Source organism: Sciurus vulgaris, assembly GCF_902686455.1.
Source record: "Sciurus vulgaris genome assembly, chromosome: 6".
NCBI classification, from domain to species: domain Eukaryota; kingdom Metazoa; phylum Chordata; class Mammalia; order Rodentia; family Sciuridae; genus Sciurus; species Sciurus vulgaris.
In genome coordinates, this window is record NC_136466.1 from 78,169,847 (window position 1) to 78,241,935 (window position 72,089).

At 37.3% G+C, this 72,089-nt stretch overlaps 1 long non-coding RNA gene across 1 annotated transcript; it reads right to left on the minus strand.

Moving 5' to 3' along the window:
• Positions 1 to 9,787: 9,787 nt before the first annotated feature.
• On the minus strand, positions 9,788 to 56,331 carry LOC306663164. The gene is made up of 4 exons (XR_013764384.1): positions 56,187 to 56,331; positions 52,663 to 52,926; positions 48,182 to 48,373; positions 9,788 to 10,985 (listed from the first exon to the last, which is right to left on the minus strand). It is a non-coding gene; the product is annotated as an uncharacterized lncRNA (long non-coding RNA).
• Between the last annotated feature and the right edge of the window lie 15,758 nt (positions 56,332 to 72,089).

The window sequence follows — 72,089 nt, forward strand, 5'->3', positions numbered from 1 at the left end:
TATTGTATCTGCAAAACAGAGAAACGCCTTTTCACTTATAATGTTTGAAACTGGGGCAATCCCAAGCCTCTGGGCTGCCTTGTTATTTTTTATTTTATCTTATTTTTCATTTTCCAAAACCTTTCAAGCCTCATTGTGTTTCTTCATTTTATATAAACAACTTATTACATTTATAAAATGAAATATTCAGTGAGATTAGACAGAGACAGAGAACTCCACCTCTGATTGTCTCAGATTAGTGAAGCCTGGGTTATTTTCTAAATGGAATGCTATTAATCAAGTCCCCAAGCTGAATCACAGAAAAAGGACAAATAAAAAAAAATGAACTTCAAGTACAGCCTGCAAAATAACCAAAATAAATAAATAAATAAAAAGACAAAATAGCTAATTTGAATTAAGTATTCTAAATTAAAGAAAAGTCTAATTATACAAAATAAAAATCCATTTACAATGCTTTCATCTGGGAGTTCTCTGGACTATGGAATAATATTCTATCCAGGTGTCTGAAATTTTCTGAAATAAATGAAAAATTTTCCATGTAGTTTTAAAAATTATTTGTTCAGTAAATCTCTTTTTCCATGGTTATGCTCAGTATGGAGTCCAAATTTGGAGCATACAGTTGAAATTTTTTAAAAAAGGATATCTTTTTAAAAACATGAATTCAACATCAGAAAATCTAATTTATCATATTGACAGATTTAAAATGGGAAAAGTGTGTCAGCACTAATTATTTATTTTGCTCATGATCCCGAACCGTTTGGACTGGACTTAGTAGAGATAATTCATCTCTACTACATACAGCTTTCATTGAGGTGTTTTGACTAGAGCCGGTAGATCAACTTCTAAGATTACTCACTTACTTGACCAGCAAGTTGGTACTAGTTATCATCTAGAAGTCCAGCTGGAATTTTTAGGGGAGCTTAGTTCCTATTCACAGGCCTGCTAGGCATCATTCCAGCATGGCAACTGAGATCTAAAAGCAAGTACTTCAAGAGACTTGAGTGGAAACTAAAAGACTTGTTATGATTTAGCCTTGGATATCCCAGAAGACATGTCTGCTGCATTTTATTATTAAACAAGTCTCTACAACCAGCTTAGATTCAAAGGGAAGCATCTGAGCTAGTTTGATTTGAAGGCGCCAACGTTTGTAGGAGTTATATAAGAACACTTTTTACTGCATCCAGAGATCTTGGGATATGTGGGAAGGTATAGCATCACCTGTCAGGGGACAGAAGTCATTGATCCCCTGGGAGCTGAACCTGGATGCAGTCTCCCACTTGATGGAAGAAGTAAGATGGGGTCTCTGTTCACCTGTTGACCAGACAACCCCCAGTGAGCACCACAGTGAGTATGTTAGCCAGTTCTCTTATTGTACCCCTGGGCTATTTGTTGATTTTAAAATATTATGCTGACTATTTCCTGGACCTCTTCAATATTTCCCATCTTCAGTTCTCTCTGTTCTCTCTTCCCAGAACTCCTATCATTTAGGCATTGGATTTTTTGAGCTAGTCTTCCAATTTTTAAAAATCTTTTCAATACTATTTCCACCTTTTTATATATTTGTTCTGTTCACTGACAGATTGCTTCAGTTTTATCTTTTGATATGTTATTGAGTATTTCCCCACTGCTGTATTTTTAATTTCCAAAATTCTATTTTTGTCATAAATAAAATTTAAAAATTATCTTTAACTATGTTTCATAGTTGTAACATTTTATCTCTTAAATGATTTTATAGATAGCTGTGTGTGTATGTGTGTGTTTTTAAGCTTTCTTCTTCCTAGAGAGTTGTTTCCTCCGAGTTGCTGCATACTTTTAGTTTGTCCTTCCTTTTTTTTTTTTTACATTTTAAATGATCACAACAAATTAAGCAAGCCATAGTCAACTCAAGAGTTCAAAAGAATATAAATGTAATGACTACAAAACATATTTCTTCACTTACATTCAAGACTATTTCAGACTGTGGGTTTTGTTTCTTTTTTATTTTAAAATTTTGTTTTATTTTTACAGACTGCATTTTGATTCATTGTACACAAATGGGGTACAACTTTTCATTTCTACGGTTGTACACAATGTAGATTCACATCATTCATGTAATCATATGTGTACATAGGGTAATGATGTCTGTCTCATTCTACTATCTTTCCTTCCCCCACCCCCTCCCACCCATTTGCCTCTATACCATCCAAAGATCCTTCATTCTTCTCTTCCTCCCTCGCCTTAGCCACCCCCACATTATGTATTGTCATCCACTTATCAGAGAAAACATTTGACCTTCAATTTTTTGGGCTTGGCCTATTTCGTGTAGCATGTTATTTTCCAACTTCATTTACCAGCAAATGTCATAATTTCATTCTTCTTTATGGCTGAGTAATATTCCATCATGTATATATACAATAATTTCTTTATCCATTCATCAGTTGAAGAGCATCTTCATTGGTTCCACAATCTAGCTATTGTGAATTGAGCAGCTATGAACATTGATGTGGCTGCATCACTGTAGTATGCTGATTTTAAGTCCTTTGGGTATAGGCCAAGGAGTGGGATAGCTGGGTCAAATGATGGTTCCAGTCCAAGTTTTCTGAAGAATCTCCATACTGCTTTTCAGAATGGTTGCACCAATTTGCAACTCCACCAGCAATGTATGAGTGTGCCTTTTTCCCCACATCCACACCAACACTTATTACTGCTTGTGTTCTTGATAATAGCCATTCTAATTAGAGTTAGATGAAATCTTAGGGTGGTTTTAATTTGCATATTGCTAATTACTAGAGATGATGAGCACTTTTTCATATATTTGTTGATCACCTGTATATCTTCTGTGAAGTGTCTGCCCAGTTCCTTAGCCCAGTTATTGATTGGGTTCTTTGTATTTTTAGTGTAAAGTTTTTTAAGTTCTTTAAAAACTTTGGAGATGGGTACTCTGTCTGAAGTGTATGTGGAAAAGATTTTTCTCCCACTCTCTCTTTTCACATTATTGATTGTTTCCTTTACTAAGAAAAAGCTTTTTAGTCTGAATTCATTCCATTTATTGATTCTTGCTTTTATTTCTTGCACTATGGGAGTCTTGTTAAGGAAGTCTGGTCCCAAGCCAATGTGATGGAGATTCAGGCTACTTTTTCTTCTATTTGGTGAAGGGTCTCAGGACTAATTCCTAGATCCTTGATCCATTTTTGAGTTGAGTTTTGTACAGGGTGAGAGATAGGGGTGTAATTTCATTTTACTGCATATGGATTTCCAGTTTTGCCAGCACCATTTGTTGAAGAGGCTATCTTTTCTCCATTGTAAGTTTTTGGCAACTTTGTCTAGCATGATATTACAGTACTTATGTGGGTATGTCTTGATGTCTTCTATCCTGTACTATTGGTCAACCTGTCTATTTTGGTACCAGTACCATGCTATTTTTGTTACTATTGCTCTATAGTAGAGTTTAAGGTCTGGCATTGTGATACCTCCTGCAACACTCTTCCTGCCAAGGATTGCTTTGGCTATTCTGGGTCTTTTGTTCATCCAGATGAATTTCATGATTGCTTTCTCTATTTCTATGAGAAATGTCATTGGGATTTTAATTGGAATTGCATTAAATCTGTATGGCACTTTTGGAAGTATGGCCATTTTGATAATATTAATTCTGCCTATCCAAGAATACAGGAGATCTTTCCATCTTATAAGGTCTTCTTCAATTTCTTTCTTTAATGTTCTGTAGTTTTCATTGTAGAGGTCTTTCACTTCTTTGGTTAGATTGATTCCCAAGTATTTTATTTTTTTCGAGGCTATTGTGAACAGAGTTGTTTTCCTCATTTCCCTTTCAGATGTATCATCACTTATGAATAAAAATGGTTTAGATTTATGCATGTTGATTTTTATATCCTGCTATTTTGCTGAATTCATTTATGAGGTCTAGAAGTTTTCTGGTGGAGATTTTTGGGTACTGTAAAAATAGAATTATGTCATTGGCAAATAGTGACAGCTTGAGTTCTTCTTTTCCTATTCGTATCCCTTTAATTTCTTTGGTCTTTCTAATTGCTCTGGCTAGTATTTAAAGACGATGTTGAATAAAAGTGGTGAAAGAGGGCATCCCTGTCTTGTTCCAGTTTTTAAAGGGAATGGTTTTAGTTTTTCTCCATTAAGAATGATGTTGGCCATGGGCTTAGCATAAATAACTTTTACAATGTTCAGGAATGTTCCTACTATCCCTATTTTTTCTAGTGTTTTGAGCATGAAGGGGTGTTGTATTTTGTCAAACACTTTCTCAGCATCTATTGAAATAATCATATGATTCTTAACCTTAAGTCTATTGATGTGATGAATTACTTATTGATTTCCAGATGTTGAACCAACCTTGCATCCCTGGGATGAACCCCACCTGATCATGGTGCACTATCTTCTTAATATGTTTTTGTATGCAATTTGCCAGAATTCTGTTAAGGATTTTTGTATCTATACTCATCAGAGAAATTGGTCTAAAATTTTCTTTCCTTGATGTGTCTTTGTCTGGTTTTGGTATCAGAGTGATACTAGCTTCATAGAATGAGTTTAGAAGGGTTCCCTCCTTTTCTATTTTCTGGAATACTTTGAGGAGTATTGAATTGAGTTCTTCTTTGAAGGTATTGTAGAACTCAGCTAAGAATCTTTCTGATCCTGAGCTTTTCTTAGTTGGTAGGCTTTTGATGGTTTCTTCTACTTCATTGCCTGAAATTGATCTGTTTAAATCATGTATGTCCTCCTGGTTCAGTTTGGGTGGATCATATGTCTCTAGAAATCTGTCTTCAATACTCTCTATTTTGTTGAGATATAGATTTTCAAAGTAGCTTTTCATTATGTTATGTATTTCAGTGATGTCTGTCATGATAGTTCCTTTTTCATTACAAATTTTAGTAAATTGAGTTTTCTCTCTCCTCTTTGTTAGTGTGGCTAAGGGTTTATCTATTTTGTTTACTTTTTCAAAGAACCAACTTTTTGTTTTGTCAATTTTTTGAATTATTTCTTTTGTTTCAATTTCATTGATTTCAGCTCTGATATTAATTATTTCTTGTCTTCTACTACTTTTGGTGTTATTCTCTTCTTCTTTTTCTAGGGCTTTGAGATGCAATGTTAGGTCATTTAGTTGTTGACTTTTTATCCTTTTCTTGAATGCACTCCATGCAATGAATTTTCTTCTTAGTACCACTTTCATAGTGTCCCAGAGATTTTGATATATTATATTGTCATTTTCATTTCCCTGTAAGAATTTTTTATCTCCTCCCTGATGTTTTCTGTTATCCAGGCTTCGTTCAATAGCATATTATTTAGTCTCCAGGTGTTGGAATAATTTCTGTTTTTTATTTTGTCATTGATTTCTAATTTCATTCCATTATGATCTGGTAGAACACAAGATAGTATCTCTATTTTTTGCATTTACTCAGGACTGCTTTCTGGCATAACATATGATCTATTTTAGAGAAGGATCCACGTGCTGCTGAGAAGAAAATGTATTTGCTCATTGATGGATATTCTACGTATGTCTATTAAGTCTAAGTTATTGATTGTGCTATTGAGTTCTATGGTTTCTTTGTTTTGTTTTTGTTTGGAAGATCTGTCCAGTGGTGACAGCAATGTGTTAAAGCCAGAATTATTGTGTTGTGATCTATTTAATTCCTGGAATTGAGAAGGATTTGTTTAATGTACATGGATGCGCCATTGTTTGGGGCATAAATATTTATGATCGCTATGTCTTCCTGATTTATGGTTCCTTTAAGCAGTATGAAATGCCCTTCTTTTTCCCTTCTGACTAACTTTGGCTTGAAGTCCACTTTATCTGATATGAGGATGGAAACCCCCACTTTTTTACTGAGTCCATGTGCGTGATATGTTTTTTCCCATCCTTTCACCATTAGTCTGTGGATGTCTTTTTCTATGAGATGAGTCTCTTGAAGGCATATTGTTGGGTTTTCTTTTTAATCCAATCCACCAGTCTGTTCTTTTGATTGATGAGTTTAGGTCATTAACATTCAGGGTTATTATTGAGATATGATTTGTATTCCCAGTCATTTGGTTTTATTTTTGGTTTTTAACTTGACTTGGTTTCTCTTTTGATTGCTTTCTCCTGTAAAGTAGTTCTTCCCTTTGCTGACCTACATTGTTGTTTTTCATTTCTCCTCATGGAATATTTTGCTGAGAATGTTCTGAAGTGCAGGCTTTCTCTTTGTAAATTTTTTTTAACTTTTGTTTATCATGGAAGGATTTTATTTCATCTTCAAGTCTGAAGGTTAGTTTTGCTGAGTATAAGATTCTTGGTTGGCAACCATGTTCTTTCAGAGTTTGAAATACATTGTTCCAGGCCCTTCTAGCTTTTAGGGTCTGGGCTGATAAATCTTCTGATATCCTTATTGGTTTCCCCCTATATGTAATCTGATACTTTTCTCGAGTTTTCAAAATCCTGTCTTTATTCTGTATGTTAGGCATGTTCACTATAATGTGCCTTGGTGTGGATCTGTCATAATTTTGTGATTGGTGTTCTGTAAATCTCTTGTATTTGATTTTCCACTTCATTCTTCAAGTTTGGGAAATTTTCTGATACTATTTCATTGAACAGTTTGTTCATTCCTTTGGTTTGTATCTCTGTGCCTTCCTCAATCCTGATAATTCTTCAATTTGGTCTTTTCATGATGTCTCATAGTTCTTCAAGGTTTTGTTCATGCTTTCTTAACATCTTCTCTGTTTGGTCAACTTTATTTTCAAGATTAAAGATTTTGTCTTAAGCTGAAGAGATAGCTCCCCTTGGAGAGTGCTCACCTAGCATGCGCAAGGACCATGGTTTGAATCCCTGGATTTTCAGATGGGGCAGAGACAAAAAAAGATTTTGTCTTCATTGTCTGAGGCTCTGTCTTCCAAGTGATCTAGTCTGTTGGTGATGCTTTCCATTAAGTTTTTTATTTGGTTTATTGTTTCCTTCATTTCAAGAATTTCTATTTGTTTGTTTGTTTTGAGAATCTCTATCTCTTTGTTGAAATGATCTTTTGTTTCCTGCAGTTGCTCTTTCAACTGCTTATTGGAGTGATCATTCATTGCCTTCATTCACTCTCTTATCTCATCCTTTGCTTCACAAATCATTTTAAATAAGTATATTCTGAACTCCTTTTCTGACATTTCTTCTACCATGCTGTCATTGGATTCTATTAATATAGAATCTTGGTTTGTTTGGAACATTTTCTTCGCTTGTTTTTTCATGTTATTTACGTATCTTCCCCTCTAGCAGTGCAGATCTGGGGTACTGGAGTTTCCCCCCCTATAGGCTTATAGTGACGCTATAGGTTTCCAAAACCTCTTCTTTAAGGGGGAGATCAACATTAGCAGTGCCCAATACAGACAATATGCGGCCCTAAACAAAATAGCCCCTATGAAGATGTTAAAAATATTGTCATAGTAAACAGAGAGGATGAGTTTAATTATTATCTACAGTATAACAACTGCATTTGCACTGAGGTCTACAATTTCTAATGGTGGCCAAAGAGGATGGAGAGGGGTGTAAGATGTAACTGTTAATGGGATAAGAAAAGAGTATATAGAAGTTCTAGATCATAGAAAGTGTGAAAGTGTAATCAAAAGAAGTTGTTTGTGGGCTGCAGAGATAGCTCAGTTGGTACAGTGCTCGCCTCGAAAGCACAAGGCCCTGGGTTCAATCCCCAGCACCACAAAAAAAAAAAAAAGAAGTTGTTCGTTAGCATGAGAAAATGGAGAAAGAGACTGAGGAAACAGGTAAACAAAAGGAAAATGGAGCAAGAAAAATAAAGAAATAAAAACAAAAATTTTCAAAAAGGAGAAAAAAAAAAAAAACATCTACATTGTAACTGTCATATAGTATTCAAACCTCCAAGTCTTCAGGAGCCTGATGCATGAGAGATACCTGACAATGAGATTCCAGTCTCCAGCAGGCATCTCAGGATGGGATTTGCCCCATCTGTAGATGGGAGCTTCCGCTTCCAGGTCAATCCAAGATGGCCACACTGGCTTCCAAATGTGGTGGCAAATGGGGAGCTGCAGCTCAGGGCATGGGCATGGTCAGCCTGGGGTCCTGGAAGTGGGGTGTGGTCAGTCTGGTTGAGAGGTCCTGGAGGCAGGGTGCAGTTGGTTGGGCTGAGGGGTCCTGGATACGTGGCTTGGTCAGTCCAGCCAGGGGTCCTTCAGGTCCTGGCTGTTATCTCAAAATGGCGGCAGCCATGTGTAACCAAACCTGTGGGTACTGTGACAGTGGACTTCCAGGCAACAGGCAGTTGATGATCTGCTACAGGTCTACAGTTGGTCTGCAGGCTACAGGTGAACAATCTGCAGGTGGACCACAGGCAGTGGGTGTTGAGTAGGTGAAAGGCAGGTGATGGTCAGGGAAGAGGCAGGCAAACGGGCAAATGGCAGATGATAGGTGCCAGTCAGTGAGCAATCTGCACTCAAAAAGTAGTCAATATGCTGGCAGACTACAGGTGATTACAGTGGAAAAATGGGGTAAACAGCAGAAGATTGATAAGCAGCAAAGACTGACTCACAAAGAGATATCCTCTGCTTGAAACTCAAGTTAAAGAGCAACAAGGAATGCAGCCACCCTCTAGTCCACCATCTTGATCTCCTAGTTTTGTCCTTATTTTCTATAGTAGTTTTCCTCATAAACCTGGTAATACTTGACTGCATGCTCTTGATTAAGAGCAGAGGAATAAAAAGGGAATTAGTCCCTTCTACATAGAATTTGCATGCATTTGGGGCATGCAAATGAGGCCTATCAACTGAAATTCTTGTGAGTTCATCTAGACGGGTGATTTTTTGGAAAAGTTCAGCTGTTGATATATTTTAGGTATTTCCTCCTAGCCTGGTGAAATTTCCAAGTCTTCTACTATCCTGATAAGGGTGAATCTAGTTGCCAAAGATTGATTTTAAATGTCCCTCAAAGGCCATGTGTTAAAAGATTTACTCCCCAGGGTGGAACTATGGGGAGGTGGAGGAACCACCAAGAGATGGGACTAAATGGGAGGACTTTAGGTAATTGGGAGAATGGTGCTGAAGGGGATCAGAAGACCTGGTTTCTTCCTCTTATTCTCTTTTACTTCCTGGCCATGAAGTGAGCAGTTCTGCTCTGCCACATGCTCCCTGCCATAATGTGTGGCCTTGCCACAAGCCCAAAGTAACAGCACCAATTGATTATGGTCTGGAACATTCAAAACTGTGAACCAAAATAAACCTTTTTTCTTTTTAACTTTCTTACCTCAGATATTTTGTTGTAGTGATGGAAAGCTGACTAACACATGGGCCGACTGTGTTCAGGAAACCAATGAAGGAAGAAGACTTGGAGTATCAGCATTCAGCATTCAGTTTAGTATATGGTCACTTATTGCCCCTGTTTTGGGCATAGAACTCAATGTACCTTCAACTTTGAATGTAACTCCCCTCTCTGCCAGCCCTGGCACTTTCCAATCTATAAACAAACTTGCAAAACCACTCTAGAATTGCTAGACTGCTATACATTCAAAGGTAACTTAATTTCTACAAATTTTGTAAAGTTTATTGGTGTATAAATGTTTATTGGATAGCATAGCAATTCATGGGGTTGAAAATCAGAATTTGAAATAGTTTGATTCTTCTGAAATTCAGTGTGTTCAACTCTAAAATAGAAATGAAGAGTATCCACCTCTTAGTTTTATTGACAGAATTACATGAGTTCAAAAAGTGCTTTAAACACTGCATAATATCTAATAAGTACCAAATAAGTATTAGGAATTAGAATTAAAATGCAAATCAACATATTGACATTAAATATTTTCAAGTACAGATCCTTAAGATAACTTTTATATAGTATTTATACAATCTAATTGCCTTACATACCACTGAAAAAATTAACCTTCAAAAAAATTGGCACTCATGTAGGAAATTTTAAAGACATTTATAACAATTTCCAGTTGGCATTTATTTACTTTCAACTTAAAACTCTGTGAATATGATTTAAGGAAACTAGTATGTTATTAACAACAAATTAAGCCACATGCAATACTTCCTCCATTCTTGGTGACTCATATTTTAAACAATTACCTGTTCTTTTAGTAATTAAAGCCAATCAACGTTTTTGCCTTTCTGCTATCAAAATGAATTCCTTTTTATGTCTTATTGCTTAATTACAGGATATAAATCTTCCCTGCTGATAAAAATGTTTCACCACTTGAAAACCAACATTGCTTTATCTCTTTCCCATTTTCTGGTTGAAAGTTGCCTTTTTATAGCATGAAGCAAGAGTGACATCTGGTGATCAATAAGTTTATCACATATAACTATGCCCTTGGAATTATTCTATTTATGTTTTAAGGCTTTTGTTTAAAAACTGAAAATTTCTGGTACATACTTCACATTTTACAAGCTCCAAAAGTTGTTTTTATATGAAACTTGTAGAAGATTACAAAAGTAATGAGCGATGTTCTCTGCAATGAAAATTAGAGAATATTTATTTCAAAAGTCAAAAATATGGCAATTATATTTATCTTATTTAATAGGTAGGAGAGATAAAACCTCCTTTTGACACTAAAAAATGAAAGCATATTAATTAATTCTGAAAATATGTGGATTTTGCAGAAGATTCTTCCCCTAAATCATTTTTTTAAATCCAACAACAAAGAAGACAAAGTATTAAGACAATATTATCAACACTGAACAAAGGGAACATAATTGCTTTATCTACAGATTTCACAAGATCTCAATAAAGAATAATTCAATTTAGACCTAAATAAAGATAAATATCAGGAATCAAAAGAGAACTTTCTTTTTGGAAAGGTCAAGGTCATATGGCAAAACATTGCAAAAAAATTTCTTTGGTGTTATCCTGTTTGGAAGTTTTAGAATTGATGACAGAAGAATACTAGGAAAAAGAGATGGTGAGCCATGCACGGCAGCCTGTAGTCCCAGCTACTCTGGAGGCTGAAGAGCAGAATCACTTGACATCAGGAGTCTGAGGCCAGCATGGGCAACACAGTGAGACCCTGTTGAGAGAGAAAGAGAGAGACTATGAGATATGAGAAATACAGTATATTCCAGAGCCCTTTTAGTCAACATTCCAAAGCAGGAAGGAGAAGGAAGGAGATACAGTGGAGGTATTCCTGAACCACCACAAAGTGTAGGATGGAAGGGCACAATTCCTGGACCACCATGTTATTGTTGTTTAGTGATAGTGGCAAATAAAGGCAGATAAGTGCAGGAATATAGGTGCAGATATTCACATGCACATGCACAACAAAAATGTGCGGCTCATTCATCCTGAAAAGAAAAACAAAACACACCGTGGTTAAATACATCCTCACAACTGTTTAGGAACCATCACGGACTCAATTTAGTTAGATTACGATATAGGAATTTCAGCAGAATTATGAGGAGAGAGACCAGAGATGAATTTCCCAGGGCTGGAGTTGTGGCTCAGGGGTATAGTGCTTGCCTGGCATGTGTGAGGCATGGAGTTTGATTCTCAGCATAATTAATTAAAGGCCCATCAACAACTAAAAAAAAAATTCCCTAAATGCAGTTGAACATCTACATAGCTTTCTTCCTGCCCATCACATGTAGCTGCATAATTGGGCAGAGAATACAAATCAACATATAGTCCACTTTGAGATCCAAGTGAAGACTCAAGTAGTACCCAAAGAAATAAAATAATAATAATAATAATAAAGTTAAAAGAAGCCATTATTGAATGCTTTGGAAAATACAGAGGAAAATGACAAAGACATGAAGATAACTTAGAAAAAAGATAATAGAAGGATGACAGAAGGCCAAAATATAAATGATGGCATAAATAGAAGGATAGACCCTATGAAATAAAAACAAACAAAACTTTTATGAAATTAAAGTATCTGAATCTACAGTTTTAAATAATCATTGAATTCCAGATAAAACTTGGTACAACTGGAATAAACTGCTCCACAAAATCGTGTATAAACATGGTTAATATCTTATTTGTTTAATTATTCCTTTCACTAACTACTTTATTAGCAGGAAGTTTAGTAGCTCCCTTTCGAATCTCTGTCCTCTTACAGATCTATCCATGAATTCTTCAGGCTATTACAATTCACAAAAGATCAGAAGAAGGATACACCAGCTTCTGTGGCTATGTCAAAATAGAACTGTACCATGACTTACTCATTCCCATCATAAGGGCAATCTAACAGTTTTTTGAAAATCATTCCTTTAGGCACACAAAACAGTAAAAATGTGACAAGTAAAAAAAATCAATGGATGCTAAAATGAATAGAGAAAATATAACGAGAAATATACTTTAAGATATTTAGTAATTGAAAAGACAAAAGTACAAAATTTACATTAAACACACTCTGCAGACACCATTTTAATCAAGTGACCAAAATTAATGTCATTACCAATATATCATGTACATCATGATACAATGCACTAAAGCAATAGTTCATTTCTGTGGGTTTTGCCAAAAATGCAAATTCAAATCTAATTGTGCATAATGAAATACTGAACAAATCTAAACTTAGGAAAGTCTAAAAATTAACTAGTCTATAAGAACTCTTCAAATATGTTCAAGGTCATGAAGGACAAAGGAAGACTGAGGAAATGCCAAGTTAGAAGAGATGAAGAAAATACAACTAAATGCAATGTGCATCCTAGAAGAGAAAAAACACTAATGAAGAAACTGACAAAATTTAAACAATTTTGTAATTTAGTCTAGATTGTTTCATTGTTAATTTCCTTTTGATAATTATGATGATATAAGATGTTAACACTGAGGCAAGCTAGATGAAAGATATATGCAAATTTTATGTACTATTTTTTGCAACTCTTATATAAGCCTAGAATTATTTAAAAATAAAAGCATTATTTTCAAGTTCATATAATTCATTAATTTTGACACATATCCCTGCCCCAGACTCATTGTCCTTTGGAAGGGAATGATCCATTCCCTCAGTGCTGACCCAGTCAAGTCTGTCTTATCCTTGTTCTCCTGTAGAGAAGCTTTTGGTGCTTTCCATGTTTCATATACAGCTATATCCCAGAATTTCTTTTTTATTATTATTTTTCATTGTAGATAGACATAATACCTTTATTTGATTTATTTATTTTTATGTGGTGCTAAGGATAGAATCCAGTGCCTCATTCCTGCTAGGCAAGCACTCTACTACTGAGCCACAACCACAGCCTTATATTCCAGAATTTCTGTTAGGCCAAGAAGTACTGGGGCAGGACTGGTTTATGGTTTTGATCTCCTCATGATATTAAAACCATATCTAACTTTTCATCACAGAGAATAATCCAAAGGGCAAGCAGTATTTTTTATTCTTAATTATGAGAGGTCTAATTATTCCCCTTTCCCTAAATTATTCTCCACTACTTCATTGACCCAGATAGAGCTGACATTGTTGATCCCTTGTCCCATCTCCCCTTAACCCAATAAGTTTGCTTGCACCTAAGGTAGAGTGTTTCAGCATGTTAAGGTTCCTACCTCCAAGGCCTCTTCTCACTTTTTTGCCTGTGATCTCCTTTTGGCATTAAATGCACTTAGTCCTTGCCAGCTAGTATAACCTACAGTGTTGGGGCATGAAGGTCCCTGAGGCACAAACAGTAAACAAATAAATGCTCCATCCTCTTCTCCCTATGCTAATGTTCAGAGGTGTTTTCTGTGTGTTCTCTCAGAAGGCCCTTAGGAGGCTTGAATCCCCATGGCCCACAGTAACCACAGTCTCTTTATGTCCTCTTTATTGACTTTCTGCCCCTGCTATCTCACTTTTACCACCTCCTTGCTTATGCTTCTTAGGATCACCTCCTAACAAACTACCTATACCCCAACTATGATACAGTTATATTTAATAATAGAGATAAATGTTCACAAGCTATTCTGAACTGAAATATAAGACATATTAGAAAGTAGCATAACCAGTTTATGTCTAATTAGCATGAGATATGATGTCCCCCACAAGCAACCATGGACATGGTGTTGAAGCTAGAGGGCAGTTGCTGTGTGCCAATGCCAACCCCCAAATTATGGGAGGCAAGACATCTTTGGAGTACATGTAATGTGTATGGAAGAGAGGGAAAAGGGTAGGAAAAGGGATGTTTAGGTCAATAGATGAAAGCCAGAAACCAGAAACAAGTGTGGGCTGGGAGAAGACTTCTTTAGTTCCTTCCTCACGCCATTTCCTAGACAAGCCCATTAGCTATAGCAATGTCTTATGTAGCAACCCTATCCAAGCTTCTGCTGGGGGTATTAGGTAACATTGACTAGTAATAGTCTAGACCATGACTATGTGCTAGAGCTGATAATGATCAGTAAAGCCTTTATTTTCCACTTGTGTTAGTTAGCTTTCCATTACTATGACCAAAATGCCTAACAAGGACAACTTAGAGGAGTAAAAGCTTATTTTGGCTCACAGGATAAGAATTTCAGTCTGTGGCGGATGGATTCCATTACTCTGGGCCCAAGATGAAGCAAAACATCATGGTGGAAGGGTTCAGTGGAGGAATGCTGCTACATTCATGGCACCTCAGAAGAGGGGGAGAGAGAGAGAGAGAAAGAGAAGGGAGAAGAGACAGAGAGAGAGAGAGAGAGAGAGAGAGAGAGAGAGAGAGAGAGAGAGAGAGAGAGATGGGGAGGAGATTAGGGGACATAGGGAAAATTTCAAGGCATGACCCCAGTGACCCACCTCCTCCAGCCAGGCCCCACTTGCCTACAGTTACATCCAGTCATTTCATTCAAACTAGGATGAATTGATTACAGCTCTCACAATCCATTCATTTCAACTGCAAACATTTCTGCTTTGGGAGAACACCTTGTATCCAAACCCTAACACCACTTTCACTACCTTTTTACTTCATCACTGCTCTATCCCAACCCCCGCCTCAATATCCATGGATTAGGCAGTTACAATAGAAGAAGGAAGCATCTGTTCCCCAGATGGTAGGCCTAGGTTGGGGATGGGGATGAGATCAATGCGGAGTGGTTGAACCCAGATTGTTTTATTGTTTTACACAAAATCACTCCTAACTAATCCTGAGTGACATAAGTAAGAGCATGAGTTTTCCTTCCTTTCTTAGATAAAAATTTTCGGTTAAGGGAATCAGACCTGAGGGAATATAAGAAGCTAAAAGGAACAGACCACTAAAGAGTGCAAACAGAATAAAAGAGATTACTTTCATCATTTAAAAAATGTTTTAAAAAATGATAACACATGATTCACATTAATTATAATGATTATTACATGATTAATTTAAGTGCACAGAGGATTCCTAGGCATCAAAGATCTGTGCAAGTGCAATAGGAGGAGCCGAAAGAGAGATGAATACTGTGCAGGTAAGTTTGTGTATCTGAAATTGGGGAAGATGAGGGAGTGTCTTTAATTGTCTATTTCCTATGGTAGGGAATGAGTACGGACAACCACGGCTTCTTTGCCCAGCTTGCTGCAAGCAGCTCCGCAGCCGCTTCTCACTCTTACGGCCTGACCAGCGGGACAAAAGACACGTACACTTCAGAGGTTCATGAAGCAGGTTCCACTTTATTCAAATAACACCCTCAATATATAAGCAGTCTCATTCATAAGCAATTGTAACCAGATATGTCCATCCAATCCTGTTAAAGGTCAAGCGATCACTCACTCAAGCATACATGTAAAGTATATCTGTCCATGCACTAGGCGGCTGAACTGATTATCATGCAGCCAATTGTAAATGCTTCCTGCCCGTTCTCCAGGCATAATCAGGACGCCTTTTGCTCTCTGCCAGTCACCATCTTTAGATGCACGTGGCATAACCCTGGGCCCCGGTTTCGCCCACCACAAATGAGGTAATTGCTAAGCAAAGGGGGAAGTTTGGGAGTGTGCAGCATTGGTAGGGATATAGAGAAGAGATTAGGGAGGTGTGGAAGTTAGAGGAAATAGCCTCGTAGAGACAAGATAGTAAATTGCCCAGGTGAATACAGCAGAACTGAGGTCCACGATCATGAATTTGCGGTGGAGCCAGTCTTCTCTGTTGTATAACTTTTGTCAGTGCTTGGCTGGACTAGTGCACATGTGAACAAGTACACCATTTGTTTTATCTAGTATAAAGGTTTTGCCAGACAATGGACAAAGATATGAAAGGGCAAAAGCATTTAGAGAATTAGTAAAGGTATTATTCAAGTGATAAACCACTGAACTCAAGCTGGAAAAGAGAGAAGTATAGAAAAATGGCTGACAGGGAGAAGATGGAGAGACTAAAATTAATAAAGTGACCAAATTTAATTTTATGCATTTCTATCTATGCAGATTTTTCTACAGCTTATTGGATGAACAAATTATTTTTCCCTTTAGAGAGTTTTTCAAAAATAGATTTTATTGAGGGATCCAAGATGGTGTTCTAGAGGGAGGCTGCATTCCTTGTTGCTCCGCAATGCCGGATTCAAGCAGAGGATATCTGTTTCTCAGTGAGGCAGTTTTTGCTGCTTATCGATCCCCTGCTCTTTACCCCATTTGTCTGCTGTGATCACCTACAATCTGCCACCATATTGAGGCCTCTTTTGAGAGCAGATTGCTCACTGTCAGGCATCTATCATCCGCCATTTGCCTGCCACTCGCCTGTCCATCGCCTGCCTTACCCCTATCCATCACCCAACGCTCGAGGTTCACCTCCCGATCGTCCAACAGCTGCCAGCAGACTGACCACAGACCGCCAGTGGAGAACCAGCTGCCTGCTGCTGCCTGGAAGTTCACTGTTACAGTACCTGCAGGTTTGATTACACGTGGCTGCCGCCATTTTGAGACAACAGCCAGGCCCTGTAGGACCCCTGGCTGGACTGACTGAGTCCTGTCTCCAGGATCCCTCAGCCCGACCAATCACTCCCTGCCTCTGGGGCCCTCACATCAACTGATTGCTCCCTGCCGCCAGGACCCCCAGACTAACTGACTGTGCCCTATCACTGGGACCCCAGACCAACTGATTGCACCTGGCCTCCTGGATCCCACAACCATACCAAACACACCCGACTTCCAGGACCACTGCCGGACCAACTGCATCCTGTCTCCAGTACCTCCAGCTGACCACGTCCACCCCTGAGCTGCAGCTCCCCATTTGCCAACACATTTGGAAGCCAGAGCGGCCATCTTGGATAATCCTGGAAGCCGTAGCTCCGATCTTTGGGTGGGGCAAATCCCATCCTGAGATGCCTTCTGGAGGCTTGAAGCTCATTGTCAGGTACCTCTCATACATCAGGCTACTGAACACTGGGAGGTTTCATTAGTATATGACTGTTGTACAGTAGATTTTCTTTTTTATCCTTTTTTAAAAAAAATTTAAGTTTTTATTTCTTTACATTTCTTGCTTTCTTTTCCTTCTGTTTACCTGTTCCCTCAGAGTCACTTTCTCCCTTATTTACATGATGTTATTGTCCCCATAGGGGCTATTTGGTCTAGGATTGCATAGTATCTGATTTGGGCACTGCTAATATTGATCTCCCCTTAAAGAAAGGGTTTTGGAAACCTATAGGGCCACTATAAGCCTATAGGGGGAAATCTGCAATACCCCAGATCTGCAGCGCTAGAGGGGAAGATACATGAACAACATGAAAAAACAAGGGAAGAAAAAGATCCAAACAAATATAGATTCTATAATAATAGAATCCAATGACAGTATGTTAGAAGAAATGTCAGAAAAGGACTTCAGATTATACATGATTAAGATGATTCACGAAGCAAAGGATGAGATAAGAGAGCAAATGCAGGCAATGAATGATAATACCAATAAGCTGACAGAGCAACTGCAGGAAGCAAAAGATCATTTCAACAAAGAGATAGAGATTCTCAAAAAAACAACAAACGGAAATCCTTGAAATGAAGGAGACAATAAACCAAATAAAAAACTCAATGGAAAGCATCACCAACAGACTAGACCACTTGGAAGACAGAACCTCAGACAATGAAGACAAAATATTTAACCTTGAAAATAAAGTGGACCAAGCAGAGAAGATGGTAAGAAATCATGCACAGAATCTCCAAGAACTATGGGACATCATGAAAAGACCAAATTTAAGAATTACTGGGATTGAGGAAGGCACAGAGATACAAACCAAAGGAATGAACAACCAATTCAATGAAATAATGTCAGAAAATTTCCCAAACCTGAAGAATGAAATGGAAAATCAAATACAAGAGGCTTACGGAACACCAAATGCACAGAATCACAACAGATCCACACCAAGGCACATTATAATGAAAATGCCTAACATTCAAAATAAAGATAGGATTTTGAAGGCCATGAGAGAAAAGCATCAGATTACATTTAGGGGGAGACCAATACGGATAGCAGCAGACTTCTCAACCCATACTCTAAAAGTTAGAAGGGCTTGGACCAACATATTTCAAGCTCTGAAAGAACATGGTTGCCAACCAAAAATCCTATACCCAGCAAAACTAACCTTCAGATTTGAAGATGAAATAAAATTCTTCCATGATAAACAAAAGTTAAAAGAATTTACAAATAGAAAGCCTGCGCTACAGAATGTTCTCAACAAAATATTCCATGAGGAGGAAATGAAAAACAACAATGTAGGTCAGCAAAGGGAGGAACTACCTTAGAGAAAAACCACTCAAAGGAGAAACCAAGCCAACTTAAAAACCAAAAATAAGCCAAATGACTGGGAATACAAATCATTTCTCAATAATAACCCTGAACGTTAATGGCCTAAACTCATCAATCAAAAGACATAGACTGGCAGAATGGATTAAAAACAAAGACCCAGCAATATGCTGCCTGCAAGAGACTCATCTCATAGAAAAAGACATCCACAGACTAAAGGTGAAAGGATGGGAAAAAACCTACCACGCACATGGACCCAGTAAAAAAGTGGGGGTTTCCATCTTTATATCAGATAAAGTGGACTTCAAGCCAAAGTTAGTCAGAAGGGATAAAGAAGGACATTTCATACTGCTTAAGGGAACCATAAATCAGGAAGACATAATGATAGTAAATATTTATGCCCCAAACAATGGTGCATCCCTGTACATCAAACATATCCTTCTCAATTTCAAGAATCACATAAACCACAACACAATAATTCTGGGTTACTTTAACACACTGCTGTCACCACTAGATAGATCTTCCAAACAAAATCCAACCAAAGAAACCATAGAACTCAATAACACAATCAAGAACCTAGACTTAATAGACATATATAGAATATTCCATCCATCAGTGAGCAGATACACTTTCTTCTCAGCAGCACATGGAACCTTCTTGAAAATAGACCATATGTTATGCCACAAAGCAGCCCTTAGGAAATGCAAAAAAATAGAGATACTGCCTTGTGTTCTATCAGATCATAATGGACTGAGAGTAGAAATCAATGACAAAGTAAAAAAAGTAAATTACTCCAACACTTGGAGACTAAATAATATGCTATTGAATGAAACATGGATAACAAAAAACATCAGGGAGGAGATTAAAAAATTCTTAGAGGTCAGTGAGAATGATGATACAACATATCAAAATCTCTGGGACACTATGAAAGCGGTACTAAGAGGAAAATTCATTGCATGGAGCACATTCCAGCAAAGAATGAAAAGTCAACAATTAAATGACCTAACATTACAGCTCAAAGCCATAGAAAAAGAAGAACAGAATAACAGCAAAAGTAGTAGAAGACAGGAAATAATTAAAATCAGAGCTGAAATCAATGAAATTGAAACAAAAGAAACTATTCAAAAAATTGACATAACAAAAAGTTGGTTCTTTGAGAAAGTAAACAAAATAGATAAACCCTTAGCCACACTAACAAAGAGAAGGAGAGAGAAGACTCAAATTACTAAAATACAATGATGCAAATGTATGTTCTGTATCTCAGACACCACTGAGATACAGAACATAATGAGAAGCTACTTTGAAAATCTGTATTCCAACAAAATAGAAAGTACCGAAGACATTGGCAAATTTCTAGAGATACATGCTCCTCCCAAACTGAACCAGGAGGACATACACGATTTAAACAGATCAATATCAAGCAATGAAATAGAAGAAGCCATTAAAAAATCTACCATCCAAGAAAAGCCCAGGACCAGACAGATTCTCAGCCGAGTTCTACAAGACCTTCAAAGAAGAACTCATTCCAATACTTCTCAAAGTATTCCAGGAAATAGAAAAGGAGGGTACCCTACCGAACTCATTCTATGAAGCTAATATCACCCTCATACCCAAACCAGGAAAAGACACATCAAGGAAACAAAATTTTAGACCAATATCCTTGATGAATATAGATGCTAAGATCCTTAACAAAATATTGGCAAACCGTATCCAAAAACATATTAAGAAAATTGTGCACCACAATCAATTGGGGTTCATTCCTGGAATGCAAGGATGGTTTAACATCCATAAATCAATAAACGTAATCCATCATGTCAATAGACTTAAGGATAAGAATCATATGGTTATTTCAATTGACGCAGAAAAAGCATTTGACAATATACAACACCCCTTCATGCTGAAAACACTAGAAAAAATAGGGATAGTAGGAACATACCTGAACATTGTAAAGGCTATTTATGCTAAGCTCATGGCCAACATCATTCTTAATGGAGAAAAACTGAAACCATTCCCTTTAAAAACAGGAACAAGACAGGGATGTCCTCTTTCACCACTTCTATTCAACATTGTCCTCGAAACTCTAGCCAGAGCAATTAGGCAGACTAAAGAAATTAAAGGGATACGAATAGGAAAAGAGGAACTTAAGCTGTCACTCTTTGTGGATGACATGATTCTATATTTAGAGGATCCAAAAACCTCCTCCAGAAAACTTCTAGACCTCATCAATGAATTCAGCAAAATAGCAGGCTATAAAATCAACATGCATAAATCTCCAGCATTTTTATACGCAAGCGATGAAACAGCTGAAAGGGAAATGAGGAAAACAACTCCATTTGCAATAGCCTCAAAAAAAATAAAATACTTGGGTATCAATCTAACCAAAGAGGTAAAAGATATCTACAATGAAAACTACAAAACACTGAAGAAAGAAATTAAGGAAGACCTTAGAAGATGGAAAGATCTCCCATGTTCTTGGATAGGCAGAATTAATATTGTCAAAATGGCCATACTACCAAAAGTGCTATACAGATTCAATGCAATTCCAATTAAAATCCCAATGACGTACCTCACAGAAATAGAGCAAGCAATCATGAAATTCATCTGGAAGAATAAGAAATCCAGAATAGCTAAAGCAATCCTTAGCAGGAAGAATGAAACAGAGGGTATCGTAATACCAGATCTTCAACTATACTACAAAGCAATAGTAACAAAAACAGCATGGTATTGGCACCAAAATAGACAGGTAGATCAATGGTACAGAATAGAAGACATGGACCCAAACCCAAATAAATACAATTTTCTAATACTAGACAAAGGGGCCAAAAATATGCAATGGAGAAAAGATAGCCTCTTCAACAAATGGTGCTGGGAGAATTGGAAATCCATATGCAACAGAATGAAACTAAACCCCTATTCTCTCACCCTGCACAAAACTCAACTCACAATGGATCAAGGACCTTGAAATCAGACCAGAGATCCTGCATCTTATAGAAGAAAAAGTAGGTCCAAATCTTCACCTTGTTGGCTTAGGATCAGACTTCCTTAACAGGACTCCCATAGCACAAGAAATAAAAGCAAGAATCAATAACTGGGATAGATTCAAACTAAATAGGTTTCTCTCAGCAAAGAAAACTATCAGCAATGTGAAGAGAGAGCCTACAGAGTGGGAGAATATCTTTGCCTCTCATACTTCAGATAGAGCACTAATTTCCAGAATCTATAAAGAACTCAAAAAACTGTACACCAAGAATACAAATAACCCAATCAACAAATGGGCTACGGAAATGAAGACACTTCACAGAAGAAGATGTACAAGCAATCAATAGATACATGAAAAAATGTTCAACATCTTTAGTAATAAGAGAAATGCAAATCAAAACTACACTAAGGTTCCATCTCACCCCAATTAGAATGGCAATTATCAAGAACACAAGCAACAATAGGTGTTGGAGAGGATATGGGGAAAAAGGTACACTCATACATTGCTGGTGGGACTGCAAATTTCTGCAGCTACTCTGGAAAGCAGTGTGGAGATTACTTAGAAAACTTGGAATGGACCTACCATTTGACCCAGCTATCCCACTCCTTGGCCTATACCCAAAGGACTTAAAATCAGCACACTACAGAGATACAGCCACATCAATGTTCATAGCGGCTCAATTCACAATAGCCAGACTATGGAACCAACCTAGATGCTCTTCAATTGATGAATGGATAAAGAAACTGTGGCATATATATACAATGGAATATTACTCAGCTATAAAGAATAATAAAATTATGGCATTTGCAGGCAAATGGATGAAATTGGAGAATATCATGTTAAGTGAGAGAAGCCAATCTCAAAAATCCAAAAGAGCAATGATCTCACTGATAAGTGGATGATGACACTTAATGGGGGGTTGGAGGGGGACAAGAATGGAGGAAGGAAGGACTGTATAGAGGGAAAAGAGAGGTGGGAGGGGTGGGGGGGAAGGAAAAAAATAATGGAATGAATCAAACATCATTACTCTATGTAAATTTATGAATATGCAAATGGCATGCTGTTACTCCATGTACAAACAGAAACAACATGTATCCCATTTGTTTACAATAAAAATAAATTTTAAAAAATAGATTTTATTTATTTTAAGCTGTTTTTGGTTCATAGCAAAAGTGAGCAGGAATTTAAAGATTTTCCCTGACCTTATATGTATGCATAGCCTGCCTATAATCAGCATCCTCTACCAGCACATTTGTTATAATTGATGAAGAACCTATACTGACATATCAATATTGTCCAAAAGGTACAATTTATATTGGGATTAACTCTTGATGTTGTGAATTCTATGCAGTTGCACAAATGTATTATGATACGTATCTACCATTATAGTATTGCTAGATACAGTGCCTAAAAATCCTCTCTGCTTCATCTCCCTCTCCCTTAATCCCTAGCAACCACTGACCTTTTTATTGTCTTCATTGTTTTGTCTTTTCCAAAGTGTTAGTATTCTAGATTGGGGGCATTCTGACAGGATATGGTGATACCTCATTTTGTTTTACTTTGCATTGCCCTTGCGATATACAATGTGGAACACATTTTCAAATGCTTATTTGTCACCTACTTGTCTTTGATGCAGTGTCTATTAAGGTCTTTGAGCCATTTATTAAATGGGTTGATCGTGGTTTTGTTTTGTTTTCTGCAGAGGATTGACCCAAGGCCTTATGCATGCTAGGTAAATGTTCTATCACTGAGATTCAGCTACCAAACCTGTGTTTTTATTGTTGAATTTTAAGAGTTCTTTGTATATTCTCTCTCTCTATATATATACACACACACACACACACACATTTTGCAAGTTCTCTCAACCTATGGTTTGTCTTTATATTCTCTAGACAGTGTGTTTTGCAGACCAGAAATTTTTAATTTTAATGAAGTCCAACTTTCCTTTACACAGTCACTCTTCCAGTGATTGTGCCTTTGGTGTTGCATCTAAAAAGACTTCTCCAAATCCAAGGTAATCTATATTTTATCCTGTTATCTTCTAAGAATTTTATTGTTTTGTGTTTTACATTTGTGTCAATGATTCATTTTGAGTTAATTTTTGTGATAAGTGTAAGGTCTGGATTCATGTTTTTGCATGTAAATGTCCAGTGTTCCAGCAGGATTTGTTGAAAAGATTTTCCTCTCCATTTATTGACTTTGCTCTTTAGTTAAACACAAGTTGACCATATTCATGGGGGTTTATTTCTTGATTTTCTATTCTGTTCCATTGGTCTATTCATCCATTTATTCACCAAATCTATCTTTTTTTTGGGGGGGGGGGTTCTGGGGATTGAACCCAGGGCCTTGTGTTTGCAAGGTAAGCACTCTACCAACTGAGCTATCTCCCCAGCCCACCAAGTCTGTCTTGATTACTGTAGTTTTATTGTATGTCTTGAAGTTGAGTATTGTCAGTTCTTCAACTTTGTTCTTTTTCTTCAATATTGTGTTGATTATTCTTGTTCTTTTGTCTCTACATATAATTTTTACTATCAACTTGCCGATATATAAAAATTAACTTACTGAGATTTTAATTGGCATGTCATTGAATCCATATAGCACATAGGGAAGAACTGACATTTTGACAGTTTTATCTTGCATTCATGATATGGTCTATCTCTACATTTATTTACTTCTTTGATTTCATTAGAGTTTTGTAATTTTTCACACATAGATATTATACACATTTTGTTAGATTTATACTTAATTCATTTTTGTGGGGGCTAATGTAATGGTATTATGTTTTAAATGTGAAGTGCTACTTGTGAACTGCTGAAAAGCTATTGTCTTTTTAAATTATTCTTGTATCCTGCGAGCATGCTATAATCACTTATTAGTTCCTGGTGGTTTTTTGTTGTTGTTGTTGTTTTGTTTTGTTTTGTTTTTATTGATTATTTCAGATTCTAAACCTTTAAATTCTTATAACACATTACATACTTGTGCATATGTTTAATTTTAATTATCATATATTTTATAGAAATAATGCAGGAGTGAACCAGGCACAGTGGCACACATCTGTAATCCCAGTAGCTTGGGAAGCTGAGACACGAGGATCACAAGTTCAAAGCCAGCCTCAGCAAAAGTGAGACACTAAGCAACTCAGTGAGACTCTGTTTCTAAATAAAATACAAAATAGAACTGGGGATATGGCTCAGTGATCAAGTACCCCTGAGGTCAATCCCTGGTACCCCCCCCAAAAAAATAATGCAGGGGAGAAATAACAAAATTTATTTCTGTAGTAAATTTCTTTAAAAAGTATATAGTAAAATCTTTTGTTTTACAATTGATGAAACCCATGTTTTGTTTCTTAAGTAGATTTCCTTCTCTCCTGAACAGAATAACTATCCTTAGCTGATAATTAATAGGGATTCCATATCTTCAGATATTTGTTCTCAAGGAGATTTTATTAGGGCAGAATCTTATTTTCAAGAAGAAATGACAAAATGAACATTATTCTCTTTCGGAAAGTTTGCTGATTGCACAGTTACCATATTCTAGTCTTTTTCTTGTTGCCAGGTAAAACCTGACATAGTAACAACCTTTTCAGCTGTTATTGTCTGTTCAACAAAGCCAGATGGAGCTACATGACAAAACAAGTCATGTTTCAAATGGTTGTGACAACTTGATGTGACCCTGGAGAGATTTCCCAAACCCTCTTTGGTGACAACTTTATTTGCAGCCAACATGGCATGTTAGGAGAGCCAATCAACTCTGCAGCTGCACATGATTATACTGGTTTAATCCCATGTTGGAATCTGGCCAGTGTACTCTGCTGTCATCTAGTAACAAGTGGAAATACAAACTCAAATTCATGTGCCTGTGAAGAAATAATCACCAGAGGATCTAACTCAGTTGCCATCTTGCTCTACCTCTCATTAAAAGTTTCTTAGTATGTATCTTCAATTCTGTACTATCAATGATTCTTGATCCTGACTATACACATGACAGTAATTTGAAAGAATCACAAAGAGAGATTTTTAAAAACAGTACTACTAGATTTGTACCCTAAACAACCTAAATCAAACATCAAAATCTCTGGAAATTAAGACTTGGGGTGTGTATGTGTGTGTGTGTGTGTGTGTGTATGTGTGTGTGTAATATGAGAGATCATGATTGAAAATCAATTGCCCAACTGGACAAGTTAGCTAAACAAAAGAAAATGATTCTTCTTTCCTTCTAGTTACTTAACCATAAAGCCTAGGATGGATTTTTTTTTTTTAGTGAAATTAATTTATTTGCAAAATCTTTACATTGAAAAAACTCTCTCCTTCAGTCATTTAAATTTAAACACTACAGTACATTTTGGAGACCTGACATTTTGCAAAAGCAATTTCTTCAGTACTTATTTTTCTTCCTCCAGTAATTCCCTTTTACCCTCTGTGATAGTTAATCTAAGTTGTCAACTTGAATGGATTAAGAGATGCCTAAGATTAAGAGGATTCTAAGTGTCTTAATGAGGGTGTTTCTAGGAATGATTGGCACGTGGGGCAGCAAACTGAAGCCAACATCCACCCTAACTGTGGGCAGCACCATCCAATGGTTTGGAGGCTTGAATGGAACAAAAGTTGGAAAAACAAGGAAGCAACAGCAGATGCAAAACTGATTCTTCTTGAGACATTTCTTGATTACTGCTGTCATCATCTAAGGACATCAGACTCTCCCTCCTTCACTTTTCCAAAGCAGACTCTGATCAGTGACTCTCCAGAGAGTTTCTAGGCTTTTGGTCCCTGACTGGGGGCTGCATCATTGATCCCTTTTATTCTGAGGCTCCAGCTTCTTGAACTGAGTAGTTACTGGTTCCTCCAGCTCTCCAACCTGCAGATGGCCATTATGAGACTATACAGCTTCTGGTGGTATAAGCTAATTTAATCAATCCCCTTTTTATAATCATTCATTATATTGGTTCTGTTCCTCTAGAGAACCCTGACATATTTATCTTAATTTTCAAGGTACTAGGAAATCAATTGTTTAGGAAATCTTGTATGAAGACCTTCTCTTTATTCTTTCTTTTACTTTACTTATTTAAAATTGTGTCTACCAACTTCGAAGCCTGATTACTCTTCTAGTAGACAAGCTTAAAAAGTCAGTGATGGGGCTCAGAAAATAGTATAAAATATAATGCCTTGGCATCATGAACATATTAAATTGAAGGAATTTGAGAAAAACATATAAGCAGGAAGGTCTCTCTGAACCTTGTTCCTGAAGTGGGTCATAAAACATAAGTATGTTAATCTTTCTCGAAGCAGATCATTAGACTCTCATTTGAAAGTGCCCTCCTTACACCTAAAGAAAAGGAAGATTCTTATCTCCAAAAACAGAGACACCTAGAAGAATCTGAAAAAGAATCGTTGATATTCCCTCAGTGAATTGCCACTAGATTATACACTTTTTGCCCTATTGTGTTTCTCCACAACTCTCCATTCTTCATGAAACACACTAAAAATAAATAAATAAATAGATAGATAGATAAATAAAATTTTAAAGATTCAGGTTTAACTTTATTTGGGTCTTTATTTCTTCATTTCCTCATGAAGGCTCCCATTTTACATAAAATTGGATAAATTTGTATGTTTTTCTCCTTAATCTTTTTTCCTTAGTTGATTTTTCAGGCCCAACCGGGGATCCTACGAGTGTTGAGGAAAATCTCTCCTCTACTCTGTAGAATTGATATATTCTATACCCTCAAACATCTCAGGAGATTTTTACATAAATTGACCTTTTCTTTCTACTAAAAATATTCTCTTTGCAGGGAATGAAGGGAAGGGAGGGAGAATGGGAATAGGGAAGACAGTAGAATGAATCGGACATTACTTTCCTATGTTCATATATGAATATATGATCAATGTAATTCCATCAGGTACAACCAGAAGAATGGAAAGTTGTACTCCATATATGTATAGTATGTTAAAATACATTCTACTGTAATGTATAACTAAAAAGAATAAAATAAATTCTCTTTGCAGTATCTTATTTTATTTATTTTTTTTGCTTGCAGTTTTTCAAAGGTTGTTCATGGAGTTTCTCTCTTTTCCCCACAAATATTCATATTTCTTCCTAGTCTTGAAGACCCAAGATAGTACGTTTTTAAATAAGTCTTACCATTTTCTTCATTTTAGCTTCAAATAACCTAAAAAGTTTTTGTGAAAATTTTAGGAGTACTGGAGAACAATTTAGAGAATTTTAAAAGAAGTTATTCTTTCCTTGCCAATTTCATAGCCTTAAAAATCTTAGTGGATTTTTCCAAATGAGAGACTTCAAAGTAATTTTATATTTTAACTCCCTATTTTCTCTCTGGGTAGGGTGACTATAAAGACAGTAGCTGTAAATTCCAGATGAGGCTCTGGAGAATTTTTTTAAGAGTCTGTCCCTGAATCTACTTCTTTCTTTCCTACTTAACAAAGCTTTTCCTCCCCTTCCGGACTAGAAAGAGTTTTTAATGAATCTTCCCTCTCAGCCCCCACCTCCTAGTAACCTAGTTTCTAAAGTATGGGTGAATTTTTAAACATAAAAAAATTTCTGGAGCTCATTTCTTCTTTTTCACCTTTAACAGTTACTGACTTCTTGTGAGAAATCTGTTTTCTAATCTTAAAGGCACTGGGGAATTAATTATTGAGGAAGTTTTGCATGAAATTATAGTCTTCTTTCCACTTTGGTTATCCTATTCTTTTGCAAACCTTAACCTGGACAGTGAACTCTGATGAAGAATGGTGTCACACAATGAGACGTGTTGTGGTTTAGATATGAGGTATCCTCTAAAGCTCATGTGTGGGACACGGGGGACAATGCAAGAAAGTTTAGAGGTGAAATGATTGGGTTATGAGAGCCTTAACCTAAACAGTATGAATTCCCTGACAGGGATTAACTGACTATAACAGGTAGAATGTGGCTGGAGGTGGGTGGAAGGGGTTGTGCCCTTGGGGTTTATATTTTGTCTGCGAGGGGAACTTCTCTCTCTACTTCCTGGTACAACGTCTTGAGCCACTTCCCTTCCCCACACCCTTCCATCATGATGTTTTACTTTGCCTCAGACCCTGAGGAATAGGAGTTGTCATCTCTGGGCCGCAACCTCTGAACTTGTGAGTTCCAAAATAAACTTTTCTGTCTTAAAATTGTTCTTGTTAGGTCTTTTTGTCACAGTGACAAGCTGAATAAAACAAGAAGTGTTGACTGAAATAGTTGTGCCTTATGATTGTGAAATTGAGGTATAGATAAAAAAGAATGCAGGTTTGTTGGGGGGGGTTGTTGTTTCATTTTTGTTGTTGTTGTTGTTTTGGTTTTTTGTTTTGTTTTGGTATTGGGGATTGAACCCAGGGGCACTTAACCACTGAGCCACAACCCCAGCCCTTTTTATATTTTATTTAGAGACACAGTCCTGCTCAGTTCCTTAGAGTGTTGCTAAGTTGCTGAGGCTGGCTTTGAACTCACGATCCTCCTGCCTCAGCCTTCTGAGCAACTGAGATTACAGCTGTGCACCCCGACACCTGGCAAGAATGTGGGTTTTAAAAGAATGCAGAGTTCGAGTTTTCTGTCCCAACCATCTATTAACTGCATACTTGTAATTGATTTTCTTGGTCTTTCTCAATCTCACTTTATTCATTACATAGGGAATCATATCTACTCCCACAGAGATCTTGGGATTATTAGATTTTATAATGATAAGTTTCAGGACTTACTATCTCAGTATATGCCACCTGGCATACTGGATATTTTGAACTGTAGGCCTTTAAACAAGTATCAGAAAGAGAAAAGGTCTCTCTGACCTTCCCAGACCCTTCTCTGAAGTACATTATCTCTGAAGATACAGGCACAAAAAGGAACCTGATGCAGAGGACTTGCTAAGCTTCCTCCAGTTATTACCATTGTATCACAATCTTTTTGCTCTGTATTTCTTTACGACTGCCCATTCTTCATTAATATATAAGTCTACTATTTTGAAAATGTTTAACTTTATTTGTTCATTTTCTTATGGAGGTCTTCACTGTAACATAAAAGTCGTATTACAATAAGTTTCTCCTATAACTCAGTTTCCTTTCATAAACATACCAAGGAAAACTTTTCCTCTCTCCTACACTTTCTGAGACCGCAAATGATCACCTGGGACACTTCACTCACTCCAGAGCCTGCAGATAAGATCCTCAAAAAACTGACAAAAAATTTCCGGCACAAAAAAAAAAAAAAAAAAAAACTTACAAAAGCTGGTGAAACTTAAAAATTTTTACCAAAGTCAGCTCTCTTGGTCAGTCTGTAGTACCAGATTGAGAAAGGAAGGTAAAACTTCCTTTCCTGATTCAAATTATCAGGAGAAAAACATTCAATTAGTTGGTGACTAATCTAGAATGGGTAGAAGGAAAGTTATTTTTCACTTCCTCTAATAATACACGTAAAAGTGCCTGACAGAGGCCTTGGCACATAGGGAGGTATTCAAAGGAGAAACAACCAGGTCCTAACATCTGAGAACTAACCAGGGTTTTGAGCTAATGACTGCACACTATTACACAGCCCCACTCTTTGACTCTCTTGTCCATGCTTCTATCATCTCGTTATGTACATTCTCTAACATGGTGATTTTTAGTCCTGGCTATATACCAGGATCCCTTAGTGAGATTTATAATAATATTGAAGGAGAGGGCACAGTAACAAATTAAAATAAATTTTTGTGTGGGGGGGTAAGTTTTTATAGTAATTCTATTGTGTAAGTCAGTATGAAGGATCATTGAACTAAATAATTTCATACTAAAGAAAGATATAGAACTTTAAAAAAACTGTCTATTAACAAAAAAAGCCTGCCTATTAATAAATTGTCTATTAACTGAGAAAATATATTTTCAACACACCACTTAAATAAAAGATTTTACTGAGATTTTACAAAAAACTTCCATAGCTCAAGAAGAAATAAACAACTCAGCTAAAAAGTGGGCAAGAATGTTTTATCTGACAAGTGGATGCTGATCCATAGTGGGGGGTGGGTAGGGAAGAATGAAGGAACTTTGGATTGTGCAGGGGCGAGTGAGGGGAGTGGGGGGGTAGTGGGGATGGGAAGGGTGGTAGAATGAGACAGACATTATTACCCTATATACATGTATGATTAGACTACTAGTGTGATTCAGCACCATCTACAGCCGGAGGAATGAGAAGTTATGCTTCATTTGTGTACAATGTGTCAAAATGAATTCTACTGTCATGTATTAGAACAAATTTTTTAAATGGAAAAAAGTGGGCAAAAAATTCACCAGTCTCTAAAAAGTATATAAAAAGATGCTAGCATCATTAGTTAATAGGGAGATGAAAATTAAAACCACAGTGAGATGCCACATCATGCCTGCTAGAATAGTTATAATAAGACAGATAATAAGGCTGCAGTTGTGGCTCAGTGGTAGAGCACTTGCCTGGCACCTGTGAGGCACTGGGTTCCATCCTCAGCCCCACATAAAAATTAATAAATGAGGGATGGGGTTGTGGCTCAGTGGTAAAGCACTCACCTAGCATGTGTGAGACCTTGGGTTCAATCCTCAGCACCACATAAAATAAAATAAAGGGACAGAAGCAGCTCCGGCCCGCCCGCAGGTTGCTTCAGAGACCAGCACAGGGCGCCAGGGACTCCACCAAGCAGCCCAGCCCCCTCCGGTGGGAAGCGCCTCTCTAGGCTAGCTTCCCGGGGCAGACCGCCCAGTGAGAGCCTCCTGACGCAGAGCCAACCATGGGTCCCCAAGCCAGCGGAGACATCCGATACACAAGCGGCTTCTGGGACCAGGGCTGGGCAGCCAGAGACCTCTCCAGGCAGCATTGTCCCCCACCAGCTGCAGGCTTTTTCCACAGGGCAATCCAAGATGGCGGACTAGAGGGTGACTGCATCTCCAGTCGCTCCAGAACCCAGGATTCAAGAAGGGGAGGCATTGAGAGACTCAGACTAAGATAGAACCACGGGGTGAGTCTCCCCCACCCAGCGAACCGCAGCTGGGTGGCAGGCCAGGATTCCAGTGGCTTATTAGAGTAGGACAAGGCAGATAGCGTCTCCCCCAGGCAGCTCTGTGCAGTCTGGCGGTGGGCTCCACCCACAGGGACAGATCCTCCAACCTCTTGGAACAGGCCCCCCAGTGAGAGCCCTTCTGCACAGAAGCAGCGCGGCCAGCTCCGGCCCACCCCGGCCAGCTCCGGCCCGCCCCGCTGCCAGCTCCAGCCTGCCCGCAGTTTGCTTCAGTGACCAGCACAGGGCACCAGGGACTTCCCCAACCAGCCCAGCCCCCCTCTGGCAGGAAGCGCCTCTCTAGGCTAGCTTCTCGGGGCAAACCACCCAGTGAGAGCCTGTCTACACAGAGCCAGCCACAGGTCCCCAAGCCAGTGGAGACCTCCGACCTACAACCAGCCTCTGGAACCAGGGCTGTGCAACAAGAGACCTCTCCAGGTCTCTCTCCCTGGAACCGGTAGCGGGCTAGGGGCAGCGTTCTTCGGAAGCACTGCATTATCAAATTAATCCAAGACTTCTGGCTACTGAAGGCTGATAGGTGATACACTGGAAATCTACAGGGTCACTATAAGCCAATAGAGGAAATCTACAATATCACAGAGTCCCATTGACATCTGACCAATATGAGAAAACAAGGGAAGAAAATGTCCAAAACAAACCTAGATATTATATCAATAAAACCCAATGACAGCACAGCAGAAGAAATGTCTGAAAGGGAGTTCAGAATGTACATAATTAAAACAATCAGGGAAGCAAACGAGGAGATGAAAGAACAAATGCAGGCATTAAATGAACGCACTAATCAACAGTTAAAAGAGCAAATAACAGAAGCAAAAGAGCATTTCAATAAAGAGTTAGAGATACTGAAAAAAAAAACAAATGGAAATCCTTGAAATGAAGGAAACAATAAACCAAGTTAAAAACTCCATAGAAAGCATAACCAATAGGATAGATCACCTGGAAGACAGAACCTCAGATATTGAAGACAAAATATTTAATCTTGAAAACAAGGTTGACCAAACAGAGAAGATGGTAAGAAATCATGAACAGAATCTACAAGAATTATGGGATATCATGAAGAGGCCAAATTTAAGAATAATTGGGATTGAGGAAGGCTTAGAGAAACAAACCAAAGGAATGAACAATCTATTCAATGAAATAATATCAGAAAATTTCCCAAATCTCAAGAATGAAATGGAAAACCAAGTACAAGAGGCTTATAGGACTCCAAATATGCAAAATTACAACAGATCTACACCAAGGCACATTATTATGAAAATACCTAACATTCAAAATAAAGACAGAATTTTAAAGGCCGCGAGAGAAAAGAATCAGATTACATTCAGGGGGAAACCAATAAGAATATCAGCAGATTTTTTAGTCCAGACCCTAAAAGCTAGAAGGGCCTAGAACAACATTTACCAAGCCCTGAAAGAAAATGGATGCCAACCAAGAATTTTATACCCAGCAAAACTTACTTTCAGATTTGACGATGAGATAAAATCCTTCCACGATAAACAAAAGCTAAAGAAATTTACTAAAAGAAAGCCGGCATTACAGAACATTCTCAGCAAAATATTCCATGAGGAAGAGATGAAAAACAACGATGTAAATCAGCAACGGGAGGAACTAGCCTAAAGGAATAGCCAAATAAAGGAGAAACCAAATCATGTCAAAAAACAAAAATGAGTCCAATGACTAGGAATACAAATCATATCACAATAATAACTGTGAATGTTAATGGCCTGAACACAATCAAAAGACATAGACTGGCAAAATGGATTAAAAAGAAAAATCCAACAATATGCTGCCTGCAAGAGACTCACCTCATAGAAAGAGATACCCATAGACTAAAGGTGAAAGGATGGGAAAAGAGACTCATCTCATAGAAAGAGATACCCATAGACTAAAGGTGAAAGGATGGGAAAAAACATACCATGCACAGGGACACAGCAAAAAAGCTGGAGTATCCATCCTCATTTCAGATAATGTGGACTTTAAGCCAAAACTAGTCAGAAGGGATAAAGAAGGACATTACATACTGCTTAAGGGAAGCATAAATCAGCAAGACATAACAATCATAAATATCTATGCCCCAAACATTGGCTCATCCATGTACGTCAAACAAATCCTTCTCAATTCCAGAAATCAAATAGACCACAACACAATAATACTAGGTGATTTTAACACACCTCTCTCACCACTGGATAGATCGTCCAAACAAAAATTGAATAAAGCAACCATAGATCTCAACAACACAATCAACAATTTAGACTTAACTGACATATAGAATATACCATCCAACAAAGAACGAATATACTTTCTTCTCAGCAGCACATGGATCCTTCTCTAAAATAGACCATGTTTTATGCCACAAAGCTACTGTTAGCAAATACAAGAAGATAGAGATACTACCTTGTACTCTATCAGATCATAATGGACTGAAATTAGAAATAAATGACAGAATAAAAAACAGAAACTTCTCCAATACTTGGAGATTAAATAATACACTATTATACGATGAATGGATAACAGAAGACATAAGGAGGGAAATTAAAAAATTCTTAGAAGTAAATGAGAACAAAGACACATCACATCAAAATCTCTGGGACACTATGAAAGCCGTACTTAAAGGAAGATTTATTTCATGGGGCGCATTCAACAAAAGAAGTAGAAATCAACAAATAAACGACTTAACGCTACAGCTCAAAGCCCTAGAAAAAGAAGAGCAGACCAACACCAAAAGTACTGGAAGACAGGAAATAGTTAAAATCAGAGCCGAAATCAACGAAATTGAAACAAAAGAAACAATCGGAAAAATTAACAAAATAAATAGTTGGTTCTTTGAAAAAACAAACAAAATTGATAAACCCTTAGCCACGCTAACAAAGAGAAAAAGGGAGAAAACTCAAATTACTAAAATTCGGAATGAACAAGGAAATATCACAACAGACACGAGTGAAATACAAAACATAATTAGAAGCTATTTTGAAAATCTATACTCCAACGAAACAGAAAACCTCAAAGACATCAACAAGTTTCTAGAGACATACGAATTACCTAAACTGAACAAGGAAGACATACACAACTTAAATAAATCAATTTCAAGCAATGAAATAGAAGAGGTCATCAAAAGCCTACCAACAAAGAAAAGTCTGGGGCCAGATGGGTTCTCAGCCGAGTTCTACAAAACCTTTAAAGAAGAGCTCATTCCAATACTTCTCAAAGTATTCCATAAAATAGAAGAGGAGGGAACCCTCCCAAACTCATTCTATGAAGCCAATATCACCCTGATACCTAAACCAGACAGAGATACATCGAGGAAACAAAACTTCAGACCAATATTCTTAATGAACATCGACGCAAAAATTCTCAACAAAATTTTAGCAAATCACATACAAAAATATATTAAAAAGATAGTGCACCACGATCAAGTGGGTTTTATCCCAGGGATGCAAGGTTGGTTCAACATCCGGAAATCAATAAATGTCATTCACCATATCAACAGACTAAAAGTTAAGAATCACATGATTATTTCAATAGATGCAAAAAAAGCATTCGATAAAATACAACATCCTTTCATGCTCAAAACACTAGAAAAAATTGGGGTAGTGGGAACATTCCTTAACATTGTGAGGCCATCTATGCTAAGCCCATGGCCAATATCATTCTAAATGGTGAAAAACTGAAAGCATTCCCCCTAAAAACTGGAACAAGGCAGGGATGCCCTCTTTCACCACTTCTATTCAACATTGTTCTTGAGACTCTAGCCAGAGCAATTAGACAAACCAAAGAAATTAAAGGGATACAAATTGGAAAAGAGGAACTCAAACTATCCCTGTTCGCTGATGTCATGATTATATATTTAGAGGAACCTGGAAATTCCACCAGAAAACTCTTAGAACTCATAAGTGAATTCAGTAAAGTAGCAGGTTACAAGATCAATACTCATAAATCCAATGCATTTTTATACATAAGTGATGAATCTTCAGAAAGAGAAATTAGGAAAACTACCCCATTCACAATAGCATCAAAAACAATAAAATACTTGGGAATCAATCTCACAAAAGAGGTGAAAGACCTCTACAATGAGAACTACAGAACACTGAAGAAAGAAATTAAAGAAAACCTTAGAAGATGGAAATGTTCATGGATAGGAAGAATTAATATTGTCAAAATGGCCATACTACCAAAAGTGCTATATAGATTCAATGCAATTCCAATTAAAATCTCAATGACGTACCTTACAGAAATAGAGCAAGCAATTATGAAATTCATCTGGAAGAATAAGAAACCCAGAATAGCTAACGCAATCCTCAGTAGAAAGAGCGAAGCAGGGGGTATCGCAATACCAGTTCTTCAACTCTATTACAGAGCAATAGTAACAAAAACGGCATGGTATTGGTACCAAAATAGTCAGGTAGATCAATGGTACAGAATAGAGGACACGGACACAAACCCAAATAAATACAATTTTCTCATACTAGATAAAGGTGCCAAAAATATGCAATGGAGAAAAGATAGCCTCTTCAACAAATGGTGCTGGGAAAACTGGAAAACCATATGCAACAGAATGAAATTAAACCCCTGCACAACACTCAACTCACAATGGATGAAGGACCTCGGAATCAGACCAGAGACCCTGCATCTTATAGAAGAAAAAGTAGGTCCAAACCTTCAACTTGTTGGCTTAGGATCAGACTTCCTTAACAGGACTCCCATAGCACAAGAAATAAAAGCAAGAATCAATAACTGGGATAGATTCAAACTAAATAGGTTTCTCTCAGCAAAGAAAACTATCAGCAATGTGAAGAGAGAGCCTACAGAGTGGGAGAATATCTTTGCCAATCATACTTCAGATAGAGCGCTAATATCCCGAATCTATAAAGAACTCAAAAAACTCTACACCAAGAATACAAATAATCCAATCAACAAATGGCCTAAGGTAATGAACAGACACTTCACAGAAGAAGATGTACAAGCAATCAACAGATATATGAAAAAATGTTCAACATCTCTAGTAATAAGAGAAATGCAAATCAAAACTACCCTAAGATTCCATCTCACCCCAATTAGAATGGCAATTATCAAGAACACAAGCAACAATAGGTGTTGGCGAGGATGTGGGGAAAAAGGTACACTCATACATTGCTGGTGGGGTTGCAAACTAGTGCAGCCACTCTGGAAAGCAGTATGGAGATTCCTCAGAAAGCTTGGAATGGAACCACCATTTGACCCAGCTATCCCACTCCTTGGTCTATACCCAAAGGACTTAAAATCAGCATACTACAGAGATACAGCCACATCAATGTTCATAGCTGCTCAATTCACTATAGCCAGATTGTGGAACCAACCCAGATGCCCTTCAGTTGATGAATGGATAAAGAAACTGTGGCATATATATACAATGGAATATTACTCCGCCATGAGGAATGACAAAATTATGGCATTCGCAGGCAAATGGATGAAATTGGAGGATATCATGCTAAGTGAGATAAGCCAATCTCAAAAAACTAAAGGACGAATGATCTCGCTGATAAGCGGATGAGGACATACAGGGAGGGGTAGGGGGATTAGTGTTAGGGTTAGGGTTAGGTTTAGGGTTAAGGATAAGGAGTGTGGTAAGAATGAGGAAGAAAGGAATGTATAGAGGGTAAAGAGGGGTGGGAGGGGAGGGGGGAAGGGAAAAAAATAGCAAAATGAATCAAACAACATTGTCCTATGTAAATTTATGATTTTTAATTAAAATTTTAAAAAAACATGAATTAAATAAAACAAGAGCTCAAATGTACTTTAAAAATAAAAAATAAAATAAATAAAATAAAATAAAATAAAGGTATTGTGTTTACCTACAACTAAAACAAAAAATAAAAAATAAAAAAATAAATGAAACAAAGGTAGGTGTCCATCTACAACTAAAAATACTTAAACAAAAAAAGACAAATAATACAAATATTAATAATGGGAAACTTTGGGCTGGGGATGTTACTCTGGTATAGCCCTCGCTGAGCATATGTGAGACCCTGGTTTTAATCACCAGCACCTCAAAAATAAATAAATAAATAATCAAAACAAAACTTTTATACATGGTTGATGAGAGTGTAATATGGAAAATAGTCAATTTCTCAAAAATGTAAACATAAAATTCCCTTACTCTACTCCTAGGAATCTATCCAAAAGAAATGAAAATGTATCCACACAAAACTGTGAATACTCATAGCATTATTCATACTGACTGAAAACTGGAGAAAACCTAAATGTCCATCAGCTGATGAATGGTTAATCCAAAGTGGTTTATCCATACAATGGAATACTATTTAGTAAAAAAAAGGGACACACTACTTCCATGCTGTGAAATGGATGAACCTCAAAGCATTATGAATGGGCACAATGTGGCATTCCTGTAATCCCAGCAATTCAGGACACTGAAGCAGGAGGATTACAAGTTCAAGGCTAGCCTCAGCAACTTAGAGAGACTGTCTCAAAATAAAAAATAAAAAGGGAATGTACCTCAGTGGTAAAGCATGCCTGTGTTCAATCCCCAGTACGAAGAAGAAAAAGAAAGAAGAAGAAGAAGGAGGGGGGGGGGGGGGGAGGAGGAGGAGGAGGAGGAGGAAGAGGAAAGAAAGCGTTATGAAAGAAACTAGACAGAGAGCACATAATATAAGTTTCCATTATTCGAACTATAAAGAAGAGATAAATCTATAGAAATAGAAGAACTATTTGTTGCCTATGGCTGGTGGTAAGAACGGACATTAAATATAAATAAGCATGGGTGATTTTACTGGGGTGATAAAATGTTCTAAAATTGATTTATGGTGATAGTTGCACTGCTCTGTAAATTTACTAAAAAGTGTGTATTTGAATATACTTAATAGTGAATTTTGTAACATGAAGTATACCTCAATAAAGATTTTTTTAAATCATTTTTAAAAAGGTGCTGCCTTTAGGGAATGACTCTCAGAAAGCAATTGTTCCTTTTCCTTTCAAATGCAGCTCCCACAAACTCTACTTTTGACATTCAAAAATGGTTGATTTGAACAGTTTGTCTTAAGGTAGTTCCTCTTCCCCCTCTTCCCTGCCCAATTTCAAATGAAGGAAAGAAGAAAAGGGGGTAGAGTTATTAAATAGCACTAGTGTTGTTCTTTGAAAAAGCTGCAAAATATATATTTGTGTTTGGATTGCTCTGTGACCTTTCTGTGCTGTCGTCCAAATGCTTCCTACCTCTCCCTGTCTTCTTGTTTCCCCTGCAGGAACCAAGAACTCCACCAAGCTCTCTAGACAATGATTTACAATGTTTTCATTGTTTACTCATCCATTAAAACAGACATAAAAATTAATATACACAGTACTGATTTTAAAAATTCAGTATTTTTCAAATGAGAGCTTTATAGTTACACATGGTAGTTGAGTTATTCCCGAAAAATTTACACATGTATGGAAGTAGATTTCAGTTCATGATCTCCGCTTTTCTCTCTCTCTTTTTCCTCCCATCCTCCCTCCCCTTGCCTCCTTCCTCTACTGGTCTTCCTTTTGCTTGTTCATTAATTTATATTTGATTGGTTCTGTGTGGTATCCTATCCTTCCTTTTCCCATTCCTTGATCTTGCTGAGCTTTTAAACCAGGGATTCTGAACTTGCTGTTTTATCTTGAAGCCACAACACACCCGACTCCTGTAAGAAGGGCATACATTTGGGATGGCAGTACCCTCAAGACATACTCACCTCTTAAAGATTCCACCTCCCATTATCATCCCACTGACAATTAAATTTCTTTCCTTTTCCTTTTTCTTCTTTCTACACCCCCACCCCCACTCTTTTTTGCTAATACTGGGGATTGAACCAGGGTGCTGTAACAGTGAACTACATTCCCAGCTCTTATTTTTTATTTTAAGACAGAATCTCACTAAGTTGCTGAGGCAGACCTTGAACTTGGGATCCTGCTGCCCCAGTCTACTGAGTCACTAAGATTCTAGGCATGCTCCACCAAGACTGATCCATTGGCAATTAAATTTCAACATGCATTTTGAAGGGAAACATTTAAGCCATAGCAAGGTCATTCTTGATTTTACCCTTGGTTTCTTACATTTCCATTCTACTTTGCTCTTTGTCATATGGCTCCAGCTACACTTCTTTTGGTTGGTCTGGGACTCCTCTCTCAGAGTTCACATGACTGTCTTCCCATATCAGCGTTCTGTTCAAATGTTACCTCATCAAGAGGTCTTCCTTAACCACTTTATCTATTAGCCCCAGTCCCCAATACATAATCTATTTTCTAGAATGTAAGCCCAATAAAGCTTGGCTTTGTGACCCACACCTGTAATCCCAGCGACTCTAGATGCTGACACATAGGAATGCAAGCTCAAGGTCAACCTGCCCATTCATAAGACTCTATCTTAAAAAAAAGGATGAGCAGGGGAGGGAGAACCCCATTAAGAAGCAGATACTCTGACAGTTTTATTCAATACAACATCTTACAGAGTCAGAGTAGATGCTCAAAAATATTTGTTGAATGATCCTCTGGAATGGAGTTACAACCTCAAATAGTGATTCGCTCCTAAAATGCCACAAATTGCATACACCAAATAAATGCTTGTGTGTATGTATTATTGTACTTGGTTAAAGAAAAGATTTAAAGTGGGGAAAAAAGTGAGTGACCTAGCTGGGTGCAGTGGTGCACCACTGTAATCCCATCGGCTGGGGAGGCTGAGGCAGGAGGATTGTGAGTTCAAAACCAGCCTCAGCAAAAGCAAGATGTTAAGCAATTCAGTGAGACCCTTATCTAAATAAAATACAAAATAGGGAGGTTTCAAGATGGTGGAATAGAGGGTGGCTGCATTTCATGTTGCTCCAGGACTCAGGATTCAAAAGAGGAGAAATTGAGAGACTTGGCTTGGAACCAACTCAAAGCAGCCGGGTGAGTCTCTCCCGTTGGGGAGGCGTCCCGGATGGGGCGGTAGTCCCGGAACGCAGGGATCTTTGTGAAGTAGAGCAGCCGGCGAGACACCCCTCCCCCGCTGGAGCAGTGAACTCGGACAACTGGGAGCATCGTAGAGGAGGCCGCTCAGCACAGCGCTGGGACTCGGAGCAACCACTGGGGCTCCGGGTGGTGGCCCAGAGGAGGGGCTGCTAGGAGAGCTGTTTGGACTCAGAGCGACCACTCCTGAACACCGGGGCCTGTGTGGAGGAGGAGGAGGAGGAGGAAGAGCAGTGTGGCCAGGCGCTTGGACTTGGAGCAACTGCGCCAGAGCTACAGGTGGTTGCCAGAGGAGGAGCTGCTCGGCGAGCTGTTCGGACTCAGAGCGACCATTCCTGAATGCCAGGGCCTGCCCGCAGGAGGAGGAGGAGAAGTGTGGCTGCTTGGATTCGGAGCGACTATACCAGAGCTACGGGCAGTTGCCGGAGGAGGAGCTGCGTGGCGAGCTGTTTGGACTCAAAGCGACCTTTCCTGAACACAGGGGCCTGCCCGGAGGAGGAGGAGGAGGAGGAGCGCGGCAGGTCGCTTGGACTCGCCGTGACTGCGTTGGAGCTCCAGGCGGCTGCTCAGAGGAGGAGACGAGTGGTGAGTTGTTTGAACTTAAAGTGACCGCTCCTGAACACCAGGGGGCTGCCTGGAGGAGGAGCGCGGTGGGTCGCTTGGTCTCCAGTGGCCGCGCCAGAGCTTCGGGCCACTGTCTGGAGGAAGAGGCATGCAGCAGGTCTCTGGGACTCGGAGCAATTGTACGGGACTCCAGGTGGCTGCTCACAGGAGGGGCCGCATAGCCAGGCAATTAGGTGCAGAGCAGGGTCCAGGACCTAGGAATCTTCTTGGTGGAAGAGCCGCACAGAGACACGCTTGGGGTGGAGCAAAGGTTCCAGGACTGCGGGCAGATTCTCTGAGGAGAGGCAGCCTAAGGAGACTCATCTGCAAAGGGTGAGGCTCCCAGGCCTAGGAGGTAGGGCCGGGCCCTTGGGAACATTGCAGAGGAAAGCAGCCCAGCCCAGGCAGTAGTTGTAGATTGAGGGGAACCTCTAGGAGAGGAACTGACCAGCGAGACCTTCCCACCAGGTGAGTCTTCCCTGCCAGGTGAGGTTTTCCCACAAGGACGGTAAAACCAGAGACACAGGCCCAAACAGGCTTCGCCTCAGCCCGCAGCCTAGTTACCCTTTGGATGACCATTGGTCAACAAGTGGAGACACCTCTGCCCACTAGCAGGTTATATACCCCACCTGAAGGCCACTACCCCTAGAGAGGCAGCTTCCTTGTGGAGCACCGCACTATCAACTTCCTCCAAGACTTCAGCCTACTGAAGGCTAAGAGGGGATATATATAGAAATCTTCAGGGACATTATAAGTCAATAGAGGAAATCTGCAATATCTCAGCAGTCCACTGATACCTGAACAACATGAGAAAACAAGGGAAGAATATGCCCCAAACAAATGTAGATGTTACATCAATAAAACCCAATGACAGCATGGCAGAAGAAATGACAGAAAAGGAGTTGAGGAATGTAGGACATAAAGTGAGGGTTGGGGGAGTGACTTTCATTTGATAGCTTTTGTCAATCAAGATCTGCAAAGATTTGCATATCTATTGCTGGGTCCCTGGATGTTATTCAAAACTTTACACCTGGACTCAAATTGCTTTTCCAAAATTGTCCCTCATTCCAGCCTCAGACCTCCACCATACAGCATCAAAGTGCACCTAATTAACAAAGGTTAATTGTTGTCATTACCATTATCATTCTTTAAAAATACAGTTGCTGCTCCTTTTCATGAAGTTTTCCCAAAAGATTCCTTCTGCCTCCCTCAATATCATTAACTTCATCTTTTTTCTGACTTCCCAAGGCACTCCTTTCCTCAGCACTCCCTCTAGTCTACCTCACTTCAGAGTTAATTGTGTCCTTCTCATCCCACTCTGCAGGATTTTATCAAGTAAGGGAATCTTATCATATTCAGGCAAGTGCTTTACCACCCAGCCATATCCCAGACCTCTGTCATAGTTATCTTCAAAACTTCATATATATAACCTTAAGATTTCTACCAGATTTACATGAAAAGTAAACATACATTATTTTGCTTTTCTAAGATATAATTGATTGCCTATAAGATTTTAGGTCCATTTAGATAAAAGATTAGAAAGGAGGCAGTGTGTATCAGATTTATAATTTCTTCACACTAACAATACATGTCATTAATTCCAACATTAACCTGCTTTGAAACAATATTAGGGTTTTCCTCCCAACAGTGAGGGGCAAGTTGCATGCACAGAATAGTCACTAAAATAAACTATAGTTAGCTTTACTCCATTAGCATATAAAAATCAGACCAGGGCAGAGACCTAAGATGATAATGGACAAGCCTGGCAAGAAAAGGCATGAAAAGGAAGAGCACAGGTGATCTGAAATGCCACCTCCACATGCGATGATATCAAGAAACTGGGTACTTGTCTAACCTGGAAGTACAAAAAAGTGACACTTATCTGCCCTTTTGTTTCAGTAAGCCTGGGTTTTCTGTCCCTGCCTGACAGACTGCCTCCCTTGTGCTCAAGCATGAGAACAAAGTGGCTGATTCCTCTGACTGAGTTTTCTGATAAAGAGGCTAAGAACCCACAGACTTTATGATGTTCCCGGGACTTAATGTATTTATAAAGAGGTTCTCAGACTCATTTCATGGACATTTTTTTAAAGGTATATATATATTCTTTTCTTCTATCAGTCACATAGCACCTGTCACACAGCAACTCTTTTCAATTTCAACAGATGTTTCCCACAAAAAAATTACTACTGTCTTGCGGTAAATCAACAATAATAATACGCTCTCTCACCATCCCTGCCTTTTCCTGGAACACTGATTTAGAGCTATCTGAATCTATGTTTCCTAAATTTCAATTCCTAAGACCCCCCCAAATAAAGTCCCTTTTACTTTTTCAATTTCTATGTTTGGATTGATCAACAATGGAGGAAGGGAACATTCTTATTCCTGAAGATGAAGGGACACAGACAGGAATCTAAAGTTACCATAAGATGACTTGTATAAACAAAATTATTCAAAATGACCAGAACTTAGTCATTTACCCAATGATTACTATTCCCATGAAAGAACAGAAAATTACAGATTTCTAAATGTTTCCAAATGCTTGAAAAATATCCATCTATATGCCTATGAGATGGGAGATAGAAATGGGGACCTTGGAGAATGGGGATCCCACCACCCCAGATTAAAACCCTGGGCTAAAGCTTGGGGTTTTTTTTGGTTTGGGCTGTCTGACTAGAAGATCCCACTTATGATTGGATGCCTGTAAATTGTTTTTTTTTTTAATTTGTTCTTTTTAGATATACATGACAGTAGACTATATTCTGTCATATTATATATCCATGGAGTATAACTTATTCTAATAGGATCATGTTCTTGCAGTTGCACAAGAAGAGGAGTTTCACTGGTTGTGCATTAATATATTCACATAGGAAAGTTTTGTCCAATTCATTTTACTGCCTTTCCCATTCCCATCCCTTCTCCTTTCCCTTCATTTCCCTTTGTCTAATCCAATGAACTTCTATACTCGTCCCCCTCCACCACTATCCCTTGTTATGGGCTAGTATCCACACATCAGAGAGAACATTTGGACTCTGGTTTTGGGGGATTGGCTCATTTCACTTAGCATGATAGTTTCCAGTTCCATCCATTTACAGGCAAATGCCATAATAACATTCTTCTTTGTAGCTGAGTAATATTCCATTGTATATACATACCACATTTTCTTTTTTTTTTTCTTTTTTCTTTTTTTATTGTAAACAAATGGGATACATGTTGTTTCTCTGTTTGTACATATACTACATTTTCTTAAACCATTCATCCACTGAAGGACACCTAGGTTGGTTTCATACCTTAGTATTGTGAATTGAGCTGCTATAAATAATGATGTGCCTGTGTCACTGTAGTATGCTGATTTTAAGTCCTTTGGGTATATACCAAGGAGTGGGATAACTGGGTCAAGTGGTGGTTCCATTCCCAAGTTTCCTGAGGAAATTTCATACTGCTTCCCAGAGTGATTTCACCAATTTGCATTCCCACCAGCAATATATGAGTCTACCTTTTCCTCCACATCAGCACCAACATTTATGTTTCTTGTATTCTTGATAATTGCCATTCTGAATGGACTGAGATAGAATCTCAGTGTAGTTTTAATTTGCATTTCTCTAATTGCTTTAGATGTTGAACATTCTTTCATCTATTTGTTGGTCCTTCATATTTCTTCTGTGAAGTACCTAGTCAGTTCCTTTACCATTTATTGATTGGGTCATTTTATTTTATTTGTTTTGTTTAACCTTTATTTTATTTTTTTAGATTCAAGATATTTTATTAATGGCTACTACAAACAGTAAGATAGCTCAATTAGATTACCAAGTACAAAATCAACATACAAAAATCAGTAGTTTACATATATTCAAACAATCCTTTGGAAGATTTACTGGAAGAAAAGATTTCATATAACAGTAACAAAAATATATTAATATGTTTGTCAATAAATATGTGAGACCTATTAAAAATTAAAATTAAAATACCACTGTAGGCAAAAAAATAGCCTTTCTACAAATAGAAGGAACTTATTATTGTATAAATTAATTTGTAAATTTAACAAAATATCAATGAAAACTTAACAGTTTTAAGCTATAACACTTGATTCTAAATTTAGTGAAAAAAAATAAACATAGAAGTGGGACCAGCACTAAAGCACATTAAGGCATTTTAAAAAGCCTAAATAATTTAAGAGTATAATACTGGTCTATTAGCAAAAACAGAATGCCCAGAAGTAAGTACACTAAGATACATATAGAAATTGAATGTGTAAAGAGGACATCATTTCAAATCACTAGGAAAAAGAAGTAGTCAATAAATGTTATAGGGATAAGTAGAATAATATCACTGCCTTACCTCATATACATGATAAAATCCATATGTTCTAAAGATATTTTTAAAATAACACAACCATTAAATAATAAGAAGGAAATTTGGAATTTTTTTCTTTACAAATCTGGAGTTAGCAAGAACTATCTAACCTTTTATGATTCAAAATCCCAAGTCATAAATTATTTCACTAGTACTTTTTGGTACATAAAAATCAATATTTATGGAAAGAAGCACCATAAACAAACTTTTAAAGAAAGACAACTAAGGGAGATATTTACAGCTCATTTCACAATAGCTTCCTAACATGTAAATTGACAAAATCATAACCCTTTCAAAACACAGAAAAAGGAAATAAAATTTGCTATTAATAAACAACAAGATAGTTAACTTCACTCATTAAAAAAGAGAAATGTAAATTAAAACTGCAGATGAAAGACCATATTCTCTCTCTCCATTGGCAAAAATATAAAGTTAGCTAACATACTTTATTGATAGGACTCTGGAGGTGAAAGCATTTTATCATGTATTCTGGCAACAGTGTGTTAAAGTCACCCAGTATTATTGTGTTGTGGTCTATTTGATTCCTGGAATTGAGAAGGATTTGTACATGGATGTGCTGTTGTTTGGGGCATAAATATTTACAATCACTATGTCTTCCTGATTTATGTTTCCCTTAAGCAGTATGAAATGTCCTTCTTTATCCCTTCTGACTAACTTTGGCTTGAAGTCCACTTTATCTGATATGAGGATGGAAACCCCCACTTTTTTACTGAGTACATGGGCATGGTATGTTTTTTTCCCATTCTTTCACCATTTTTTTCCCATTCTTCATTGAATAGTTTGTTCATTCCTTTGGTCTGTGGATGTCTTTTTCTATGAGATGAGTCTCTTGAAGGCATATTGTAGGGTCTTTCTTTTTAATCCAATCTGCCAGTCTGTGTCTTTTGATTGATGAACATTCGGGGTTATTATTGAGATATGATATGTATTTCCAGTCCTTCTGACTTATTTTAGCTTGACTTGGTTTCTCTCTCTCTCTTTTTTTTTTTTTTGGCAGTACTAGGGATTGAACTCAGGGCCTTATGCTTGCAAGGCAAGCACTCTACCAGCTGAGCTATCTCCCCAGCCCTTGGTATCTCTTTTGATTGACTTTTCCTTTAGGGTAGTTCCTCACTTTGCTGACCTACATTGTTGTTTTTCATTTCCTCCTCATGGAATATTTTGCTGAGAATGTTCTAAAAGTGCAGGCTTTCTATTTGTAAATTCTTTTAACTTTTGTTAATCATGGAAGGATTTTATTATGTCTTCAAGTCTGAAGGTTAGTTTTGCTTGGTATAAGATTCTTGGTTGGCAACCATGTTCTTTCAGAGTTTGAAATATATTGTTCCAGGCCCTTCTAGCTTTTAGGGTCTGGGCTGATAAATCTGCTGATATCCTTATTGGTTTTCCCCATATGTAATTCGATGCTTTTCTCTCTCAGTCTTCAAAATTCTCTTTATTTTGAAAATGAGGCATTTTCATTATAATGTGCCTTGGTGTGCATCTGTTGTAATTTTGTACATTTGATGTTCTGTAAGCCTCTTGTAGTTGATTTTCTATTTTATTCTTCAGGTTTGGGAAATTTTCTGATATTACTTCATTGAATAGTTTGTTCATTCCTTTGGTTTGTATCTCTGGGCCTTCCTCAATCCTGATAATTCTTCAATTTGGTCTTTTCATTATATCCTATAGTTCTTGGAGATTTTGTTCATGCTTTCTTAACATCTTCTCTGTTTGGTCAACTTTATTTTCAAGATTAAAGATTTTGTCTTCATTGTCTGAGGTTCTATATTCCAAGTGATCTAGTCTGTTGGTGATGCTTTCCATTAAATTTTTTATTTGGTTTATTGTTTCCTTCATTTCAAGGATTTCTGCTTGATTTTTGTTTGTTTGTTTTGAGAATCTCTATCTCTTTGTTGAAATGATCTTTTGTTTCCTGCAGTTGCTCTTTCAACTGCTTATTGGAGTGATCATTCATTGCCTGCATTTGCTCTCTTATCTCATCCTTTGCTTCACAAATCATTTTAAATAAGTATATTCTGAACTCCTTTTTTGACATTTCTTCTACCATGCTGTCATTGGATTCTATTAATATAGAATCTTGATTTGTTTGGAACACTTTCCTCCCTTGTTTTTTCATGTTGTTCATGTATCTTCCCCTCTAGCAGTGCAGATCTAGGGTATTGTAGTATCCCCCCTTTAAGCTTATAGTGGCACTGCAGGTTTCCAAAACCTCTTCTTTAAGGGGGAGATCAACATTAGCAGCACCCAATACAGACGATATGCAGCCCTAAACCAAATAGCCCCTATGAAGATGTTAACAATATTGTCATAATAAACAGAGAAGATAAGTTCAATTATTATCTACAGTATAACAACTAGATTTGCAATGAGGTCTACAATTTCTAATGGTGGTCAAAGAGGATGGAGAGGGGTGTAGGATGTACCTGTTAATGGGGTAAAAAAAAAAAGAGGATATAGAAGTACTAGATCATAGAAAGAGTGAAAGCAGAATCAAAAGAAGTTGGTAGTTAGCATGAGGAAAGAGAGAAAGAGACTCTGAGGAAACAGGTAAAGAAAAGGAAAATGGAGCAAGAAAAATAAATAAAACTGTAATATTTTCAGAGAGAAAAAAAAAAAAACCCTACACTATAACAGTCATATACTATTCAAACCTCCCAGTCTTCAGGAACCTAATGTATGAGAGGTACCTGACAATGAGCTTTCAGTCTCCAACAGGTGTCTCAGGATGGGATTGGCCCCACCTAAAGGTGGCAGCTTCTGCTTCCAGGATAATCCAAGATGACTGCATTGACTTCCAAACATGTTGGCAAATGGGGTGCTGCAGTGCAGGACGTGGGCACCAAGTCCATGTGGGGTGCAGTCAGTTGGGCCGGCAGGTCCTGGAGGCAAGGCATGGTCAGTCAGCAGGGGTCCTGCAGGTCCTAGCTGTTGTCCCAAAATGGTTACAGTCATGTGTGACCAAACCTGTGGGTACTGTGACAGTGGACTTTCAGGCAAAAGCAAGCAGCTGGCAATCCGCTGGTGGTCTTCAGGCAGTCTGCAGGCTACCAGCAGATGATCAGCAGGTGGACCTCAGGCGGTGGGTGATGGATAGGTGAAAGGCAGGTGATGGGCAGGGAAGAGGCAGGCAAACTGGCAAATGGCTGCAGTCAGTGAGAGATCTGCACTCAAAAAAGTAGGCAATATGCTGGCGGTAGCAGGTGATGGAGGAAGACAAATGGGAAAAACAGCAGGGACTCGATGAGCAGCAAAGACCACCTCAAAAAGAAACAGATTAAAAAAAAAAGAAGAAGAAAAGAAAAGAAAGAGGGGCTGGGGAGATAGCTCAATTGGTAGAGTGCTTGCCTTGCAAGCACAAGGCCCTGGGTTTGATCCCCAGCACCGCAAAAAAAAAAAAAAAAAGAAACAGATTTTCCTCTGCTTGAAACCCAAGTTACAAAGCAACAAGGAATGCAGCCACTCTGTAGTCTGCCATCTTGGATCTCCTATTTGTTTCTTTGAGTTGTTTTGTTTCATTTTGTTTTGTTTTGTTTTGTTTTTGTGGTACTGGGGATTGAATCCAGGGCCCTGTCCATGGGAGGTAAGCACTCTACCAATTGAGCTATATCCCCAGCTCAATGTTTTTCTGAGTTCTTTGAGTTTTTTGAGTTCTCTATCTGAGGTACAGCTGGCAAAGATTTTCTCCCATTGTGTAGTCTCTCTCTTCATGTTCTTGATAGATTCCTTTTGTTGTGAAGAAGTTTTTCATTTGATACCATCCCATTGATTGATTCTTGATTTTACTTCTTGTGCTTTAGAAGTCTTATTGAGGAAGTTGGTTTCCTAAGTTGGCATGTTGAAGAGTTGGACCTACATTTTCTTCTAGTAGGCACAGGTCTCTGATCTAATGCCTAGGTCCTTGGTCCACTTTAAGTTGAGTTTTGTGCAGGGCAAGAGATAGGGGTTCAACTTCATTCTATTACATATGGATTTCTAGTTTTCCCAGCACCATTTATTGTAGAGGATATCTTTTCTCCAATGTATGTTTATGGCACCTTTGTCTTAGATGAGATAACTGTATTTATATGGGTTTGTGTCTGTGAACTCTGTTTCATTGGTCTTCATGCTATTTTTGTGCTAATACCATACTGTTTTTGTTACTGTAACCCTGTAGTATAATCTAAGTTGGGTATTGTGATGCCTCCTGCTTCAGGCTTCTCACTAAGGATTGCTTTGGCTATTTTAGGCCTGTTGTTTTTACAAATGAATTTCACAACTGCTTTTTCAATTTCTATGAAGAACATCTTAGAAATTTAATAGGAATTGCATTAAATCGTACAGCCCTTTTGGTAGTATGGCCATTTTGATTATATTAATTCTGCCTAAACAAGTACCTGGAAGATTTTTCCATCTTCTAAGGTATTCTTCAATTTCTTTCTTTAGTGTACTATATTTTTTGCTGTAGAGATTTTTTTTTATCTCTTTTGATATATTGATTCCCAAGTATTTCTTTTGAGACTATTACATTCTGTTGTTGCCCAGACTTCCTTGACTATCCTAATATTAGTCAACTCCCAAAAGTTGTTTTGAATTCAAGCAATTCTTTTGTTTTAAGGAACAAGTACAGGACAAATTCAGGTTAAAATACACATCAAACCATCCCATTATGAGAACAAGAAATTAAAATCGTACATTTTCAATTGAGTTGGAAAAAGCAAACAATTAAGAGAGATTTTCCAATGAAAGGTAAGTTCCTCATCAAAACCATATAAAAACCTCTAGACAGCAAGACACCAATGGTACCCTCTTTGGGACCCCTCCCATGCTGTGGGAGCTTTCCTTGCTTGTGTCTAATAAATTCACTGTTGAATTCTCACATTCATCATTAGCATACTTATTTCTTTGGGTGAGTGAGACAAGAACCCTCTAGCACTTACACGAACCCTCTTACACCCAGGCTGAAGCTGACCCCTACTGGTACTTCTCCAACCACTGTAGTTAATATGACCTTTGTTAAAAGTTTTTCTGTGAAGTCTGTCTTTCTTAAGGTCAAGAACGACCACAGTTGGACTGCCTAGATATTTACCCCATGTAAAAAATGTGTTCTCTATAAACTGAAGAATTTTTACCTCACTTGGTTTCAATTACGGGTTTCATTTTGGACAACAAGTGCCTTTACTACTGAGGTTATTGTTAACATACCCATACATTTGGGCAGATAAAGTACATTGAACTGATAGTTTCTCATCAATTATTTTTATGGTGATTTTTCTGAATATTAATGGGAATGAACTGCATTGTACAGGAGGATGGGACTCGTGATGAGGATAGGGAAAGGATAGGTCAGATTTCACCAGGTTGTACATGTGAGGTTTTTAGAACAGCTTGAGGATAGTGAGGAAGAGGCACTGAGAAGTAGAAGAAAATAGTGTCCAGAAAAAATGGGAAAGGATTTGAAAAGATCAGAAAGAAAGATTACAGGGTACTCTGTGGAATGCTTAGTGTTGTCTAGCACAAGCTTCCTATAACATCTTTCATTGTTTTAGTTATCTTACTGGTAGGGATGCAAGTGGTAGGAACTTGAGTTTAAGGGAATAATTCTATAAAATGAGACCACTGTGATGACCTGGGGTCTTTGCTTTTCAAGAAGTAATTTACCTTCAGCCTTGCCTGGCTTAAGTGGACAGGATATGTCACATTCCTCAGCAAACTACCTGTTATCTTCAGGAGAAATGCAGGCCTGAAATAATGTTGATAAGAGGAACCCAAGTTACCCTGAAGGGAGAGCCTTTTTTGACCCTTTTCATAGACTAGATCCTGAAATGCAGAGAGATAAGGATATTTTCTCTTAATCTTAAAATCTGTAAGAATTTATTGTTAAGAATACAATTAGAACAAGTCAGCAAAGACCAAAGTGATCTAGAGTTGTCATGGCAGTGGACACTGAAAGTTTAATATTATCCTGCTGTCAGTGAAAAATTAAGAGGTGCACCTTGGTTGGACTCTCTGGAAACTTCTCTGGAATCCCAATAAAACTAGGTGGTAACTGAAGACAGTATCAAGAAGGAAAGACCTCAAGTTACAAAAACAAAAAACTGATGAATACTTCAGGATGGAACTACAGTAGAAATATGTCAGTGAGGAACAAGAAAAGACAAATTCGAAGTACAGAGATTATGGAAATCTTATTTTTTTTAAAAAAAAGATGTTAATAGAACATGCCAAACAAGTTTTATGAAGGTCAAGATGAGTTGATTTTGCTTCAAGACATTTTGATGACCTATTGGTAGTAGGATTTTGATATAGGATATGTGCAAGAAATGAGTGACTTAATTTCTCCTCTTTTTTATATATGATGGAGAATGAAGTGAATGCCATTTGTTGCTTTTTCTCAAACAGGGACAAAATGCATTAAAAATTTAAGGACAAATGCAAACCTTAAAGACTCAGTTAATTCAGCTGAGTGTCTTACCTCAATAGTTGGATGGGAGATTTTGCTATTATTTAGAATATCAGAATTATGGATGTCCACATTTTTTGCTTCCAATGACTTTTAATCGGATTTTTTAATGGAATTTATTTTTCTATATATTAGATTATGGAGGGTAATGTGAAATAAACTACCAAGCAAAAAATTTCATCTTCTCCTTGTGCTATTCTGGAATTAGAAAAGCAGTAAATTGAGATCCAAGATGGCATACTAGAGGGAGGCTGCATTCCATGTCACTAATAACTTAGGGTTCAAGCAAAGGAAATACTGTTTCTTTGTAAGGCAATCATCACTGCCCACTGATCCCCTGCTGTTTACCCCATTCATCCATCCTGACCACCTGCCATCTGCCAGCATATCGCCTGCCTTTTGAGTGCAGATTGCTCACTGACCACTGCCTATCATTTGCCATTTCCCTGTTTGCCCGCCTCTTGGTTGCCCATCACCTGCCTTTCAGCTACCCATCACCCACCACCTGATATTTATCCACCATTAGCCTGCAGACTACCCACAGATGTCCAGGGAATCACCTGCTGTCTGCTGTTTCCTGGAAGTCCATTCACACATTACCCACAGGTTTGCCACCATCTTAGGACAACAGCCAGGGTCTTCAGGTTTGCCACAAGGCTGCCACCATCTCAGGGCATGGCCACCTTGGTCTGAGGACTCAGGTCAGGGCCTGGAGACATACTGGGGTACCTGCAGTCCTGGCTGCATCTGAGGTTGTTCTGCTCAGTGTAGTAGTGGCTGACATCTGTCTCCTCTTTGCAGGGTAGCTCCTTTAATTGAGTTCATCCCTATTTGTCTCTCTGCATGTTGAAAGGGCATTAAGATCTTGAGACTGCAGCAAGACAGAGCCTGGGGAAGCTGAACACCAGGAGGTCCATCGGATTGCAGCTGGGTTTGTGTGGGTCAGTCTGGGTCTGGCAAGCCTGTGGAAAGCCAGAGACTAGGGGCAATTCCCTGTGGGGAGAATAGGTTGAAGAAGCTGAAGAAAACTGGACTCTCTCCAGCTCAGTGAGTTCTGAAGTGTGAAGGACAGAAGGGGCCAGCTACAATGGGTGAGAAGAGTGTAAGAGGGTGTGAGGGCATCTTGTGATTGGCTCACCCACCCAACTGTTCTGGCACCCACTGGACTGGAGCTAACATCAAACTTCAGACAACCGCACCTATCGGTGGAGAAGAAAAGCTGAGAAAATTTTTGAAAGTCAATGGAGCAATCATTCAATTTTCCATTGAAATTTTCCTTCCTTTTTTCTTTTTTTCCCCTCTTTTTCGCACCTCTACCATCTTTGAATCCAAATATTTTTCATGCATCAATTTATTAAGAGCTGGGATGTCTGAAAAGTATATGACAGTTTTGTTGTGTATTCTTATATTTTTACTTTTAAAAAAATCTGTACATAATTTTTTCTCTCACTACCCCTCTTCCTGGATTCTCTTTCTCACTTTTCTCATACTAACAGCCAACCCCTAATAATTTCTCCCTGATTGTTACCATAAATTTTTACCTCTATCTTCTCTCCCTCTCCCTCATAAACATCACATCTTACACTACTTCTGTTCCCTCACTGTCCATCATTTGAAATGGTAAACCCTTTTAGCAAACTTACCATTTATATTGTATACAATAATTGAACACATCATTTCTGTCTATTGTGACAAAACTGTAAATACCCTAACAGGAGCCATTTGATTGAAGGTGGCATATCATTTGCATTGGTCTCCCCCTTAAAGTTGAGGTACTGGGCACCTTCAGGGACACCATAAGACTACAGGGTAGAATCTATACTGCCTCAGCTCCACACTGCTAGATAAGAAGACTCACAAAAAACATGAAAAAAACAAGGGAACAAAGTGCCTCAAACAAAGATGTTGCAACATAGCATTCATAAACAACACAGTAGAAGAAATATCAGAGAAGGAGTTTAGAAAACACATAGATTGATCTTCAAAATAAAGGATGGTATTGGAAAGAAAAAGCAGTAAGTAAAGGATCACTTCAATAAAAAGGCAGAGATTATAAAAAGGATTTCAAGCGGAAATCCTCAAAATGAAGCAAACAATAAACTAAATTAAAAATTCAATGGAAAGTATTACCAACAGTCTAGACCACTCAGAAGACAGAACTTCAGACAATGAAGACAGAATATATACTCTTGAAAATAAAGTTGACTGCACAGAGAAGATGGTAAGAAAGCATGCACAGAAATTCCAAGAAATATGGGACAACATGAAAAGACCAAATTTAAGATTTATCGCAATAGATGAAGGTATGGAGATACAAAAACAAAGGAATGCACAATCTTTTCAGTGACATAATATCAGAAAACTTCCAAAATCTAAAGAATGAAATGAAAAATCAACTACAAGAGGATTACAGGACCCCAAATGTACAAAATTACAACAGACCCACACCAAGTCACACTATAATGAGAATGACTAGCATACAGAATAAAGATCCAATTTTAAAGACTATAAGATATAATCAAATTACATGTAGGGGGAAACCAATTTGGATCTCAGCTGATTTTTCAACTGAGACCCTCAATACCAGGAGATTCTGGAATAACACATATCAAGCTCTGAAAGAAAATAGATGCCAACCAAGAATTTTATATCTAGCAAAATCAAGCTTCAGATTTGAAGATGAAATAAAAACCTTCCATGATAAACAAAAGTTAAAAGAATTCACAACTAGAAAGCCTGCACTACAGAATGTTCTCAGCAAAATATTCCATGAGGAACAAATGAGAAAAAACAATGAAAAGAAGCAAAGGGAGGAACAACACTAAAGAAATGGTTTTAATCAAAGGACAAACTAAGTCAAGTAATAAACCAAAAATAAACCAAAATGACCAGAAATACAAATCGTATCTCAATAATTATCCTGAATGTTAATGGCTTAAACTCATCAATCAAAAGACAGACTGGCAGATGGGATTCTAAAAAAAAAAAAGACCCAAAAATATACTGTCTTCAAGAGACTCACCTCCTAGGAAAAGACATCCACAGACTGAAAGTGAAAGGCTAGGAAAAAATATATCACTCACATGGAATGCATAAACAAGAAGGGGTTTTCATCCTCATATCAAAGTGGACTTCAAGCCAAAGTTAGTCTGAAGGGATAAAGGAGGACATTTTATACTGCTTAAGGGATTCATATGCTATAAAATAATAATTGTAAACAATGAAGCATCTACATATATCAAACAAACCCTGCTCAATTTCAAGAAACAAATAGAACACAACACAATAATACTGGGTGACTTTAACACACCTCTCTCACCACTGGATAGATCTTATAAACAAAAACTAAACAAAGAAATTATAGAATTAAATAATACAATCAGTGATTTAGACTTAACGGGCATATATAGAGTATTCCATCCATCATCGAGCAAATACACTTTCTTCTCAGCTCCGTCTCAAAAATAGACCATATATTACACCATAAAGCAACTCTCAGCAAATAAAAAAAAAAAAAATAGAAATACTACCCTGCATTCTATCAGATCCTAATGGAATGAAACTAGAAATCAAGGATAAAAAAAAAAAAAAAAAATAGAAGCTACTCCAACACCCAGACACTAAATAGTATGCTATTGAATGATGAATGGCTAAAAGAAGAAATCAGGGAAGAAATTTAAAAAAAAAATAGCTAGAGATAAATGAGAACACCAACACAACATATCAAAATCTCTGAGAACTATGAAGGCAGTGCTCAGAAGAAAGTTCATTGCATTGAGCTCATATATTAAAAGAATAAAAAGTCAACAAATAAATGACCTAACATTACATCTCAACACCCTAGAAAAAGAAGAACAAATCAACACCTACCGCAGCAGAAGACAGGAAATAATTAAAATCAGAGCTGAAATCAATGAAATTGAAACAAAAGAAACTATTGAAAAAATTGACAAAACAAAAATTGGTTCTTTGAAAAAAGCAAAATTGATAAACTCTTAGCCACAATAATGAAGAGGAGAAAGGAAATTACTAAAATTCATGATGAAAAAGGAAATATCATGACAGATACTACTGAAATATAGAAGATAATTAGAAACTATTTTGAAAATTTATACTCAATAAAATAGAAAAACATGAAGACATTGACAAATTTCTAGAGACATATGATCTACCCAAACTGATACAGTTGGACATACACAATTTAAACAGATCAATTTCATGCAATAAAATAGAAGAAACCATTAAAAACTTACCAACCAAAGAAAGCTCAGGACCAGATGGATTCTCCGTCAAGTTCTACAAGACCTTCAAAGAAGAATTAACATCAATACTGCTCAAATTATTCCATGAAATAGAAAAGGCCGGAACCCTTCCAAATTCATTCTATGAGGCTAGTATCTTCCTAATAACAAAACAGACAAAGATACATCAAGGAAAGAAAACTTCATGAATATAGATGCAAAAATCCTCAATAAAATTCTAGCAAATCGCATACAAAAACATATTAAAAAGATAGTGCACCACAATCGAGTGAGGTTCATCCCTGGAGTGCAAGGTTGGTAAAATATATGGAAATCAATAAACGTGATTCATCATATCAATAGACTTGAAGACAAGAATCATATGTTTATCACAATAGATGCAGAGAAAGCATTTGACAAAATACAGCACTTCTTCATGTTCAAAACACTAGAAAAACTAGGAATAGTAGGATCATAACTCAACCTTGTAAAAGCTATCTATGCTAAGCCTAAGGCCAACATCATTCTAGATGGAGAAAAATTGAAAGCATTCCCTCTAAGAAATGGAACAAGACAAGGATGCCCTTTCACCACTTCTATTCAACATTGTCCTTGAAACTCTAGCCAGAGCAATGAGACAGATGAAAGAAATTAAAGGGATATGAATAGGAAAAGAAGAACCCAAATATCACTATTTGCCAACAACATCTGTATTTAGAAGATCCAAAAATTTTCACCAGAAAACTTCTAGAACTCATAAATGAAACTATATGGGTTCATGTATGAACTCATAAATCAAATGCATTTCTATACATAAGTGACAAAAGAGAAATTAGGGAAACTATCCCATTCACAATAACTTCAACAAAAATAAAATACTTGGGAATCAATATAATAAAAGAGGTGAATACCTTTATAACAAAACTATAGAACATTAAAGAAAGAAATTAAAGAAGACCTTAGAAAATGGAAAGATCTCCCATGCTCTTGGATAGGCAGAATTAATATTGGCTAAATGCCATGCTACCAAAAGTGTTATACAGAGCCAATGCAATTTCTATTAAAATCCCAATGACATTCTTCATAGAACTAGAAAAAGCAATCATGAAATTCATAGGAAAAAATAAGAGACCCAGAATAGCCAAGGCAATCCTTAGTAAGAAGAGTGAAGCAGAAGCCATCACACTATTAGACATTAAACTATACTACAGAGCAATAGTAACAAAAACAGCATGGTATTGACATGAAAATAGACATGTAGACCAATGTTACAAAATAGAAAACACAGAGACAAACCTACATAAATATGGTTATCTCATTCTAGACAAAGGTGACAAAAATATACATTGGAGAAAAGAAAACCTAGTCAACAACTGATCCTGGGAAAACTGGAAATCCATATGCAGCAAAGTGAAATTAAACCCCTATCTCTCTCACCCTGCACAAAAACAACTCAAAGTGGACCAAAGACTTAGGCACTAGAACAGAGACCCTGCACCTAATAGGAGACAAAGTAGGCCCAAATATTCATCATGTAGGCTTAGGACCTGACTTCCTTAACAAGACAAAGAGCAAGAAGTAAGATTAAGAATCAATAAATGGGATGGATTCAAACTAAAAAGCTTCTTCTGAGTAAAGAAAACAATCAATAAAGGGAAGAGAGAGCCTACAGATTGGGAAAAAAAACAAATAACCCAATCAATAAATGGGCTAAGGAACTGAACAGACACTTCACAGAAGAAATATAAACAATCAACAAGCATTTGAAAAAAGGTTCAACATTGGGGGCTGGGGTTGTGGCTCAGGGGTAGAGCACTTGCCTAGAATATGTGAGGCAGCGGGTTTGATTCTCAGTACTGCATATAAATAAATAAAACAAAGGTCCACTGACAACTAAAAAATAAATTTAAAAAAATGCTCATCATCTCTTGCAGTTAGAGAAATGCAAATCAAAACTACTCTAAGATTTCATCTCACTCCGATCAGAATGGCAATTATCAAGAATACAAGCAATAATAAGTGTTGGTGAGGATGTGGCGAAAAAGGTACTCTCATACATTTTTGGTGGGACTATAGGTTTGTGCAACCTTTTTGGAAAACTTTATGGAGATTCCTCAGAAAACTTGGAATGGAAACATCATTGACCCAGCTATCCCACTCCTCAATTTATACCCAAAGACTTAAAATCAGCATACTACAGTGACACAGCCACATCAATATTTATAGTAGCTCAATTCACAATAGTTAAACTGTGGAACCAACCTAGATGCTCTTTAACAGATCGATGGATAGAGAAAATGTAGTACATATATACAATGGAATATAACTGAGCCTTAAAGAAAAATGAAATTATGGCATTTGCAGGTAAATGGATGAAACTGGAGAATATCATGCTACGTGAAATAAGCCAATCCCAGAAAACAAAGGCTGAATATTTTCTCTGATAAGCAGATGCTGATTCATAGGTGGGGGTGGGTAGGGAAGATTGAAGGAATTTAGGATTATGCAGAGGGGAGTGAGAAGAGGGGTGGGGCAGTGAGAATGAGAAGGATGGTAGAATGAGACAGACATTATGAAAAAAAAATTTTAAATTAAAAACAAAAAAGAAAAGCAGCAAATTATGGAAAAGCATTATGACTTCAATGAAATACTTATGTATATTAATGAATTACCCATGAAAATTGATGGGAAAGATATACTCTGCAAGGAAAAAGCAATCTCTTTTCAGACAGGAAAATGTAATGAATTGTCACAAGAATTTGTGAGATTCTGGGGCTTAATTATAGGGAGGTTACAAAGACAATTTCAGATGTTGGTGAAGATAAATATGTTGGCATGACTTACGCTACATCTACCTTTCAGATTAATAGCTTACCTACCATTGCTGCTAGTGGAGCAATGGTAGATGACAGTCCAACACAGTCCTTAAATGTCAGTAGATTAACACCTGCAGGATCGTTCTTCTTGCATTTTTTTGGAGAGACACTTTGGCTCAACTCTTTTTCAAGTACTTAAGACCAAAATTTAAAATCTTGGCATTTTGATTACGCTTTAAGGTTTATGAAAAGAAAGTGTACTGATGCTTTTGCATTAAAGCTTTACAAACTATTTTTGTGGTTACTTCTACAAAATGGCCTTTCCTTTCCAATGAAATTTCTTAATATTTTTGTAGCCAAATTAATTTTATTTTCTTGTTGGTGAACTAGTATTGGATAAATATTACACATGGATGAATTAGAAATTATGTACTTTGAAAAATGTTCATTTTGTTTACTATAAGGTTAGTGGATTTGGGATTTTATCAAATAAAATGTTAAATCTGAATATAGTATTCTAAGGTGAAGACAGAGGAATTCTTCCAAACTCACTCTCCAAGGCCAGAATTACCCTTAAACCAAAACCAGACATTGAAACAATAACAACTACAAAAAAAGTAAGTTACAGGCCAATATCCTTGATAAGCATAGATGCAAAAACCCTCAATGAAATACTAGCAACTGAAGCTAATGACACATTAAAATGAGTAATCACCATAATCAAGTGGAAATTATCCCAGGGTTATAAGGATAACAAAAACCAATAAATAAATATGATTCAGCACCTCAACAGAGTGAAGGGCAAAAACCATATGATCATCTCAGTAGAGTAAAAGGCATTTGATAAAATTCAACATCCCTTCACGATAAAAACTATGAACAAATTAGGTATAGAAGGAATACACATCAACATAATAAAAGCTATATATAATAAGCCAATAGCTAACATCACTGAATGAGGAAAGGCTGAAAGTTTTCTAAGATCTGAAATAAGACAAGGATGTCCATTTTTATCATTTTATTCAACATAGTACTGCACAATTTATCTAGAGCAATCAGACAAAATAAAGGACATCCAATTTGGAAAACAGGAAATCAAATATCACGTGTGTGTGTGTGTGTGTGTGTGTGTGTGTGTGTGTGCGCATTTGCAGAGACTCCATCAAAATTCTATTAGAATAAATTGATTCAGAAAAGTTGCAGGATACAAAATCAACATATAAAAATCAGAAGTGTTGCTATAAGTCAATAACTAATGATCTGAAATAGAAATTAAGAAAGCAGGGATAGGAAGGATAGTAGAATGAATCAGACGTTGTTACCCTATGCATATATATAACCATATGACTGGTGGGATTCTACATCATGTGCAACCAGAAGAATGAGAAACTATACTCCATTACATATGATGTATCAAAGTGCATTCCACTGTCATGTATAACTAATTAAAACAAATTTAAAAATTTTTAAAAGAAATTAAGAAAGCATCTTATTTATAATGACTACAAAGAGGGGAAAAAAAGAAGAGAAAATTTAACCAGAGGTAAAATACCTCAGCAATAAAAACTATAAAATACTGATGAAAGAAAATGGAAAAGGATAAAGAAATAAGATGACAGAATAGAAGTACCTTTTACATGACTGTGAAGAGTAAAGGCAACAAAGGACAAATTAAATTCTTGGGAAAGGAAGGGAGTTAGAATTCTGGGAACCAATAAGGAAACCTAACAGCACAAAGTTGGCAAAAAATGTACAAATCAATCTACAACTTCAACTCTGGCTCCAAATTGGGAGCAGAAAATGATACTGCAAGCATGATTCTTATAAGTTTAAATCCAGTTTGTGGATTAAATCCAGTTTGTGACTCCTGCTGCACCATAAACTACCTTTAGAAAAGAAATTCACTACATCACCCATCAAGTTTTCAGAGTGCTATAACCAGGAGCTGTCCTGAGGAGGGTCCTATTCTTAGGGACTAAACTGCTTTGGGGATGAGAAAACTAGGGACAATCATAATTCAGGGTCTTCGTGAAGACACTGTCACATTAACTGTGTGGGAGATGCTCATATGAGACAGTTGTGGTTTGGGGAATGTCTAACACAAACTTGCTAAGAGGTTTATGCAGCAGGGAGCTGATGGGAAGGGAAATGGAGGGCACAGTGATCAGTGATCTTATCCACGATGATGAGAAACAACACCAGTTGTAGGTGGTTTCATGTGGGAGCCAGGTTCAAAGGTGACAGAACCAAGACTAGCAAATTGCTTGGTTCCCATGATCTACTCCCATCTGGTACAGAACTCAGTGGTCTGACAGTTACCCATACCTTCAGAGATGTTCTGTGATATGGACTGAATATATCCCTTCCCAATATGGGTCACAGACCAGTGAAATTCAGTTGGTAAAAAGGGCTTGCTGATTCCTTGATGTTGCCCATGTCAACAGATGCACAGATTGAGAAATAAATCAGGAAAACAATCCAACTGTTAATAGTATTAAAAAGTAAAATACCTAGGAACAAACTTAAGCAAGGAGGTTAAAGACCTCTGTAATGAAAATTATAAAACATCAAAGAAAGAAATTGAAGAAGACATTAGATCATGGAAAGACATTCCATGTTCATGGATTGGGAGAATTAATATTGTTAAAATGAAAGTGGTCTGAGAATTCAATGCAATCTCTATCAAAATTCCAATGTAATTCTTCACAGGATTCGAAAAATAATACTAAAATTTATATGGAAGCACAAAAGACCCCCAAATAGCCAAAGCAATTCTGAGCAAAGATAGTAATGCTGGATGATTCATAATACCTGATTTCAAAATATACTACAGAGCCATAGTAACAAAAACAGAATGATATTTGCATTAAGACAGACATGTAGACCAATGGAATAGAATAGAAGAGTCTAAAATAAATCCATGTATCTACAGTCATCAGATACTTGACAAAGGTGTTGAAAACATCCACTGAAGAAAGGAACCTCTCAACAAATGATGCTGGGAAAACTGGATATTCAATTTGTACAAAAATCAACTAAAAATGGTGGCAACGATTTTAATGAAAGACTTGAAACTACAAGCAAATAACATAGGGGAAACAGTATAAATATTGGCATAGGCAACAATTACCTGAATAGGACTACAATAGTTCAGGGAAAAAAAACAGAATTGACAAAGGGATTACATCAAATTTAAAAGCTTCTACACAACAAAGAAAACATTCAACAGAGTGAAGAGGCAATTTACAGAATTGGAGATAATTTCTGCCAGCTATTCATCTTGACAAAGGAATAATATTCAGATTATATAAATAACTCAAAATCCTTTAAAAGAAAACAAAAGAAAAACTTTGTGTTTATGGATTGGAAGAATCAATATTGTTAAAATATACACATTACCCAAAATGCTTTACAGATTCAACATAATTCCTATGAAAGTATCAATGACATTATTCATAAAAACAGAAAAAACTGTCATAAAATTTTGGATTACACACACACACACACACACACACACACACACACAAATCCTGAATAGCAAAAGCCATCTTGAGCAAAACAAACAAAAGCAAAGCAGCAGGCATTATGCTACCCGACTTCAAAATAAACTGACAAGCTGTAGTAATCAAAATAACATGGTGTTGCCATAAAAACAGACACATAGACCAATGCAACAGAATAGAGACCCTAGAAATAAATTCATACATCTACAGTAAACCAATTTTTAAGAGTTGTTGAGAACATGCAATGAAGAAAAGACGGAATTTTCCATAAATGGTGCTGGAAAATTTGGATATCCATACGTAGAAAAATGATATTAGATCCCTATCTCTCAACAGGTACAAAAAATAAACTCAAAATGGATTGAAGACTTAAACATAAGACCTGAAAGTATGACACTACCATAAGAAAACATAGATAAAATGCTTCAGGACATTGCCATGGAAAAGGATTTTTTTTCCCTAGAAGTGCAGGAAAAAAAATAAAAATAGACAAAAATGAAGTTACATCAAACTAAAAGTCACACAGCAAAGGAAGCAATCAGGAGTGAAGACATACCTATGAAATGGGAGAAGATATTTTCAAACTACATACCTGACAAGGGATGAGTAGTCAGAATATATAGGGAATGAAAAAGACTCAAGGGAAAAAAAAAAACCCAAATCCTGATTCACTTATGGACTGTAGGGTCTGGGGATGTAGGTCAGTGGTAGAGTATTTGCCTAGCATGCATGGAACTCTGGGTTTGATCTCCAGTATTAACAATAACAACAACAAAAAGTGGGCAGCAGGGATCGGGGGAGTAGGCCAAAATAGACATTTTTCAAAAGAAGACATAAAATGGCCAATGGGTACATGAAAAAAAAAATCACTAACCATCAGAGAATGTAAATAAGAAACCACAATGAGATATCATCTCACTTCACTAAGTATGGCTATTATTAACAAAACTCAAGATAACAAATGCAAGGACTGGGATTGCAGCTCGATGGTAGAGTGCTTGCCTCACACATATGAGACACTGGGTTCAATCTTCAGCACCATATAAAAATAAATAAATAAAATAAAGTTATTGGGTCCATCTACAACTAAAAATAATTTAAAAAAAAGATAACAAATGCATTGAGGATGTGAAGACAGGGAAATCTTGTACATTATTGGTGTGAATATATGGAAGTAGTGTGGTGGTTCCTCAAAAAGTTGAAAATAGAACTACCATGTGTTCAGCGATACTACTGCTTGGGTATACATTCAAAAGAAATGAAACCAACATGTTGAAGAGACATCTCTACTTCCATGTTCACTACAGTACTATTCATAATAGACAAGAAATGAAAATAATCTGTCCATCAACTGATGAATGAAAAGAGAAAATGTGGCATATCAACACAAGGGGACTCTAGCCACAAAAAAAAAAAAAAAAAAAAAAAATGAAATCTTGTCATCTGCAACAACATGGGTGACCTGGAAATTATTGTTAAGTAAGATAAGTCAAGCACAGAAAGGTATGTGAGCTCACTCTAGTGTATAATCTAAAAGAGTTATCACATAAAAATTGGGAGTAGAATGGTGGTTACCAGAGGCTGGGGAGTAAGTCTATAATCTATTTATAATCCCCTAAGGGATGGTGATTATAGATAAAGTACTACATATTTTAAAAAGCTAATTATTTACCTTTTGTGTAATATGCCTACATAGCAGAGATTCTCTGGCTTCTCAGAGTAATTTCTTATGCTTTACATTCAATTTATTATGTTCTTGATAATTTTTAAAAAATGGCTGGGATTAGAGCTTAATGGTAGAGTGTTTGCCTAGCATTTTTGAGGCCCTGGGTTTGATCCCTAGCACCATGCACACGCACACGCACGCGCGCACACACACACACACACACACACATACACATAAAAAAGTAAGAAAAAAATGAGCAAAGTCTTTTCACTTTTGAAAAAGCTAAGGTTCTTTATGTCATCTTCTGTTTACCTTAAACATTATTTATTGTTACTGTGAGTAAATGGCTTATTTAGTATTTATGTAAGTAACACATGATGCTAACCTGTGTATTCATGTATTCTCTGACAACTATTTTGGAATTGCCTACTGAAAATTAGAACCCTAAATTTTTTAAAAGTAAATAAAAATCTCAGGATGTATTTTACAAAAACTTTCTCTGAGATTTCTAAAGCACCCCTGAAAAAAATAACAAATAATTGCTTTCTCATATTATAAAAAGAGAGAAACTAGAAATAATTAGGTTTCTTTTTGGAAATTTTTCATTGTAAGACTTGGATGGAAAAAAATGTTAGATTAGAAGAGATGCTCAATCTTCCTTTGGATAAACTTTTGCAGGCAAGTGTTACTGATGGAATTTGTATGCCTTATGGGAAGTCCCTGAAGGTTTACTATCTATACTTGACTTTTTCTCTCAGGGAAAATTTGACAAAACTCATAAAATAGTTACATACTGACCCACAAAATTTACATTCTTCCATTTTGGTATTATTGGTTACAGTAATAAATAAACCACATTGAATATTCATAATCTACAGACAATTTTTGTTCTACTCTGAAGTACGCTAAGATACAGATTAGAGTTTGTGTGTTTAAAAAAATGACAGTATTAGGAAAAGTGAAAAGGAACATATCAGGAATTTCAAACTGTTGACACTTCCAAAATTAGGCTTTTTCTTAGCCTTCTATGAGTCAGAATTTCTAGGACTTTTTTTAGTCCAGAATCTGGGACTTCTTGAAAGTTGACTGCTAATCAAGATTCAGTAAAGCAAAAGTTAATTACAGTGGACTTGTGGAATTAAAAGAAAAATTCATTGTGGTGATTTGTTTGATATATTTTAGATGTTGTGTTATTATTTCCCGGATGTATAAAAAATCTCATTCTTCTTAAATAACCTGTAACCCACAATTTAGTAGACTGATTTTGTACACTGAAATAAACTTTTTATAAACTTTTTTTTTCCAGTATTGGGGATTGACCCCAGGGGTACTTTACCACTGAGCTATATTCCCAGTCTCTCCTTCCTTCCTTCCTTCCTTCCTTCCTTCCTTCCTTCCTTCCTTCCTTCCTTCCTTCCTTCCTTCCTTCCTTCCTTCCTTCCCCTCCCTCCCTTTCTTCCTTCCTTCCTTCCCTTTCCCATCCCTCCCTCCTTTCCTTTCTGAGGTAGGATCTCACTAAATTGCTCAGCTGGCTTCTAACTTGCAATCCTCCTTCCTCAGCCTCCCAGAGAGGCTGCCTGGCAAATATTCTTATAGTATCTGATTTTCACTAATTCCTCAGAAATTAGAATTTTTTTACTCTCATTGCTTTTTAATGACTATATATATAGTGTGTATATATACATATATTTGGATATTTTATGTATATATGTGTATATATATGGATGTGGATATGTTTAATAAGAATTTATCTACCTCTATACCAGCATATAACTGAACAAACAGTAAATGTGGACTTACCTGGAGTGTATGATTTGAGAATGTTGTTGTTATTTAATCAGATATAACAGGTCATTTTTATGGAAAACAAAGATCGACTTTACTTATGGGGGTACCAATACCTATGAAGACCACTTAGGAAAACTGGTTTACAAAATACCAGGCTTATAGATAATGAAAGGCAAACAAGGATGCTGCCAATTTTGAGGATCTGAAAAGAAGAAATAACCCAAATTTTAGGTATGGCAGAGGAAAGCTCATAGAGAGAGGTTTGGGGGTTCACTTCTTGCCCCGCCCTTGCCAGGATTTAAGCCAGCAGCACTTAAACACTGAGTCACATCCCTGGCCCTTTTATATATTTTGTTTAGAGGCAGAGTTTCACTAAGTTTCTTAGGACCTTGCTAAATTACTGAGGCTGGATGAATCTAATAAAGCTAGCCATTTTTGTGTGATCAAGAACAGTCTGAGGGCTGGGGTTGTAGCCCAGTGGTAGAGTGCTTGCCTAGCATGTGGAAGGTTTGACTCTAAGCACCACATATAAATAAATAAAATCAAAATTCATTTACAACTAAAAAATTTTTTTAAATGAATACTCTTTGAAATTATTATCACAAGGAGAGGAGAGTGAAGGAAAAACTGAAAGATCAAAATGACAAAAAAATAAAAGAAAATACAGCTGGGTGTCCTGTGAAATGCTATGCATTATCTAACCCACTTTCATTATTTATGCCTTTCATTGTTTTTGAACTATTTTACCACTTTATTAGTTGTAGTAAAGGGCTACTAATGGAAATTACTTTTGCTGGTAAAAAGGTGCAATTATTTCCCTGTGAAGTTGACTAATTTTGCATTAGTTAAATTCATTTCAGCACCCCTGATTTCCTGTATTTGTGTCTTTGGACTCTTCTTGAACTAGCTTTTTACCCTTTTCTAGTTTCCTTAATAATTGAGTTAAAAAGTGTTTTACACATCTTTATTTCATTTTTGCTCAAGGTTCACGATTTTATCTTTTAAAAAAGGCTGTATTTTAATTGTGGGTTAAGATGTGCATGATTTATTACAAAAGTCTAGTCCCATACCCAGGGGAAAGTTAGGATAGCTCTTAGATCATCCATTCAACATTTATTGAGCATCACCTATGTAACAACCACAAATAAGAAAGACCAGTTCTTTCAGAGTTTACATCCAAGGAACTTGTGGTCCTTCCCATTGATGCATCATTTTGCTCACTCTCTAGCAGTTTTACTACTTATATTTAACAGACCTACTGTTAGTACTACAGCTCAGTTTCATTGGTTGAATAAACTTTTACAGTCTGGCTTTCAGGACTTATAGACATGTTTAACAGTGTCACTGTGGGAAAACACATTATGTATCCAAACGACTTTTATTGATTAAATTAAATTAGTAACATTTCCTCGATTTTCTCAAATAGAAAAGTTTCTACTCTCATAATTCCTAAACACTATAAGATTATTAGCAACTGACAAATGAATTTTTAATTAGTCTGTTATTGTTTTGGAAACCGCCAGTAATAGTCATGGAATTCATGTACTTTTCCAGTTATGGCACTATTGGCTGAAAATGTTTCTTAAAATTCTTATTTGGGCTGGGCACAGAGGTAAACCTGTAATCTCAGCGGTTTGGGAGGATGAGACAGGAGAATTGCAAGTTCAAAGCCAGCCTCAGCAATTTAGCAAGGACCTATGCAATTTAGGGAGACCCTGTCCCAAAATAAAAATATAAAAAAGACTGTAGATGTGGCTCAGTGGTTAAGTGCCGCTGGGTTCAATCCTTGGTACCAAAAAATAAAAATAAAATTCTTTGGGATTACCTTAAAATGTAAAAGTATTATAATGAATAACTTACTGTAGATTTTCATCCATTTAAGGAGGATTAATTTTAGAAAGAATCAAAAGTATTTTGCAAAGAATTTTAGCCTCACCGTATAGATAAGAAACTAAGGATTATTTGGGAGTTGGTGGTACATGTCTATAATCACAGCAAACCAAGATGCTGAGGCAGTAGGATGGCAAGTTCAAGACCAGCCTGGGCACATAGCATAGACCAGCCTGAGATCCCCATTGCAAAATAAAAATAAAAAGAGGGGATATAGCTAAGTGGTAGAGCACCCCTGGGTTAAATTCTATAGTACCATAAGAAACAACAAACTGACAAACAAAAACCAAGAACAAAATCTCCAAAACCATGGGCTGGGGTTGTAGCTCAGTGGAGAGCACTTGCCTGGCATGTGTGAGGTACTGGGTTCAATCCTTAGCACCACATATAAACAAATAAAATAAAGGTATTGTGTCCATTTACAACTAAAAATATTTAAAAAAAAAAACCAAAACCCTAAGAATCAATAGTGATAAACCTTTAGAAGACCTCCCTTTCACTTTGTTGAGCTCTTTACCAAAGAAAAGTAAAAAGCATCCAAAAACCTTTCAGCATTTCAAAATAATATAAAGTATTAAACATAGAGTCCTAAATGAAATTCTCACTGAAGTCCTTCCATTCCTATTCCTCTGCTTCATTTACCAGTGTGTACTGTTATTAACAATATGAAGTATTTCAACACCAATGCTTTAGGAGTAAAGATGCTTCTGTATGCACTAATTGTTGTCAAAAGCTCAGTCCCTTATCCCTGATGCCAATCTAATAATGAGGACACCGTTTTGATAAAGAGGCAAAGGAAAGTTTATTGCTATGATAGCAAAGGAGAAACACAAGGGATTCCTGTCCTAAAGGCTGCGATTCTGCCCATCAGCAGGAACAGGGGGCTTTTTATAGAGTTGATTCAAAAGCTACATTCCATGTGTTCTTTGTTGGAGTTGTAATTCACTTGTTAATTTGGGAGACAGTCATTTCTGAGATCTTCTGGTACCATCCCCAAAGTTCCTATGGTGGGTGGACACTCAAGATGTTATGGTTTGGATGTGAGGTGTCCCCCAAAAGCTCACATTTTGAGACAATGCAGGAAGGGTCAGAGGAGAAATGACTGGGTTGTAAGAGTCTTAACCCAATCAGTGAATTAATCCCCGATGGAATTAATTGAGGTGGTAGAATGTGGCTGGAGGAGGTGGGAATTGGGGTGAGTCTATGGGATACATATTTTGTATCTGGAGAGTGGAGTCTCTCTCTGCTTCATGATCATAATGTCAGCTGCTTTCCTCTGCCATACTCTTCCTCTCTGATGTTCAGCCTTACCTTGAGCCCTGAGGAATGGAGCTGGCCTTCTATGGACTAGGACCTCTAAAACTGTGAGCCCTCAAATAAACCTTCCCTTCTCTATAATTGTGCAGATTAGGTCATTTAGTCACAGCAGCAAAAAAAGCTGACTAAAACACAAGGACAGATAAATCTACCTAGGATGGGGAAGAAAGTTAATCCTATTTCCCCTGAGATAAGGGAGGGGAAGACATTAGGGAGGAGCAGGGAGAGAGGGAGAGAAAAACATGTCCATTTTAAAAATAAGTTGCAGTGGCAGAACACCAAGGACTATATTCAAAGCATAAAGTGGACCACTGTTACATTTCCCCACTGTCAACTTTTACATTCCATTTCTATTGAAAAATGAATGACAACATCTCCAAGCTGCTTCCTGCTGAAATAGGGCAAAGTTGGGGGAAGTGACCTAAAGTTCTTGTTCTCTATCAGGTGGAGTGTGGACAGTTAAGGGTATTCAGCATCAGGTAGTGCAGAGGTCCACAGTGACAGATGGCAGGTGACTGGACAAGGTACACATAGGGCAGGATCATACTAGAACAACAAAAACAAGACAGCAAAGCATTGCATTTTTGCAAATAATTAGCACAAAAGCAATTAATATTTCAGCCAGTCTCTGAAAACCATGAAGACAATTCATAATTATATCAGTGGAAAACAGATCAAGTTTATCAATGTAGGAGGTTAGAAAGATTTGTAGGTCTATGATATCAGGCTCAAATTAACTCAGGACAAACTTGTGAGGGTCCTTTGTGAGTGTTAAATATTAGGCACTCTCACACAAGAATGCTTCCTCTATAGCTGCCCAGCTTTACTTGGTAGGGTTGACACAAGTGTACATCTTAAGTTACAAAAACAAAAACAAAACAAAACAAAATTGTTTTCCCTTTTAAATTTTCATGTAGGACTATGCTTAGGCTATACTCTCCTGTCAGATGTTTAAGACCAAGTTGGTCAAAACTGACCTGGTCCATTTAGTGTTAAGAGTCAGCTGAGATTCCTCAGAGGTCATTCTTGGGGATGTACGCAAAGCCTCTTGGTTCCTTTAGCTTTCCTCTACCAGTGATACCATCTGCCAGGATGGGTCAGAGTCCTGCAGTATTTTGTGGCCTTTTCTTGGAAGCATCAGGGACATTTTTCTCTCCAATGACCCTCCTCCTTGAAGAATGTGCACTGGTTGGCTTCTTGTTGTCTAGGGTCCTCTCAATCTCCCTGATTAGCAGACAGGGGAATCACCAAATTTGCAGGACCCACAGAGGGGTTCTGTCATTCTCTGGGTTCTGGCTGATCTCAGAGGGCAAGGACCAAAATGTTGGCTGCTTTTTCCTTGGCCCTTTCAATTCCTTGACTTTGGTCTCCAAGCTTTTGGTTTTAAATACCCAGCAGGCCAGTTTCACCAGTCTTAAAGTTGGAGGAAGAGGTTATAACTTCAATATCTATAATGTTAGAGTTCCCTCTTTCATTTAATTGGGGTTAGTATTAGTACTGGAAGTCAGTATTATATACTATCTGTTCTGTATACTAATACGGTGATAACTTACTATCTCAAATTAATTCAAGTTGTTTTATTGGAAGTGGTACTTCTGCAAAACACTAACAGGCAACAGTTATTAGGTTCACAAGAAAAATACCAAATGTAATTAACATTGCAAAAAATATTCAATTTGTGTAATAGCTGTGAACCAAGAAAACTGATTTTTAAAATCTTAAACCTTTACTTAGTTATTATTATATTCCCTGTTTATTCTGAGATCACAGTAATCTTTATAGCAAAAATTGATCTTTTGAACACAACTTGAAATGAGCTGAAGTCTAGCCTATTTTGGAGTCATTCTAACAATGGAGTAAGGCAGAGCCTTATCTCAGTTAAGGCGGGGCTCTTCACAAACAACACATTACATCTGAAAACATGAATCAAAGGTTGAGAGAGATTTTAACTTTCTTTTTGTAGAAAAAGTGGCAGAATTCTTCCATATTTTACAATGTTACCTTTATATGGAACAAGGACTTTGGGTTACCTCCCCCAACTTCACCCTCTTTCAGTAGGAAGCGGCTTGGAGATGTTGTCATTCATTTTTCAATAGAAATGGAATGTAGAAGTTGACAGTGGGGAAGTGTACCAGTGGTCCACTTTATGCTTTGAATATAGTGTAGAAAGCAGTTTTACTTAAGGATAGAACAGAGATAGACTTGTCCACAGAGAAGTGGCCCCAGAGCTGGGGTGTTGAAGAAGTGGGGTATCCTGCCCCTTTTATAGGTTTTAGATTTCCTTTGTTCTCATGCCCTCCTTCTCCCCTTATCTTGCCTATATGACTAGTGACCAAAAGATGGGCAGAAGCCTTTCAGGGGTGCCTCTTCTTGTCTACTACTTGCCATTTGGGGCAGGAAGTAGTCACCAGGGAGTACTTCCATTAACAACTCCTACAAACTCCTATAACTTTCTGCAAGCAAGAAAAACCCCCTGGAGGCAGGTAGCCTTGGCAACAGGTTGGAGGAGGGGAAAAAACTCTGGAGATATTAGTATTTTATTCCTCCTGAATTAGCCCCCATCTTTCTGACCCAATAATTTATTACCTATACTGTCTTTTTGTTCCCCAGTCTCAGTAGCAGAAGATCTCAGAAATGACTATCTCCTAACACTAAACATGTGACTTACAACTCCAGATAAGAGAACACATGGAATGTAGCCTTTGACTTCCTTCTTTAAATGCCCCCTGTTCCTGCTGATGGGCAGAATCACAGGCTCTGGACAGAAGTCCCCTGTGTTTGTCCTTTGCTACCAAGGCAATAAAACTTCTTTTTCCTTTTTCTCAAAACTATGTCCTTGTTATTGGATTAGCATCAGGGACAAGGACTGAACTTTTGGCAACACTAGGGCAAAAACAAAAGAACAGAAATAGTGCTCCTCTAGATCCAGCACACA